Source organism: Tripterygium wilfordii, chromosome 8, assembly GCF_013401445.1.
Source record: "Tripterygium wilfordii isolate XIE 37 chromosome 8, ASM1340144v1, whole genome shotgun sequence".
Taxonomy (NCBI): Eukaryota; Viridiplantae; Streptophyta; class Magnoliopsida; order Celastrales; family Celastraceae; genus Tripterygium; species Tripterygium wilfordii.
In genome coordinates, this window is record NC_052239.1 from 10,383,640 (window position 1) to 10,438,826 (window position 55,187).

General features: G+C 35.0%; 7 protein-coding genes across 7 annotated transcripts; 3 read left to right on the plus strand and 4 right to left on the minus strand.

Moving 5' to 3' along the window:
• Nucleotides 1-210: 210 nt before the first annotated feature.
• Nucleotides 211-2,145, minus strand: LOC120003768 (UPF0481 protein At3g47200-like). The gene is made up of 2 exons (XM_038852846.1): nt 1,960-2,145; nt 211-1,753 (listed from the first exon to the last, which is right to left on the minus strand). The coding sequence occupies exon 2, from the start codon at nt 1,713-1,715 to the stop codon at nt 267-269; it is 1,449 nt and encodes a 482-aa protein (XP_038708774.1). The 5' UTR covers nt 1,716-1,753; nt 1,960-2,145; the 3' UTR covers nt 211-266.
• Nucleotides 2,146-17,281: 15,136 nt separating this feature from the next.
• On the plus strand, nt 17,282-19,550 carry LOC120004537. The gene is made up of 2 exons (XM_038853902.1): nt 17,282-17,736; nt 19,093-19,550. The coding sequence occupies exons 1-2, from the start codon at nt 17,385-17,387 to the stop codon at nt 19,197-19,199; spliced, it is 459 nt and encodes a 152-aa protein (XP_038709830.1). The 5' UTR covers nt 17,282-17,384; the 3' UTR covers nt 19,200-19,550.
• A 4,468-nt stretch (nt 19,551-24,018) lies between these two features.
• Nucleotides 24,019-24,753, minus strand: LOC120004479. The gene is made up of 2 exons (XM_038853836.1): nt 24,572-24,753; nt 24,019-24,488 (listed from the first exon to the last, which is right to left on the minus strand). Exons 1-2 carry the CDS (start codon nt 24,720-24,722, stop codon nt 24,259-24,261), a joined length of 381 nt encoding a protein of 126 aa, XP_038709764.1. The 5' UTR covers nt 24,723-24,753; the 3' UTR covers nt 24,019-24,258.
• A 1,801-nt stretch (nt 24,754-26,554) lies between these two features.
• On the plus strand, nt 26,555-28,084 carry LOC120003225 (UPF0481 protein At3g47200-like). The gene has a single exon (XM_038852111.1). The coding sequence runs from the start codon at nt 26,591-26,593 to the stop codon at nt 27,875-27,877; it is 1,287 nt and encodes a 428-aa protein (XP_038708039.1). The 5' UTR covers nt 26,555-26,590; the 3' UTR covers nt 27,878-28,084.
• Nucleotides 28,085-34,694: 6,610 nt separating this feature from the next.
• Nucleotides 34,695-35,411, minus strand: LOC120003745. The gene is made up of 2 exons (XM_038852812.1): nt 35,317-35,411; nt 34,695-35,157 (listed from the first exon to the last, which is right to left on the minus strand). Exon 2 carries the CDS (start codon nt 35,134-35,136, stop codon nt 34,792-34,794), a length of 345 nt encoding a protein of 114 aa, XP_038708740.1. The 5' UTR covers nt 35,137-35,157; nt 35,317-35,411; the 3' UTR covers nt 34,695-34,791.
• An 8,812-nt stretch (nt 35,412-44,223) lies between these two features.
• LOC120003742 (UPF0481 protein At3g47200-like) lies at nt 44,224-45,797 on the minus strand. Its single transcript, XM_038852808.1, has 2 exons — nt 45,722-45,797; nt 44,224-45,582 (listed from the first exon to the last, which is right to left on the minus strand). The coding sequence occupies exon 2, from the start codon at nt 45,559-45,561 to the stop codon at nt 44,278-44,280; it is 1,284 nt and encodes a 427-aa protein (XP_038708736.1). The 5' UTR covers nt 45,562-45,582; nt 45,722-45,797; the 3' UTR covers nt 44,224-44,277.
• A 4,202-nt stretch (nt 45,798-49,999) lies between these two features.
• On the plus strand, nt 50,000-50,811 carry LOC120003744. Its single transcript, XM_038852811.1, has 2 exons — nt 50,000-50,359; nt 50,507-50,811. The coding sequence occupies exons 1-2, from the start codon at nt 50,008-50,010 to the stop codon at nt 50,614-50,616; spliced, it is 462 nt and encodes a 153-aa protein (XP_038708739.1). The 5' UTR covers nt 50,000-50,007; the 3' UTR covers nt 50,617-50,811.
• Nucleotides 50,812-55,187: the final 4,376 nt, after the last annotated feature.

The following is a 55,187-nucleotide window of genomic DNA, read 5'->3' on the forward strand; positions in this document are numbered from 1 at the left end:
TCTTAAAATCAACAGACTGATTGGATCGAGATCATTGATTGGACTTGTTATCACTTAACTGACTATGGCGCTTTGAAGATGATAGTTTAGGGTTATGTTAAAAATAAATAGTATTTAAGTAGCTATTATAGAAAACATGTTAACTGCTCTTAGAACAACAAATTTTCGATGAAAGAAATTATAAGCATACAAATTAAAAACTTCTAAGACTTGTGAACCTGTGATTATTCAACAAGAACAAACCAGAAGTATTTCTGGAAGAAGTATCAACTTTTGTAATAAGAAAGTAAAGAATACAGGGTCTGCAAGAAAGTAAGAACAATAAATGCAACAGCAGCCAAGAAGGACATAATACTCCATGGATTGTTAAAGTAGTCACGTCTCGCTGAAGCTATATAACGATGCCAACGGGTCTTAGCGTAGGCATTAACTTGATTGCATAATCCTGCAAAATAGAACTTTTTGAAACCAAATTCCTTGCAGAGATTGTTGAAGAGATTTGAAACATCATCTCCACAACTCAATTCATTCACAATGATTCCCTTCCGTTGAAGTAACTCGACATCATTTGCTGTATCGATCAGTCTATCCATGAGCATGATGTATGATGTAATATAATGTATGCTGTCATGTTGACATTGCTCGAAAGCTACGAGGTTCCTGAAGAGTGAATCAGTAAAGTGATGAACGCGTAGCGGTCGAATTTTGAATGTGCCATTGTGGAAGTGTATGTCGAACATGTCGTTTGTGGTATTCTTTTGAAACACTACCCCAGCCTGACTGAGTGATGTTGCACAATGTATGACTTCATATGTTTCCTCATCTGGTGAATGCATAGGATTTGAAGGAAGATAACGGTTGTACAACAAGTGAAGCAAATGGTTAACCTCCTCGTTAATTTTTGAGTTTAATGCTTCTTCGCTGCTATTCGAAGTTGACTTGAAAAATAGAAGAGCAAGCTCTTTGAGCGTTGGAAAACCACCACTAGCATCCGGTGCTATAAGCTTATGAAACACAGATTTTAGAACAAAGAAAGGAATCTGATTCTCCAGGAGCGTCAAGTCACGCCGCAGCGTCGAGATTATCCAAGAAGTCGAGAATACGAGATCCGTTTCTTTACTCGTTTGAAATTCTTTGTAGCTGAAGAAAAGCTCAAGTATAAACCCTGCATCATGTAATAAGATTTCCGCAAGCGCAAATTTATGATACTCGATTGGTTCTGCATAGCAATTGCGGACCTGTTCATCAAGATCTAAGAGGGTAACGTAACAAGCCCCGAGCATTTCTTTAGGGTAATGGGTACGATTGAAGAGGGAGTTCAGGTACCACTTTTTGTGATCCTCCATAGCAAATAACTTTTTGTCTTCATGATGGATTGGTCCAATTGAGACCATGTGAGGAGTGTAAGCATCTTCATTTACCGATCGAATGTTCGTCGGAACTTTGCAGATGCTCCAACAAGGAAGTGGTGGACGTCTTTTATGGAGCCCCGATATGATGTCGGCTATCCATTCCTCTTTTGTAGAAGTACTGTCAGCTGGTTCCTCCGATATGTTGTCGGCTGTCCATTTCTTTTTTGTACAAGGATTCTCAGATGGTTCCCCCGATATGTTGTCGACTATCTCTATTGTAGAAGGATTCTCATATTGTTCCCCCGATATGTTGTCGGCTATCCATTTCTCTTCTGTAGAAGGATTCTCAGATGGTTCCCCCATATTATATATATCTATTAAATCAAACAATAATATATAACCTGCCAAATACTCAAAGCAAATTCAACAAATTGGGTAAGAATCTCATATAAATTTTTCCCCTCTTCTTAATTTGATCTTCATATATATACAATAATAAACAAGAATCTGAAGCTGAAACTGAAACTAGCTTAATTACAATGGTGAGATAAAAGGACTTGACTAATTATATGCCGAGTAAAAGCAGTACACTAACAATTTGAGTTACCCGGAATAATAATTTATATGAAGATCCGCACCAAAAACTGAAAAGCGTCCCCGATGGATGGTGTTGTACCTTTTGCTTTGAATTATGCAAACTAAACCACTCAGTAACATATATATTATTTGGGGGTTGTCTGCTCTGCAACACTTGTGGCAATTACCTGTTTGGTTTCAGAATTTGAGTCGTCTATCGGTCAACTATGACGATGCCCCACTTCACTTGCAAGGGCCCCAACACTTTGGAGTTTTGCCCTTTATAATCTGGATTTGATTATTGTTGTCGGAAAATATATCCAAGGGTCATAAAATAATTAAGCAACGGTCATGTTGACATGCATTTTAAAGTAGAGTTGTAGGGCGTGTGTAATGTGGTAATGATATTTTAACAGCACTAAACAGATAATTCTCACGGCGTTAAAGAGGAATAATTTATTCCACAAAACTGGAAACTCCAACGATGAAGCTCCAAATATGATTGGGGTTCCTAGTTCTAATTTTCATCCGTCATTTATTATTGTCTGTATCTTTTCAATTGTAGGAGTAGATTATCTTTTCTTAATATGATACCGATTTGACGTTTGTTTCTTTTACCAATTTTTGGGTTTGTTTTATTTGGAAGGCTTTTAATTGTTGAAACGATAACACTTATGATGGACCTAGGTTACACAAGAGGGGGGTGAATTGTGTCTCCAAATTCCGAATAGGAATCCCCTTATATCAATTTCACAAATCAAGCACCACACGAAGCACACAAAGTGAGTCTTACTAGTACAATTTCCCTAATTTATTTCCAAGCAAACTTGTAACTTAAGTATATAATGTGTCTAGATGCAAAATCCTATGAATTTAATTAATGGCAAAGTATAGTTGCACACAAATGGACCTATATGAGCAATATGAATAAATTGCACAATAGGAACTAATTGAAGCAAAGCTTTTAACAAGATAAGCACTAGAAAATACTTAACTTGCAATTTTACAGAACAATAGCAATATGAACAGAATAAACAATAATGTAAAGTAAATAAAATAAAACAAGTTATGTTAAATTAGAAGAGTTAATGAAAGCTGTAAAAGTAAAGCAAGTAAAGAACACACAAGTAATTTATAGTAGTTTGGAGACCCTTCTCCTACGTCTACTACCTAGGTTCACCACCTAGGATTTTCAAACCTCCACTAAGGTGTGGCTTTTCAAGAGCTCCACAAAACTCTTACACAAGGGTTTCAAAATTACCTTAACTCTTCCAAAATCTCACAAATATAGTACCCGGTTTGGGTTTTACAAAGATAGGCTCAATGATTCACTCACTCAGTGTTTGCACTCAACAAACTAGGAGGAACTCTCAAGAGATTTTAAAGTGAGGCTCACGAATAGAAAATCGGATTTGAGTTTAGAAGAGCTCACAAGAAGAGAAGATTCTTCACACCTGGAATTGCAATAGCAATCGGTGAAGATGAACAATGAAGATTTAGTTCTTCACACCTGTGTTTGCACTAAGCAAACGGTGAAGTAAGATAGAAGAATATTATATGAGCTTGGGTGAGAAATTGAGAGCAAGTAGCTTTGATAATTCTAACTCTTTCTTGTGTATTTTCTCTTGTGCTAAGGAGCTGCTTATATAGGCCAAGAAAAATCATGTTCCCACGATTTTAGCTCTTGAGATAATCATCCATAAAGTCAGCAATAATGTCTTGATTCTTCTCTTTCAATTATGAGATTTTGCCTTGTAAAAGTCTTCAGAACATGTGATAGAACCAACTTCTTTTGACTTGTATAAAAAGCTCCATGATTTTCTCTCAATTAGACGCATTAATTTGACACGTCAAACTATGTATTCAGCTTTGAATTTTGCACTTGTAACATAATCAACTTCAAATGTCAAAGTATTCCCTCCAATTTTGAAAACATCCTTGAATTTTCCCCTTCTTTATTCATAGAAGAATCAGCTGCAAGATCTTCTCAATTTATTGTGATTTTGGTAAGTCAAAAAGAGAACTCCTTTATTTGATTTCCTTCTCCATAATTCATGGCTTAATGGCTTCAATCAAATATGGTAAGTCTTTCTTTATTTGAAATCAAATCCCAGCCAACTCTCTCTCCAAATATCTTTGCATAGATAGGCTAATGTGTATGTAAGTTTCCAGCTCAAATAAATATCATATAGTCATATAATAAGTCACATAAATCAATTGAATAATAACATTTCGTAGCAATTTCAAACAGATATTTGGGCAACGATTTTGTGTAAGAAGAAGTCAACATTTCTTAGTCATGTCTTCATGAAAAATGTTTATTATGATGTAAATAATGTCTCTACCAAATTTCAGATTAATCCGAATTCATTTGATATAAAAATGATCAGTGAGTTCACAAGTAGGTTTAAACCTTATCAATAAAAACCAATTTCAAATTCAATCTTAAATTCATTACATAGTGCACGTAATCAAATAGCACAATAATATTGAATCATCAAAATTAAAATGTAGGACCTTTGGTCCAACAACTTATTGTACATAATCAAACATCCCTAAGTGTTCATAATTATGTTTTTTATTTTCTTAACCAAGGCTTCAAAACATTTTATCTCTCAAAACATATGTTAGATTTCAAAAAATATTACGGCCTAGTTTGGTAAAACATTTTTCAAAGTAGCAGTAATGGTCGTAGTAGAAATGTTGGACAATTTTTGTAGCAGATATGCTGCATGAATGCTTGGTAGTGTTTGTTTGTGTAACATTTTGTGACAAATTACGTGGAGGGGTATTATGCATTTTAATTGTAAAATAGGTATATAAATGTATATATAAATAAAAATTAATTTATAAAATGATGATAATTAATAAAAAGATTTATAAATAGTTGCAAAATTGATTCACAACATTGAATTAAATAAATATTAAATAAAAACCCAATAGCAACAAAAGTTAATTGATCAAGTTGATAAACATTGACCAAATTAGTTGGTCTCCAATCTCTATCCATCATCCCGATGAGAACAAAAATAAGGTCGAACACAATTATCACAAGGAAATTCGTGGTGGAGTGCAAGCCGATGTCATAGCTTGGGTTTGGGTCCGTCCCATAGGTGGAGCCCATGGGTTGATTCAAGGGTGAGGTCTGTGCCATAACTTTGGGTTTTGATAATCCAAGGAGGCAAAGATCAAAGATATTTAGGGGTCCCAATCCCATTCCATGAAAGATTTTTAGTGTGCAAGGCTAATTAGTTGAGTTAAAATATGGAAGGGAAGAGGAAGAGGAAGACCAAGTTGAATTCAATTTGCAGAAACAATGGTTTATGTAGAAAAAGAAGAAAGAAGCTGACGCAACCGGAAGTTGAAAACTCAAAGAGTTTTGGAAAAGAATCAAGATTCTTATTAAAGGCAAAGTAAAAATTGTGTCTACCAAACTCTCCTAACGACATAAATATATGAATAAGAAACTCTAATAAGTCTAGAAAACCGAATATAACTTGGAAACAAATAAAGAAATTCAAAAGGAACTAAAACACCTCTGTAAACAGAGAAAACGTCACTTTACGGCCTTGATTAGAACTCTTCAAAGGGGTTTCACCCGAATTGCCCTAATTGAATTTCAATTCAGTCCTTAAAAAGACATTATAGGTCACATAAACTCCAAGCGGATCAAAAGTTACGGTCACTTTTAAAATTACCGTTAAACTGTTAAACTAAACTTTGTTTCTTAAACTTTCGACGCTCCAAACAATCCAAAAACTCATTCGAAACGACTTCTATGTTCATATGCATTTCATATCTGATGAAAAGCTCAAGCATAAACCCAGCATCATGTAATAAGATTTTCGCAAGCTCATGTCTATCATACAGGATTGGTTCTAAATAGCAAGCGCGGACTTCTTCATCAACATTTAAGAGGTCATTGTAACAAACATCGACAATTGCTTTAGGGTTTTCCGTACGCTGGAAGAAGGAGATTAGGTACCGCTGTTTGTGATCCTCCATAGGTAATGTCCTTTCGGCTTTATGGTGGATTGGTCCAATTGAGACAATATAAGGAGTGTAAGCATCTTCATTTATCGATCGAAGGGGTTTCAAAACTTTGCAGACGCTCCAAGCCTCCAACTTGAAGATGTTGGAGGTATTTCATCGAGCCCCCTTTTAATGTCGATCAACCAATCTATTTCTGGAGGAGGAGGACTCGTAGCTGGTTCCCCCATTTTAAATTAAACAATAGTAAACTGCCAAATGCTCATAGCATATTCAGCAATTCCATAATATTCTCTTACTATTAATAAGTAGGGGTGGCAAAAAAAGTCGGTTCCCGATTGGACAACAACATGTATTTACGAAATATTTACATGTTCATACCTCAATCCGGATTGGATTTCGAACCTACTTAATTGACTTTACCCGGATTGGTTTAAATCCACAAGTAAATTGGTCAATAACTTAATCCGCGTTAAGGTCAGACAAGTAAATCGAACAAGATTTCTAAGTTTGGACTCAAACCCAATTTTAAACCCCTAAAAAATTCTATGTTTGGATCCGAATTTCGGACATGTCTAAATTTGGTTTAATATGGACCAGACAAATTCGGTCAACCAGACAAGACAAAGTTTTGCCACCCCCATTAATAGGAATCACATATAATTTTTTTTAGCTGGTTTGGCACAGCGGTTCCATCGCGGGACCGCTAGCGATACCGTTTTACGGAACCTCTGTACCAAATGCATGGATTAAGCTAGCGGTACTGCTCAACAACCGCCAGCTTAATCACCTAAAAATAAAAGCTTCATCGTAGCATTTTAAAAAGGGGTATGGAAAAAGTGAAGCGGTGTGCCGCATTTTTATATTTAAAAAAAAAATTATGTTGGTCCCACGTAATGGTTGCACTGTTCCACAAAAAAATTATGTTGGTCTCACCTATATAACATTATATAATCAATTAAAAAATAATCTTATGTAACAATTTCAACATAACTTTTTATTTTCATTCTTTTATTAATTAAATTGTTTTATCAATATAAATATTATAAATATGAAATTGGAAGAATTTTCAAATTATTGTAATTATTAATTTGACATTTTCTTTTATTTATATATGTAATATATATTAAATTACAAACTTAATTTAAATATTAAACTAAATAATTATAATTTTTACTTAATAAAATATACTTATAAATTCATATACTTATTAAATTTAGTAAATTATATTTTTTTCATTTATAATTATAATATTTAATATTTATATTAAAATAAAATAATTAAAAGTAAAAAATACAAACAAAATATATTTTACCGAAGTTAACCGCTAATAACAGATAACATAAGAACTTTTACTCAACATGTCACAACTTATTTAACCAGTAAAAACACCACAAAGAAACATTTGAATTACCTGGAATAATATGTATGAAGATCCGCAGCAAAAGTGTCTGATGGATGGAGCAGCTCTTTTTGCTTTTGCTTTTGCTTTGAATTCTTTGTAAGTACCAAACCACTCAGTTGCTCTTTTTGCTTTTGCTTTTGCTTAGAATTATTGTCACCAAACCACTCAGTTATATTTATAGGGGTTTCTGGTCCTGGTCCGGGTCCTCCAAACTCTGCAATGCATGTGATAAACATGTTTGGTTTCAGGTTTTGAGTCGTCGGTCAACTATGGGGATTAATTGGTCGCGATGCCCATTTCCCCTGCAACCACAAACTGGTCTAAGATATTTTTGTAGGCTTTAGATTATTTCCTGTCACAACTAACAAGGTGGCTTTTATGTTGCAGATAAGATCTAAATCTAACCCCTAACCCTAATCCTAATATCTTTTGTACAAGTTGTTGGAATATAGGTTCTGATCGTATGATATTTTACATATTTTTATATCTCACTTTATATTTATTTTTGTCTATTTATTTGAATGGGCATGGATATTACATAAATACTCTCAATTTTGGATTGTAGATTAATGTGTACAAAAGTGAAAAGGGCTTACATGTTCAATGCTTGCGTTGAGATGAATCCAATACAAATAAGGAATGAATAATACTTGCAGATCAAGAAAGAGAGAAGAAATGAAATAAATAAATAAAAGAACAAAATAAAAAGTCAAGGGTTACTAGTGCTACTCGTGAGAAATTGTCAAAGAAAGGACAAATAAAGTTCAACTCAAAGACCTCTCGGGCAAGTTTAATTAATCAAGGAAAGTGAATCTTTTGAAGAGTGAAAGAAGTTGTGCCAGCTCTTTGACAGTAAGAAGAAAAGAAACATGAGAGAAGGAAGGCAACAAAGAGACCGACTCATACAAGAAATTGGACTTGAATTTTGGAACTAATTGAAGGAAACATTGAGCTATTATAAAAGGGGAGGTACAACAATAGAAGAGACGCAAATTGGAGAGCCACATTCTCTAACTTTTGTTCTTATTTTTGTCTCTAGCTTTTCTTTTTGTTCTTGTTATTGGTTCACGACGTTCCCATATTTAGTTTCCTTGTGTTCTTATAACATGAGTAGCTAAACCTCTTTGTTAGGGCTTGACGTAGCCTAGTATAATTATTGTAAGTACTTCAATTAATTGAATGCATAATTTTGGTTCATAATTCTTGTTTTTAAATTCTATACTTATAATCTACTGTTTGTTTGGTTGACTGGCCTCCAATTGAATGCTCAATTAGATTCATCTAGCTAGGACTAAGGAACGAACAGAATTCACGTGTTTTAGTGGAACTGAAATTAAGGAATCAATTGTCGACTGTCATGAACAAGGTTTAGGGGATTGATTGGTTGTTATAGTTTTTTAGATTGTAATGAGTTATTAGCCTTGGGTTAAAAACTGTGAACCGAACAGGATTAATCCATTGTTAATAATATTTGTTGACACCGTGAACGAACAGACCAATATATTTAAGAAAAAATCAACCCTTGAATTGGCAACCATAATTATATGTTTGTTAATTAGATGCTTGTGATAGGATTACTAAGTGAAATCATTGTCCTAGTGTTCTCCTCATATTGATATAGCAAAAATCTAAATTTTAATTCCTTTGTTAGTTTAGTATAATTACATCATACATATTCTCATTCATCATTTTTTCTCAATCATTCATCAAGTTAGGTACATTAATTAGATTAACTAGTTTCTGTGGGATCGGCCTCGTGCTTGCATACACTGTACTATCCGTAGACTCTTGTGCACTTGCGAGAAATATTACATCAGGTTTTACATATATAATTTTGATGGTTCATAATCTCATGCTATTTGATTATTTAATGAATTTGTAAATATGTCAAGCAAGTGAATTGATATGTATTGATAATCATGCTTAACTTTTGAGAATATACTATTGGAGTAAGATAATTATGAAATCATATTTGTACATCATAACATACATTTATAATCATGAGTCATCATATTTTAAGTGACTTGAGTGATTTGGAACTTGTTATGTCTTGTGCACTTAAAATTGTTGAAAAGTCAGTCCGCGAAAGCTAACTTCCAAATGACATAACTTAGTCATATGAAGTCTGATTAATGTGTTTCTTGAACTAAAATGTAGTAAGATATAAATGAACACATCATATATAGAGTAAATGATCAAATTTCACCTGTCTACTGTTCAATTTTATGTTCGCAGTTGCTGCATCTGTGAAAACCTGAAACTGAGCTAGTTGAGCTTTCTCTTCTATATTGAATGACCATAAGAAGGAATATTGTTTTGAAATTTGACATGGACATTCTAATGTGCTTATTATGATTTATTGTACATAAATTAGAATTTATTGAATCCTATTTTTACTGATTGACCTAAGTGCAAGGCATGAAACTTTTACAAGTTTACAAGTTAAATGAGGTGTCTATAAAAAGTCATTACGTTGACCCATGAACCCATAAGTATCCATAAATAAAAACCTAGAAAATATCTAAAATTTTAAGAGAATTAAAAAATGTTGAAAATAAAATCTTAAGAGGGAAAAGGTGGCACCTTTTAGGGTTCTACAAAAAGAATGGAAAATACAAAAGAGTTAGTTTCCTAGGGTTATTAAAGAGAGAAAAAACTAGGTTTAAGGGGTAAAATGGGGAAAATAAAAAATGAAAAAAGATATAAATAATACAGCCACACCATTTTCGTGGGGCAGCGCAATTGAAGAAAGAGGCGGCACAAAGGGAGAAAGGGAAGCCGTCACAAAAAATGAAAAAGAGGGAGTTCTTGAGAGTGTGAAAAAACAGGGAGAAAGGGAAGCCGAGCAAAAACAAGAGAGAGGAGAGGTTTAACGCTGCCGCACAAGTAAAGAAAGAGCAAAAAGAGAGGTTTCAGACAGAGGAGAAAGGCAAGGAGAAAAGAGGGTGTCGCTCCATCTGTTCTAGTCTCCGAAGGTGATACTCTACACTCAATCCCATTGGCCTGTATTTGCTTATTTGTGTTTTGCTCTATGTGTTTATTTAGGTGGCACTTACTGTTGTTTATAATCTTCAAAATGTACGGCCTTCATTGTTTAAAATTGATGACTTGAACCTGTCAAATGGATTAGTTTGTAAGCTTTCCATATCCGAATGCACCAAAAAGTTCTTGTGGCAATTCGTGAATCAGACTTGCGTTTATGATAGTCAAAATCCAAATTGAAAATTATGCTTATGTATAAATAGAAAATTGTGTTTGTATGAGGGAAACTCATAATGGAGCTTGATTTAATTTTAAGTCTTGGTTTATATTTGGGTATCCATTTTGACCTCTATTTGTGTGCATTTGGAGATTGGATTGGGTTTGAGCAACATACGGGCTTCATGGACCATATTTGTATTTTTTATTTTATTTATATATATTTTTATCTTCTTTTTTTTTGACATGTATATATCTTTGTAAATGTAAATATGTAATAGAGTAGTGAAAATAATGAAAAAGTAGTGTAGTTTAGTTTTATGAATGTTTAATGGGATTAGTATGCATGTTTAGGGGTTGGTAAATTTAGAATATCAAAGATGCATGAGTAGGAGTAGTTGATAAATTATTTAGAACGCATAATTATATGTTGGGTTGTATGCTTAGTTTTGCAAATTCGTCAATTCAACAACCACATCTTAGCTAAATTTCTATTTTAACAAAATAACGGAAAACAATAGGTACCTAAATTAAAATCAATTAGGAAGAGGACTTGATGACATTTAGCTCCTGTCTAGGCTTTAATTATATTATCTCTTCGAATTAAAGTATCATTTGTATTCGTAAACACAATGGTAATTTAATTTATTAGATATCTAAATTAAAGTTAATTAGAAGGAGGATTTGATGACATTCAGCTCCTGCCTAGGCTTTAATTATGTTATCTCTTCAAATTAAAGTATCATTTGTTTTCGTAAAAATATTGGTAAATTAATTTACTAGATATCTAAATTAAAGCTCATTAAGAGAAGGACTTGATGGTATTCAGCTTCTGTCTAGGCTTTGATTATGTCATCTTTTCAAATTAAAATACCATTTGTATTCATCAAATAAAATTAGATCACTTTTACTTTGTGATTGTGAAAATCCCCTTGGTATAAAACCCAATGCCCTTTTTGCAAATTCCACCAAATATTTTTTTAAATCAAAAACAATATTTTTTCGCCAAGCCGGGAATGGCCATAGTAATCCCACGCACCCTTTTTAAAATTTCAAAACCCACTCCAAGTGGGATTTTTCATCAATTTCCAATAAAACCCATCAAAATGGGATTTTCAATAAAGTCTTGGTCTAATATTAATGGAACACTTCCACCCATTTGATAATACATGGTTTTTTGGGTATATGAAAAATTCATTAAAACAAATTGGGACAAACAAATTTTTAAGAAAAATCACATAGATCAATCTAGGCAACCTTTTAGGGAGTTGTGGAGTGTTTAACACCTTCCCCACACTCAATAGACCCCCTTACCCATTTTCTGGTTCGTAGACCACATTTTTAGTGTCCAATTACACTCAAATCAATTGATGTCGACTCTAAACATTTTTCATCCTTTTTCTATCCATCTCCTTTTTAAATAAGTTCATCCTTTGGGTAGACCCTTCCATTGAGAAAAGACAGAAAAATAATAATAAAAAAAAATACGTCTCATGTTCATGATTAATTTGCGTGTGACAAGGTGGTCCTTATGTGAATTATTGTATAGATCAAATTTAAATCTAAACCCTAAAACTATTATATTATGTACTAGTCAAGTTCATATTCTCACAAAAATACTCTTTTCGCATTAATTACTTAATGTCAAGTTGTCATGCAATTGCGCAAATATCTTCAAGTTAAATAACTAAATATTCAATATTAGGTTGGGGGTCAATTCCTTATTTCACCATGATCCACGTCATACATTGAGGCTGTCATTGCGAAAATTAATTTTTTTGAGTGTTAGCAACATGTAATGGGTAATCTTTGAGTTAGACTCTTCCATTGAGAAAAGACGAAATTAACTAAAAAATAAATACATCTCATGAACCCTAAAACTATTATTATCTTGTGTGCTAGTCAAGCTCATATCCTCACTAAAATACTCACATTGCTTAATGTCAATTCGTAAATCCAATTGCACAAATTAATATTTAAATTAAATAAGCAAATATTCAATATTAGGTTGGAGGTCAATTCCTTATTTCATCATGATGTGAGGCGGTCATTGCGAAAATTAGTTTTCATGTGTTAGCTACAGGTAAAGGATAACCTTTGGGTAAACCATTCCATTGAGAAAAGACAAAAAATTAAGGAAAAAAAAAATACGTCTCATGTTCATGATTCCCACTTTTGCGTGTGACAAGGTGACTTTTATGTGAATTATTCGTGTAGATCAAATTTAAATATAAACCCTAAAACTATTATCTTATGACGAATTAGGTTCATATTCACAATACAATACTCTTTTCACATTGCGTAATGTCAAGTTGTAATCCAATTTTGTGAATATCCGTATTTCATCATGATGCATGTCATACTGTGAGGCCGTCATTGCAAAAATCAGTCTTCAACGGTTAGCTTCACCTAATGGGAGCTGGAATTGGCTGCAATTTGTCCTCCAAACTATGTTAAATCATCATTTTTTTTCCCTTCAAAAACGAGATGTGGATGATTGGCACATGGTGCATTAACCAAAACTATCGTTACATAAAATGATAAGAAATAAAAATACAGTTGAAGATTTATGTATAACATTGAATTTTGGAGTTACACGTAAGTGAAATACGCCATTTGATTTCATCTTTTTTTGATAAAAAAATGACACATTTTCGATAATAATTTAATATGATATTGGCACAATTTTGAATTGGAGCCCCCATTTTTAGACACACCTATTTTGAATTAAGTAATGCTACATTCACCCAAAATATGATCCTTATTTTTATCCCAAATATATGTGATATGTGAAATAGCCATTGATTATAAATATTTTTGTAGGGCCCACTTCACATTGATTTAATTAGGGGGTCATATTTTGGGACTCATTATGCTCTGGGAAAATTAGATATAAATCCCTCACTTGAAAATTTTGTTCCAATAAAAACATTTTAAAAAGTTTTGTTCCATAAGGTCGATCAAGTTTAAAAAATATTTCACAAAGGACAAAAAGTTAAAAACATTTGTTTTATTGACAAAAATATCATTATCTTCTCATTTTCCCCTTTTGTTTTTGGTAAGTGAAAAATGTTTTTAATATTTTGACACCCGAATTGGATCTTCCTCCTCCGTCGACTATTCCGCCCAACCAATGGACGGGGATTGTGCCCCTAGGTCTGGGTTACACTCGCATGGTGGTTGCTTGTGGCGACATTGTCTCTGGTTGCCTGATCGGATATTTTTCTTCGCAGTTGGCCGTGACTTCAAGGTCAAAATCCTGTGAAATTTCAACTAATATTGTGGGAAAACAGATGAAATTTCAACATATCCAAAACATATAACATATAAACATATCCATCATAACCAGAACAAGGAGAAAAAAAAAAGAACAAGAATTGTGATGCACCTTGTTAGTTACAATTTTAGCAGATCCAAGACATATATAATATTAACAGATACAGACACAGATATGATATCATATTTTTCATTTTTCGTTTTCATTTCTCTCTCTAGATCAAAAGCTCTGCAGTAAACATCTGTCTCCATTACAAGTGAAGGAATAAGAAGAAGCCCCGATCCGCATTGTAGTAGGAAGGAAGAAAAAGAATAAACCCTGATCTATGTCGCAAGTGAAGAAAAAAGGAAAAAGAAGCAACGATCAAGGAAGAATAGAGAAGAAGCAGGGAAGGAAGAAGAGAAAGTAGGCACAATAGGCGCAGAAGAAGGAAGAAGAAAGAAGGAAGAAAGGAAGAAATGTTGTTATTTTACAATACAAAAGTGTATTTTTGAAAGTTTATAACTTTTGCCATTATTTCTAATCTTCTTTTTTAACTTGTCCTTGTTGTAATACAACTCACACATTTTGTTATTTTGTATAAAAAGCCCTTATTATTTTTAACTGGAACACCATCCCTAGATACAACTACATCATAGCAAAGTCCTTCAACTAAGTTAAATAAATAATGATTAGTATTTAGAAAGACTGACAAAAAAATAATGTTCAATAGATAGAGTAGTAAAGAAAGTGTAGCATCTACTCCCATGTGCATGAATTATGTATATGCATTGTGCAGGGCTTCTATTTGTACTAGAATTAAATCCTACAAGTCAGCTGACACATGACAAGGCGAAACCCATAGTGCATAAAAAGCGATCAATCTCCTGGTGACATGTGGCATAAACAAGGAGAATTTTATACTAATCGGTGTTCATTTTGCAGATTTCTAATTGGTTGCTGACTTGAAATTCAGGGATTAGTTCCCAGAAATCAAGATTGTCCAAGATTTTCTGTCCAAAAGGCTACAATTCATGGAGCCTTGGTCCTAACGGATAAATTATTTCCAAAAGTGATTTGTTGGATAACTACTGAGATTTTAGCAGGATTACATCAAAGAGGGTGTTGGAGAAATGAAAATCTGTTAGCTGAACGTCCCAGTTTTCTCAAACATGTTTCTAGCTAAATTACGACTCCACAAAGCCCAAACCATGTGTGTTCTATACATGGTTAATATCACTTTTGCACACTGAAAGATAGTCAATGTTTCAATTTACACACCGTTGTTTAAAACGTTTCAATTTGGTCACCCATTGATAAAATTGTTTCAAGTTGGTCTCTCGGACATATTTTCCCAGTTTGGGTAGACTGACCGAACAAAAACCATTAACATTTGATGACGTGGCTTGACGGTGTTGCCACATGGGAAATAAATTTTCTATTGTAATAAAAAAGACAAGTGGCGAAATCAGAGCAGTACATCTATCTTTCATCTCTCCCTCTCTAACATGAACCCTAACCCCCAATTTCTTTAAACCCTAGCTAAGTGCAACCTAGTACATATGCTTCGTTGTCTCTTGGTAGTAGCATCCATGGCTGCGACAAATCCACCTACTGCACCACCCTCGTCGACGCTCTCCAAAGCAAGTCACAGAGAAACTAAGAGCAACCCAGTCCACCCTCGTTGCCAATCTAAATCATCTAGAAATGTGTTTTAATTTCTTTGCAGGATGAAGACATATATCAGCAGTATTCTAGGAAAGGGAATTACTTAGTTGAGTGGGTTAGTGTTTATTATAGTAAGTTGGGGAGCAGTTACAGATCCTTCTACATAGACATAGGCTGAGGGTCTAGGGGATATTTACGTTGGTATTTTGGTGGAGATGGGCAAGGATTCCAGGTGTTCTTGGGTTTTGCTGATCAAGGATATGAGGACGATGAAACTTGCGATGGAGACTAGGTCAAAAGTTAATAAGCAATGTTGATTGTAATTAGTTGTAATTAGGGTTCGAATGAATTTGTCATGTCATTATAAAAAGTTGACTTTCATATGCCACGTAAGCAATTGACTAACGGAAACATGAAAAATATACCCGAGTGACCTATTTGACACATTTTCCTCTTTCGGTTATCAAATTGAAACGTTTTAAACTACGGTGTGCAAATTGAAACACTGACTATCTTGTAGTGTGCAAAAGTGGTATTAACCCGTTCTATACAACTCAGAAGTTCATAATATTACACGATCTTTCGTGCAGAAGTAGCAACGAAATGATCGCCATGAGCCATGTTCCCATATTTTCGACCATGAAGCCTGGAGACTCGCAAAGAGAGACCACCGCAACTTCCAAGAGAGACCATTTCCTCCTTAAAGAAGAAGCACGACCATAGGAATGTTGCCATCATTCCCATATTCAGGAGAAGGTTGCAGCTATGAAACCCACTAACCCAATCACTCTAACAAGCAGCAAGAAAGTGGTCTTACATCGATTCCCATGATGTCCCACGATAAATACTTGAAGAAGAATAGAAGAAGTGCCCATCTCTTAGTACTATAAAAGAAGAAGAAAAATAAAATCACCCAGCATCAAGCACAGACCCAACGTCTTCAATCATTTATTGCTTTCTTAGGCATGGCTCAGGTCACTTATCTTTTTATTTAGCAAGGCTCCGTGCCAACTAGTACTTAGATTTATCTTTCCAAAAACCTCCGCGACTACGTTTTAGTTTAAGCTTGTAAAGCACGCCTACATCACAAGATGTATCCCTTTTGAATGAAGATCCTAATGCATTCCAGCAATGCGTTGTTTTTCATTTTATTCCAATAGGAGTTTTTTTCATTTCGGTGATTAGTCTTTTGTTTTCCTGCTTTTTTTCATATTTACACTCCAAGTATTCTAAGTCATTTTCCCAGAAGGCAAATCTCGAGCCAGAAACTTGTGTTCTCTAACTGCGCACAGTCCATTTGGTGCAAACGTCAGATTTGGTGCATAATCAGATTTGGTGCATAATCCTACAACAATCCTATCAAATTCTTTGGGTTGACAGCAAGCCCTGACACACCTGCAAATCCAATATCCATATCCACAAAACTCCTATTCCCAGCAGGCAGAATTGTAAGATCTCTTATCTAGAGCAGAAGATAACAAACAGCTTCTTAGGAAATTGGGAATGCACTTATAATATTGTTAATGGTACGTCAGTCCAACTATTGAGCACATAACATTGCACGCATATATAGGATGGAAGTGTTTTGGTCAATAAAAAAGATATGTTAAAAAAATTTGTTCTTAATGGAATAAATCTTATCTATTTAAGGACCTTATGGATTGAAAAAACTTTGAGTGGATTTATTGGAATAAAAGTTTCATTTGAAGGACCTATTGTTAATTAACCCTAATACTGTTATTTAGAAACTTTTGTGGAATTAATATTTAAAAACGCTATCCTGGACTTTCTGAATCAATGCAGATTAATTCATTCCCAATTGTTGTTTCTTTTTTTACTTCTATTAGAACAAAATAAGAGGAAGAGAAAAACATCAGCTGCTGCATTGACATCTTCTTCTGCAAGAGAGAGAAAAGAGAGGGATTGAGGTTGGTTGATCATGGCGAATACCAAGCTAAAATGGAAGCAGCTTCAAATCCAAAAAACAAAGAAGGGGAGGGTTCCAGAGAATAATCAAGCAGATCAGAAAAAACAAACAAAATCTCCTAATCCTTACTCCAACTACGTGAGAGAGAGAGACGCAGAAGCTGTCAAAAAAAATGTGAATGAGCAACAGAATCAAAATGCCCTCAACTCCAGCATAGCTCCTGTCATATCACATGCTACGCCCAAAATTTCTTCACCAGGAAAAATTGCCTCCTCCTCATCCCCATCATCATCATCGGAGGCGCACATATCTAGCTCTGATATCCTTAAGTTCCAACGTCTTATCAAACCTGCCATCGACGCCGGTAAGTCTTATCTAACTGAGTCTCTTAGAATAATTGTGTACGCATGGCATCATCTTTGGCTACACGAGTGGGCAATGGTTCAACCAAGGGCAGAGCTAGGAATTGAGTGTGGGGTGGGGCGGTGGGCTACTGCATATTGATTTACTCGGAAAAAATTTGTGGGGTTCGGGGGTAGCGCCCCGAAAAATTTTTTAGGACTATTTTACAACGATATAACTCATTACTATTATGTCAAGGAAATTGTTCAAAATCATAATCTAAATATACAAATCTATATATACACAAACTAATTAAATATATATATATATATAGAAGAGAAAGTAGAAGCAGAAGCTATTCCTGACTCCTCGCTTGAGTATAGGTATAGGTAAATGTCTGGAAAAAAAAAGTAGAAGCATAAGCTATTCCTAACTCCTTACTTGAGTATAGGTATAGGTAACTGGCCTTCACTCAACTCATTAGTCATTATAGTCATATACTTTGAGAGCTATATACATTCCCTCTTGCTAGATATTTTCTCTTGACTGACAGTTATATAACACTTAGATCTAACCTACCTGACCCAATCAAATCAAAGAATATATGTATAAGTGGTATTTTTTTTTCTTAAATTTTTAAGAAACATGCAGGGCCTTCTTTGTGTTGGGAAATTAGATCGACAATTCTCCTTGACAGAAATATCACATGATAATAGAAAAAAAATTGAAACAGAAAAGTGCAACAATCTTAACACAAGAATTTACTTGGAAAACTTCAAAACCGGAGAAAAAGCTCGGGTATTGTCAAAAGACAACCCAAAGAAAACTTCATTATGTAGAAAATTTTGTACAACCACACACTGATAATTTTCTCTCACCAAGAAACCCAAGCCCAAGATATTATTATAAGCCTCAAACCTAGGCAAAACCCGACAATAAAATATCTTATTCTCCATACATAGCTCTTTGATTTATCTCTTCCAAAAGCACTAATAGACTATTAGTATATATAGTAGTATAAAATCTCCTAGTTCAATTCCACCTAAGATTCCCTCCCCGAGATGTTTTTTGCTACAAATATGATATCAATCACGTTATTAACTAAAGATGAACTTGAAAAATGAGTTTCGTAGCAACCGGGACTCTTCATAGCATTAAACACCTATTCACGCAGTTCTGCAGTCAGCCAGATTTCTTGACCGTGGCTTACACCTATTTATTTATTTTTATCAAAACTCACACTATGATCTTCTTAACAAATTAAGACTAGAACTTCAAGAAAGTTATTTTCTTTTCAGATTTAAATGTGGTATTGGTCAGTTAGTTTATTCATGATCAATATGTAATCAATTGATATTCTTGGTATAAAAATAAACAGGTCTTTTGCGGAGGAAATGCACAACATGTGGCAACTCTATTCCGGATTGTTGTGAACAAAACATACTCAAAGCAGTTTCCGATCTCCTTGCGCTTTTTACTTCGTAATGTATTACACGATGTTCTTCGTTATACTCGTGCAGTAATGCTTTCTAGTGATCTCTGTTTTATTTTGTGGAGCTGATCAACCCACCATCTGTGTCAGTAATTAGCGTAGTATGTGTGATATAACTTTATATTTTGATATCAACGTCATTGCTATTCATTACACATCCATCTCAAAAACATCTCAAGAGCATGTGACATTCATTTGTTGGGTGTGCTGACATTCCCAATAAATTAGTGTTATGGGATTGATGTTGCTCGGATCTTTATCAGTTTTCTTTTAATAATGTTATAATCACTTGGATATTCAGTATTGATTTGTTATAATCTGAAGGTAAGCAATATTTGGTTGTATGCTGCTTTCTTACCAAACAACCATTACCAAATTAGCATTGTAGGACATTTCTACAACCATTCCAAAATGGTGGTCAATTAGACCATTTTTGGCACAATTCCGTTTTTTTTTCTCAATATATGCTTGTTTTATTGTTGAACTGACTATATATTACCCTTTCTATTTCTAGGGCTCGCCTACTGTACCCATTCATCACTCCTGCAAACCTTGCAGATTGCAATCCAGTCTATCGTTCTTTTTCCCCTTATGAAAACCTGCAGATTGCCACCAACTTGCCTTCATGGTAAGAGTTCTCCAGCAGAAGTAAAATCAAAATCAAAATTAAATTAAATTGCTTGAAAAGAACGATACCCGCTGAGGTGCGGACATACCCGCTGAGGTGCGGGGCGGGGATGGACGACCATGATCCATCCCACCTAGTTGTCATCCATAAACCGAAAGTACCAACAATCCCTCACTGCTTCTTCTTCCTCTTAGATTTGAAATGGAAATTGAACCATCAATCGGAGAAACGATTAGGCGCAAGATTGAAGAAACGAAGCAACCGTGTAAGAGAGAAAATGACCAAATTATCTTCTTCTTTTGTTCTAGTGAGGTATATTTGTTATCATATCTGCCGTCATTTAATACTAAATCTGTTGATTTGTATGCTGTCGATGTGAAGTGCGTTTGTTTTACCAATATTTGGAAAGTTTTTTTGTTGTTAAAATTGAAAAAAAACTTCCCTTTGATATGTAACAAGGGAAAATTATAGTAAGACGACCACCCCTACCGACGAAATTTGAGCGAAATGGCTGACCGTATACCAGCTACAGATGACAGAGAACCTGTTATCCCGCCTGAGCAACCTTTATTGGCCCCTCAGTGATATAGTTTGAAGACGCATGTTTTCATTTTAAAGAGAGAAAGTGGTAGTAGTTGATATTAATGAAAGCTTCTTACAGAGGAAGAAGGAGAACACAGACTTATACAACGTGTGTTTTTACACCTACTTTACATTTTTATGCAAAGCAAACCCAAGTCGGATAATAACGTCCACATCAACATTTTTTTAACGACAAAGTGTTCGGCTAACGTGGGTCATTGTTTAAGTTAAGGGGCTGATTTGGTCTGGAAAAAAGCATAGGAGCTCACCTGGCCTCCTTTTGAAAGTGAAATGATTTTCTTGATACTTATCCCTAAAAGAAATAATAATAAAATAATACAGGGACGCACCCCATAACCCAAGAGTAGGCCCAACATGGGCACACCTGTGTAGAGGCCCAAGCCCAGCCACAAGGAATGGATCTAACTCTACACTAGAAAAGGCCTTAACTAATGAGAGGATTGCCCACCCTTATAAACTAGACTTAGGAACCCTCCACAACCGATGTGGGATTCCCGCATCATTCCCGCCCTCTTAGAACTCAGCCTGGCCTCAGGCACCAAGTCGTACAGACACCAGAGCCAACCCTGGGCACACCAAAGGAAGTACAGTCACCAGACATGGACCTGGGCTCCGATACCAATTGATATAGGGACGCACCCCATAACCCAAGAGTAGGCCCAACATGGGCACACTTGTGTGGAGGCCCAACACCAGCCACAAGGAATGGACCTAACTCTACACTAGAAAATGTCTTAACTAATGAGAGGATTGCCCATCCTTATAAACTAGACTTAGGAACCCTCCACAACCGATGTGGGATTCCCGCATCAAAGAGCCTGATCCTTTTGTAATAAAAGAAACAACAAATTGGGTATGAATTAATCTGCATTGACTCAGAAAGTCATTGCACGATAGGTTTTTTAAATGTCACAAGTGCATCCCTAATTTCCTGGGAAGTGCTGCACAATGCATACACATGGAGGACATGCAACACTTTCTCTACTATTCTGTCCATTGAACATTATTTTTCTCTGTCTTTTTAAATACTAATCATTATTTATTTAATTTAGATGAATGACTTTGCTATGATATGTAGGTGATCTACCCCAATAATTCACATAAAACGCCACCTTGTCGCATACAAAAGTGTTGATCATGAACATTAAAAGTATTTCTTTATTTTTATTATTTTTGTCTTTTCTCATGGAAGGGTCTACCCAAATGTTAACACTTGAAAACTACTTTTCGCAATGACGTATTAAATATTTACTTATTTAATTTAAAGATACTTGCGCAATTGGATTACAACTTGACAATTTTTTGTTAACCATTACAACTTGACATTAAACAATGCGAAAATAGTATTTTACTGAGAATATGAATTTGACTAGTACATTAGATAATAGTTTTAGGGTTCAGATTTAAATCTGATCTACACCAATAATTAACATAAAGGCCACCTTGTAGCATGTAAAAGTGTTGATCATGAACATGAGATGAGACGTACGTTTTTTTTTTAATCTTTTTTTGTCTTTTCTCAATGGAAGGGTCTACCCAAAGGTTATCCATTATGTGTAGCTAACACTTGAAAACTAATTTTCGCAATGACGGCCTCACATCATGATGAAATAAGGAATTGACCCCAACCTAATATTAAATACTTACTTATTTAATTTAAAGATACTTGCGCAAATGGATTACAATTTGACATTTTTTTTTGGTAACCATTACAACTTGACATTAAACAATGCGAAAATAAATATTTTAGTGAGAATATGAATTTGACTAGTACATAAAATAATAGTTTTAGGGTTTAGATTTAAATATGATCTATACCAATAACTCACATAAAAGCTTCTTTTTTTTTTTTTTTTTTTGTATTTTCTCAATGGGAGGGTCTATCCAAAGTTTACCTATTATGTGTAGCTAACACTTGAAACTAATTTTCACAATGACGGCCTCACAGTATGAGGTGGATCATAATGAAATAAGGAATTGACCCCCAACCTAATATTGGATATTTACTTGTTTAATTTAAAGATATTTGCGCAACTGGATTACAACTTGACAATTAAGCAATGTGAAAAGAGTATTTTAGCGGGAATATGAACTTGACTAGCACATAAGATAATAATTTTAGGGTTGATGGGACGTTCTTTTCCCCAATGGAAGGGTCTACCCAATGGTTAGCTATTATGTGTAGCTAACACTTAAACTAATTTTCGCTATGACAGCCTCACAGTATGACATGGATCATGATAAATAAGGAATTTGCCCCCAACTTAATATTGAATATTTACTTATTTAATTTAAAAATATTTCCATAATTGAATTTTAACTTGACATGAATTAAGTAATGTGAAAAAATTTATTGAAGTGAGAATATGAACTAGACTAGTACATAATATAATAGTTTTAGGGTTCATAAGACGTAATTTTTATTTTTATTTTTGTCTTTTCACAATGGAAGGGTCTAACCAAAGATTACCCATTACATGTAGCAAACACTTCTAAACTAGTTTTTGCAATAATGGTCTCACAATATGAGGTGGATCATGATGAAATAAGGAATTGACCCCCAACCTAATATTGGATATTAAATGTTTAATTTAAAGATATTTGTGCAATAGGAGTACAACTTGACATTAAGCAATGTTAAAAGAGTATTTTTGTGAGAATATGAACTTGAATAGTATATAATATAATTGTTTTAGGGTTCATGAGACGTATTCTTACCAAAAAAAAAAAAGGTTCATGAGACGTACGTATTTTTATTTTGCTGTCTTTTCTCAATGGAATGGCCCAAAGATTACCCATTACATGTACTTAAAAACAGTTCTTGCAATGAAGGGGTCAAAGTATGACGTGGATCATAATGAAATAAGGAATTGACCCCTGACCTAATATCAGATATTTACTTATTTAATTTTAAACATTTGCGAAATGGATTACGACTTCACATTAATTTATGTGAAAAGAGTATTTTAGCGAGAATATGAACTTGACTGGTACATAATATAGTAGTTCTGGGTTTAGATTTAAATTTTATCTATACTAATAAGTCACATAAAAAGTCACCTTGATGATCGTTTCTACCCACCCATTGGAAAATGAATACTAGATGGTAGAGTCGTGTTGATATTTTCATTCAACAAATAACATTTTCCAATTCACGTAATAAAGCAAAATTCTGTTATTGTGATTTCAGGATTGCAGAATTATCCAGTTGCGGAGGATTGGTCGATTGGACAGGAGGAACAATTGTGGAAATGCAAATGTTAATGACTATGGCTCAGACATGTTGAATTTTTATCCAGACGTCTTGCAATGGTGGCTCAACAGCGATCATAATAAATGGATTGCGGGCATGACAATTCTTGTTCATCCAATATAAACTCAAATTGACATGAATTGTATTTTGTTTTGAACAAAAAAAATATATTGTTTGATTTGTTATGCTAAATACCACAAATTTATTGTTTTTCCAAAATTTTTGGTGCACCGGTCATAATTCCTCTCCCAATCCCGATCGCACAATAATAATATGTTTGTTTGTTGTGCGTTTCTGCTCTTGTATGTATTTGTTAAAAAGGCCAAAATAAACAGTAGTCATATCATTACCATTGATTCAAGTTCAATCCAAACACACAAACAGGACCATAATGAAAAGAAAAAGAAACAAACAAACAGACGGAGGAAACAATCAGTGATCATTGTTATCGTCGAGAGACAGGGAACAAACCAGAGCGAGCAACGTCTCTTGGGCATGATTCAGTTGCATCATTCCATCCTGTAAACTAATTACTCCTTTACGACTCGTCTGACTGATCTTCCCAATTTCAACGATTCAGTAATTGGAGGAAATCGGCTGCATCTGCAATCTCTTTTCCTACTCTAGGTATCTGCTCCATGTCCGATAACTTCTTTAGTCGTCTAATAATTTTCGGTTGTAGGTTCGCTTTAAGTGCAGATATTTCTTCAGGAGTCTTGCAGAGCTCCAAATCCCTGCGAGCTGAAACCATGTCCAACGCCTCCTGATCATTCTTGTCCTTGGAATCAATTATTGGATCTGCATCGCATACATGCATATACAAGAAGAATTCATGAACATTTGTAGGTATGTTATGTGTGAAATCTGTAATGAAAATTTACCAGCTGAAGTGATTGATCGTTTCGAGGACGAGGATCCGGGTAAGGAGGGCTTCGATTTGGATGACGATTCAATTGATTCGATATACTGTGCGTAAGGATTTGATAAATTTTGATCGGTGGACTTCTTCACCTTCACTTTTCCACCTTTCATGGTTTACTGCCCAATTTGAGTCTGGAATGGATTCAATTCTTCGGTGAAGAATAAAATAGACCATCGCTCATTATATAATTAAAAAGAAAATTTTAAAATGGGAAGGTCATACTTGCCAACTAGATTGAGACAAGGTAGTGGGCCCTTGCACCTGAAATGAGGCATCGCCACCTTTTATTTTTCGAAAATGACATTTAGCTCATCTGTTTGAGAGTCATTATTTTCATTGATATAGTTTTATTTACATTTTTTTATCCCATAATTTATTGTCCAAAATTTGTTATTTTAATATAGATTTTATTGTTTTTTAAAGCACAGTTTAGAATTCATTGTTTTATTCAATTCATTTGTTTTTAAAATTTAATTGAAAAAAACAATGGAATTAAGATTTACCCCATAAAACTCAATCGATAACGAATCTTGTTAGAAAGAGTTTTATGTGCTGATTCTGAATATTTAATTTTTTTAAAAAAATTTAACATGTATTTTTAGAGTTAAAACGTTTTAAAATTTCGTTTAAGAGACTTGGGCTATCACTATATGAGCTATCTAGCACTACTGTTTTTTTTTTATTACAAAAATGACATATAACCCATCAATTTGGTAGCCCATGAGAGCCCACCAAGTTTATTCCGTTGATTTAATCAATGTAATAGTTTTATTTCCACTCTTTTATCCCATAATTCATTGTCCAAAATTTATTGTTTCAATATAGATTCTATTGTTTTTTAAAACACAGTCTATAATTCATTGTTTTAGTTTTGAATTCATTATTTTTGAAAATTCCATTGAAAAAAATAAAGGAATTAAAAAATTTCATTGAAAAAAACAATGGAATTAAGATTTACCTGATAAAACTCATAGATAATAGATTTTTTTAAAAAGAACTTTATGCGCTGATTTTGAATATATAATTTTTTTTTAAAATCTAACATGTATTTTAAGAGTTAAAACATTTAAAATTTCATTTAAAAGACTTGGGCTCCCATGGACTATATATCACTATATAGTCTACCTAGCACTATTGTAATGCTACAATATGTTTGACTTAAGGGATTTGGAGATCAAAGGGAAAGATTGTTTCTTTCTAATTCCCTTGTTGAGATAATTTATAAAAAAAAAAATTAAGGGGAGGGATTTAAGGTGATTTGAGAGGAAGATTTCATTTAATTTTTATCAAAATTCTCTCCTATAAATGAAGTCATTTGAGGGAAGGGGGAGTCACTTTGAGGGATTTAATCACTAATAAAATTATTTATAAGTTAAAAATCTATTTTACCCTTACACATATTATTTTAACATAAAAATAAAGATAAATAAGTAAATTAAATCGATTTTATTTCCTTTCTTTTTATCAATTCAATTATAGAGAAAAAAATTATTCATTCTCTTCCCTTCCATTTCCTCCAAATCTCTCAATCCAAACACACTTTTAGTTTATCAACGACTCACTGTCCCAAAAACCAAACATGTTTGTCACCTTGCGTTGCAGAGTTCGGAGGACCCTATATGACTGATTGAGTGGCTTAGTTACCAGAATTAAAAGCAAAAAGTGCGACACCATCCATCGGACACTTTCTAGTTTTTGCTGCGGATCTTCATATATATTATTCCAGGTAACTCAAAAAATAGTGTCCTTGTACTGCTTCTACTCAGCATATAAGTCAAGTCCTTTGACCTCACCATTGTAAGCATCTTTCAGCTTAAGAATCTTGTTAATTGTATATGAAGATAAAACTTGGAAGAGTGAAAAAAAAATTATATGAGATTCTTACCTCAATTTGTGATGATCAATAAGTATAGAATAATATTATGGAATTGCTGAATTTGGTTTGAGTATTTCGCAGGTTATAATTGTTTGATTTATTATGGGAGATCCAGCTGCTAATAATCCTCCTCACATGGATGATTGGGTAGTCGAAATTGTACGGGGGCTCGGTGCAACATCTCCGCTATCTTCAAGTTGGAGCATCTGCAAAGTTCCGAAAAACCTTCGATCGGTAAACCAAGATGCTTACACTCCTCACATTATATCAATTGGACCAATCCACCATGAAGACCAAAAGTTATCCTCTATGGAGCATCACAAACGGCAGTACCTACACTCCCTCTTCAAGCGTACGCAACAACCTATAACGATTCTCAACGATTGTTGCCATATCATCTTAGGTCTTGATGAAGATGTCCGCGCTTGCTATGCAGAACCTATCGTGTATGATGAACACGAGCTTGCAAAAATCTTATTACATGATGCAGGGTTTATGGTTGAGCTCTTCATCAGATTCTCTGAAATGGATTCGGAAATACAAAATGATCCAATATTCACGACTTCTTGGATGATCTCGACGCTGCAGCGTGACTTGGTGCTTCTGGAGAATCAGATTCCTTTCTTTATTCTAAAAGCTGTGTTTAAGCATATAGCAACACCTGATGCTGCTGCTAGTCCAACGCTCAAAAAGCTTGCTCTTCAATTTTTCAAGTCAACTTTCAATATCAGCGAAGAAGCATTCCTCACAAAATGCTGTCTTAAGGGCAAACACTTGCTTCACTTATTGCACAACTGTTATCTTCCTTCAAATCCTATAGATTCAACAAGCATTAATGAAGAATGGGAATTCAGACGTTGTGCAACATCACTCCGTCAGGCTGGGGTAGTGTTTCAAAAGAATACGACAGACGACTTGTTCGACATACAATTCCACAAGGGCACATTCAAAATTCCACCGCTGCACATTCATGACTCTACTGATTCACTCTTCAGGAACCTTGTTGCTTTCGAGCAATGTCAACTGGACAGTATACATTATATTACATCATACATCCTGCTCATGGATAGACTGATCGATACAGCAGATGATGTTAAGTTACTTCAACGGAAGGGTGTCATTGTGAATGATTTGGGGGATGGAGATGAAGTTTCAAAACTCTTTAACAATATCTGCAGCCAAATAGTGCTGAAAGACTTCTATTTTGCAGGATTATGCAATCACGTTAATGCCTACGCTAAGACCCGTTGGCATCATTATAGAGCTTTAGCGAAACGTGACTACTTTAGCAATCCATGGAGCATTTCGTCCTTCTTGGCTGCCGTTGCACTTATTGTTTTTACCTTATTGCAGACCGTGTACTCTATACTTTCTTATTACTATCGTTGATGCTTGTTCTGCACTTTGTGTTGAGATAAACAGATGATATTTGAGAAAAGAAAAAATATGCCCAGAAACATGTAGATATTCTACACTGTCCTTAAGACGAAATTTGCCCCCATTATTTTGCTGCAGGGTAATTGGCAAATCGTCCCCAGGATTAATTCCAAGCACCCAGAAATTTACCGGCAGCAGTTCCGGAAAATCTCTCCTCAAGAACGTTTCAGAAGAATACAGAGAGGTTTGTTATTTTTTGTGAAAGAGTAGAGTATTTCATATATCCATATTCTGATCAGAGTCAAACTCTTTTATAGGAAGAATTTAAGAACCAATATGACTCTTCTGAAGTAACGTGACTTCTCTGAAGCAATATGATGTTTCAAAACAACGTGAGTTTTCAGATGACAGTTATTCAATTGCCTTCCTACTTTTATCAGAACATGATTGTGACCCTTAGATATTAGTTTTACAAACTATACCAACAATCCCCCACTTAGTTTGTAAAAAACTAAGTAACCTCTCCAATTGATAGAATTATGCATAGAGAATAGTATCTTTCGACTTAAACTATTCGTTAGTGTAAATACGTCAGAGTGGTAACAAAATTAATGGTAGCACAATGCTTTAAACCATAATTTTTTTTTTAAATTACAACCGGAAATATTACACACAAAATTTTGTCTATCTTCAAAAGAAGTTCACCGAAAAATTTAGCACTCATATGGCCATGCGCTACACCCTGGTTTTCATGAACATGTCCAAAAGTCAACCCAAAAACTTTTGTTAGGAGCGGCACCACTCCTAATGTTCACATAGGTGAAATTCCCTTTAAGACTTTCTTTACTTAAGCCTTCTTGAATTTCATTAAGAGTTTCACTCACCCTTCGAAAATCTGATGTTATACACTAGACCTGGAATGGTAATATAAGTTCTAGTGTCTCACAATCACGTATCAGTAATTTGTTTTTACCCATTAAACCTTTTAACTAGATTTAGTCTAGAGAAAGGTTGGGTTCCTATTACTGGTGACTTTAGTTAAAGGGTTTTAAACCCATTCCAATTGAAGTTGTCCTCACCATTTCTTTTGTGAGCCCTTTAGTAAATGGATCCGCCAAGTTATTTTTGGATCTTACATATTGAATTGTGATTATTCCATCACAAATCAATTGTCGAACATAATCATGTCTTAAGCTAATATGTCGAGATTTTCCATTATAAATCTTGCTAAATGCCCTAGACATAGTAGCTTCACTATCGCAATTCAAAGAAATGGCTGGCATCGGTTGTGGCCACAACACTATTTCTAATAATAAATTTCTTAGCCATTCTGCCTCTTTGCTTGCAGCTGCCAATGCAACAAACTCAGATTCCATTGTAGAATGAGTTATGCACGTCTGTTTCTTAGAAGCCCATGAGATGGCTCCTCCACCAAGGGTGAAAACCCAACCAGACGTCGACTTATTGTCACTTGCACTGGTTATCCAACTAGCATCAGTATATCCTTCCAATACTGCTGGGAAATTGTTGTAAAATAATCCTAGATTTATGGTTCTTTTTAGATATCCTAGGATTCTTCCAATTCCCTTCCAATGATCAATACTTGGATTATTTGTGTATCTTGAAAGTTTGCAAACTGCAAAAGACATATCTGGTCTCGTACAATGCATGGCATACATAAGACTACCAATGGCACTTGCATATTCTAGTTGAGCAACTGATCTTTCGGTATTCTCCCTTATTTTGTGTGAAACATCATAGGGAGTACTTACCTCCTTAATATCCAAGTGTTTAAACTTGTTTATTACTTTCTCAATGTAATGAGATTGATTCAAGGCAAAGCCTCCACTATGTTTTCTCACTTTGATACCTAAGATTGTATCCACTTCTCCAAGATCTTTCATTTTAAATTCTGAGAATAGATACTTCTTAGTCTCATTCACACCATGCATATTTGTCCCAATAATTAGCATATCATCTACATACAAACAAATGATAACACCATATTCTTTTACAAATTTAGTGTAAATACATTTGTCTGCATTGTTATGCTTAAAACCATTGGACAATATTACAGAGTCAAATTTTTCATGCCATTGTTTTGGAGCTTGTTTTAAACCATACAATGACCTAACCAACTTACACACTTTCGTTTCATTTTTAGGTAACACAAAACCTTCAGGTTGTTCCATGTATACCTCTTCATCTAATTCACCATTTAAAAATGCAGTTTTAACATCCATTTGATGCACATGCAAATTATAAATTGATGCTAGTGCAATTAGTACCCTTATGGATGTTATTTTAGCTACAGGTGCATATGTATCAAAATAATCAATTCCCTTCTTTTGTCTAAAACCTTTAGCCACTAACCTAGCTTTAAAAGTTTGAATGGACCCATCAGTATTATATTTTCCTCTAAATACCCACTTACAACCTATAGGTTTAGAACCTGGAGGTAAATCAACCAACACCCAAGTGTTATTTGATAATATGGAGTCCATTTCATCATTAATAGCTTCCCTCCAGAAACTTGCATCTCTAGATGCCATTGCCTCACTATAGGTTTTAGGATCTTCTTCAATATTTAATAGTACAGGTATTTGACTAAGAACAGAATGTCTATCACCCTCAACTAAGAAAACAACAGCTTCTGATGAAATAAAATCAGAATCCAAGTGTTTTTCTTTCCTAGTTCTTTGACTTCTCCTAGGTTCACTTGGAGGTTCTAAACTCTTTCTTTTATTGCTAGAAGACGGCTGAGTAATATTTTTATCAATAGATGATTGTGTAGGTTCTGCATTTACATTGGAATCATTAACAAATTTGTTCTCAAAGAATTCGACGTCTCTCGATTCCACTATCACATTAGATTCTAAGTCAAGAAGTCTATATGCTTTTGAATTTTCTGCATAGCCTACAAATATGCTTTTTAAGGCTCTGGGTCCCAACTTAGTTTTCTTAAAATCTGGAACTTTATAGAAAGCTAGACACCCCCAAATTCTAAGATGACTCAAATTTGGTTTTCTACCATTCCATAATTCATATGGTGAAGATTTAGTTTTTCTTGAGGGAATTCTATTATGAATATAACATGCTGCCAATAAAGTTTCTCCCCATAAATTAATAGGCAATTTTGCACCTAGGATCATGGCATTTACCATATCAACTAATGTTCTATTCTTCCTTTCAGCAAATCCATTTTGCTGTGGGGTATAAGGTGCACTAGTTTGATGTATGATACCATTGTCTTCACAAAAACTTGAAAAATTAGTAGAAAAATATTCTCCACCTCTATCACTTCTAAGAATTTTAATATTCTTCTCCTTTTGATTTTCTACAACAGATTTGTAACTTTTAAACATATCAAATGCTTGATCTTTTGTTTTCATAAGATATACACTTGTATATTTTGAATAATCATCAATGAAAGTTATGAAATATCTATTTCCCCCACGAGTTAACATACCATTTAATTCACAAATATCAGAATGTATAAGTTCTAATATTTCAGTGTTTCTTTCTATGGAAGGAAAAGGTTTCTTTGTCATTTTTGCTTGAATACATATTTCACACTTGTCATTGATGTCATTTTTACAAGCAATCAAATTGTGTTTTGACATATATTTCAAAGAACTATAACCAACATGTGCTAATCTATCATGCCATAAAGAAATAGAATGCTCAACAGTATAAACAGAAACAAACTTATTATTATTCATACTTAGTTTAAACATTCCATTACAAGAGTAGCCTTTGCCCACAAATACTCCATTTTTGGTGATTACAATTTTATCAGACTCTAAAACAGCCTTCAATCCTTTCTTGCATAACAGATTTGCAGAAACAAGATTCTTCCTAATCTCAGGAACATGAAGCACATCCATCAGCACTAACTTCTTTCCCGAAGTAAACTGTAACTCCACACTGCCTTTGCCAAGTACTTTTGCTATGTTGCCATTTCCCATAAGAACTTCTTGTCATTCCGTTACTTCATAAGTCTTGAATTGATTTTTATCATGACAAACATGTATGGTGGCACCAGAATCATACCACCATTCAAAAGACTTGGTTGCTGCAGTCATGTTCAATTCAGAAATCATACTAATATGCAATTCTGAAATCATTGCGATAATCTCATTTGTTTCAGTTTCAACCAAACTTGCAGAATTAGTATTTTCCTTTTTCTGCTTCTTCCTGAATCTGCAATCTCGTTTTAGATGGCCTTTCTTTCCACAAAAATAACAAGTTTTTCCATTTTTCTTCTGATTTCCAAAATTGGAATTGAACTCTGGAATCTTTCTCTTGTTGCCACCCAAGTTATTTTGGGTGTTCTTTCCTGCATCCACATAATTCACTTTTGAGAAAGAGTCAGAATGCTTTCTTTGCAAATTACGAGTCTCTTCAATTCGCAAATGTTTCAAAATCTGATCAACATTGAAACTTTCTGTGGTATGTAGTAATTTCTTTCTGTAATCATGCCAATTTGGAGGTAGTTTGGCAATAATCGCTCCTACTTGCATAGAATCAGAAATTTCTATCTTGAAGTCCTTTAATTTAGTAACTAAAACTTGTAGATCATGCACTTGATCCATGACAGAAATTTCATCTGACATAGTAAATTCGAAATACTTCAAAATTAAAAACTTATCTGTCCCTTGTTTTTCTGTATTGTATTTAAACTCCAGTGCTTGCCAAATCTCCCTTGGTGATTGAACTGAAGTGTAGAGATCATACAGTCGATCAGATAAAGTATTCAGAATATGTCCTCTGCATAGTGTTTCATCTTCTATCTTCTTCTTTCTTGTTGTCTTCACTTCTTCAGTATCATCATCCTTTGGTTCTGGGATTGCAGCCAATTCTGGATCAAGAACATAAGAAATCTTCATTGCTGTTAGTAGAAATTTCATCTTGTCCTTCCATCGATTGAAATTGGTTCCATCAAAACGATTCAGTTTGATGAAATCTTGATTCATCACTTTAAAAGCAGATTCTTGTGCAGACTCCATCTTTTTTTTTTTTTTTTTTTAAATCAAACAAAATTTCGTCTTAAGATTGTTGAGATAAATAGATGATATTTGAGAAAAGAAAAAATATGCCCAGAAACATGTAGATATTCTACACTGTCCTTAAGACGAAATTTGCCCCCACTATTTTGCTGCAGGGTAATTGGCAAATCATCCCCAGGATTAATTCCAAGCACCCAGAAATTTACCGGCTGCAGTTCCGGAAAATCTCTCCTCAAGAACGTTTCAGAAGAATACAGAGAGGTTTGTTATTTTTTGTGAAAGAGTAGAGTATTTCATATATCCATATTCTGATCAGAGTCAAACTCTTTTATAGGAAGAATTTAAGAACCAATATGACTCTTCTGAAGTAACGTGACTTCTCTGAAGCAATATGATGTTTCAAAACAACGTGAGTTTTCAGATGACAGTTATTCAACTGTCTTCCTACTTTTATCAGAACATGATTGTGACCCTTAGATATTAGTTTTACAAACTATACCAACACTTTGTTCTGGAAATACTTGTCGTTTGTTCTTGTTGAATAATCAAATGTTCAAAAGTCTTAGAATTTTTAATTTGTATGCTAATGATTTCCTTTCTCGAAATTTGGTTCTACTAAGAGCACAGTGATAAAGTTAGAATCACTGGAATTGGATAATCCAGACGTTTTTAGGCTTCCTGTTGTTGGATCTAGTTAGCAATATATTCATCAATGATTTTAGGTGACTATGTGGTCAACGGTGTGTGGGGGTGGGGCCATGCACGTGACATGCATTTCCATCGCAGGTTATGTTCCCCCGACAAGGATAGGGGGCCTACAATCTATATTGCTTACAATGTATGAAATCTTTTTAATTTCAACCATCCATATAAAATGGATGGTTGAGATTTAAGTTCCCAAAAAACACAAACTTCTCTTTCACAACTCCTTTTTATTTTCTTTTTTTTTTTCTGTCTCTGCTCCTCTCTCTTTCACAACTCCTCGTTTTCTTTTCTCTCTCTACTCCTCTCTCGTCTCACCCTCAACGAGTACCTGTTATTGTTGTGTTTGTTGTGGTGGTGGTATAGTCGGGAACGGAGGAGACTGTGGAGGAGGAGAGAGGCGGGGTGGAAGGATAAAGTAGAAATTGCTAGACTAACCGGCCTCCATTGCCATCGAAATGGACTATTTGCTTTTGATTACAAGTTGTAAACGAAGTATGATTTAACTGGTATTCTAAATGGAATAACATTCATTTTTCTCTCTTGTTAATTTTTCACTCTATTTCTCTGTCGAAAACCTGGGAATATATCCTTTCAGAGACAAATGGAATGGAAAAGAAACTTCTCAATAAACAAGAACATAAAGAATTAGAGGAGAAGAAGAGACAGAGTTCAAAATCATTAAATGGGTTTTTTTTTTGTGTTTTGGTTTTGGTCAAAAAAGATTCAAGAGTCTTTAACAGAGGAGAGAGAGAATGGTAAAGATGTAATCGTGTGGTTTATATGCATTTGATGAAACGAATGGCATAGATTAAAAAGATTTCATACATTGTAGGCAAAATAGATTGCAGGCCCCCCTATCCCTTAGAGTGAATGGATTCTCCCTCAATTATTTGATTTTTAGGTCGTGTAAGATTTAGAGGAAGATAACATTTGTACATCAAGTGAAGCAAGTGGTTAACCTTCTGGTTGCTAAATTTTTGGAGGGATATTTCTTCTATGTTGACATTCAAAGTTGACCCAAAAAATTTAATGGCAAACTCTCTGAGCGTTGGAGAAACATCAGATTCAAAGTTGGTATCAGGCGTGACTATAAGGTTGAACAAAGATTATATGGGATCCGTTTCTTTATTCCTTTCAAATTCTGCGTAGCTGAAGAACAGCTCAAGCATAAACCCTGCATCATGCAATAAGGTTTGCTCAAACTCGTATTTATTAACCACGATTGGCTCTAAATAGCAATTGCGGACATGAAACATCAAGATCTAGGAGGGTATCGTAACAATCGCTGAGTATTTCTTCAGGGTTATCAGTACGATTGACGAGGGAGTTTAGGTACCACCTTTTGTGATCCCTCATAGGCAATAACATTTTGGCTTCATGGTGGATTGCTCCAATCGAGACCATGTGAGTGTAAGCATCTTCATTTACCGACCGAACGTTCCTCGGAACTTTGCAGATGCTCCAACAAGGAGGTGCTGGACGTGTTTTACGGAGCCCTGATATGATGTTGACTATCCATTCCTCCTTTATAGCAGGATTATCAGCTGGTTCCCCCATATTAAATCACACAATAGTAACCTGCAAAATACTCGAAGCCAATTCAACAAATTGAGGTACGTAAGAACCTCATATAATTTCTTTTCACTCTTATTAATTTATTTGATCTTCATATAGACGTCACATGCATATACAATTAACAAGAATCTGAAGCTGAAACTGAAACTGAAACTGGCTTACAATGGTGAAGGGACTTGACTTATATGCTGAGTAAAACTAAAAGCAGTACAAGGACACTATTTGAGTTAACCTGGAATGGAATAATTATTGGTGTATAAGACTTGTATATTTATATCTTCTTTACCTACTCAAATTTTAGACGCATACGCTTTTCTCTTCTCACATTGCTTAATGTCAAGTTATAATCCAATTGCGCAAATATCTTCTTTATAAAATAAGTAAATATGGAATATTAGATTGGGGTCGTCTTCTTGTTTCATCATCATCCACCTCATAGTGTGAGGTCCTCACTGTGAAAATTAGTTTCACAACACAGAGTCATTCAATTGTTAACTAAATAACGACGAGCAATTAAAAAAGACTAACAAAAATAATGAATAATGACTTGTATTTAAAAAGACTAAGAAAAACAATGTTTAAGATAGAATAGTAAATAAGACTCTTTCGAGAAACGACACTCGCATTTGCATTGTGCAGGAAAATTAGTAATGCACTTGTAATATTTTTGTATTTAAAAAGACTAACAAAGCTAAATAAATAATGACTCGTATTTGGAAAGATTAAGAAAAACATTGTTTAAGATAGAATAGTAAAGAAGGTTTACCAATTAGCAAGTACTCTGTCAAGAAAAGACACTCGCATTTTGCGTTGTGCAGGAAAATTAGTAATGCACTTGTAATGTTTTTGTATTTAAAAAGACTAACAAAGTTCAATAAATAATGACTCATATTTGAAAAGACTAAGAAAAACAATGTTTAAGATAGAATAATAAAGAAGACTCAGCAATTACTTTGTCAAGAAACGACGCTCAAATTTACATTGTGCAGGAAAATTAGTAATGCACTTGTAATATTTTTGTATTTGAGAAACTTCTGTGGGTTTAATATTTAAATGACCTGTTTCTGAGTCAGCACTTCACATCATATCATATTTATCTTAGAGCAACTCCAATGGGAACATGAGAGCAATTTGAAATGTTCTAAATGTTACTTTCTTGATATATCTAACGCTTGATGGCCACAATGGATATGTTTTGATTATTGAAAAGAGTTGGAGATTTTGGGGACATGGAGTGTCTCTTAAAGGGTGCCGGGGGTCTGCTGTAATAAAAATTACAGCAGACCCCACTGTAGCTCTTTTGGGGCACAATGAATTTTTTTTAAAATTTTTAAAAATCGTAAATGTGTAGTATTTGGTCTAACGAACCCCACGACATATTTTTTGTTCGAAACAAAAATCAAAGTCATCGTGATCGAGACATCGAATGTTTTGTGTTTATATCCGACGGTCTAAAATTGTCATATATTTTTCATGTTTAATATGATTTTTGTTTCGAACAAAAAATATACCGTTAGATTCGTTAGGAAGAATACTACACATTTATTATTTTTAAAAATAAAAATAAAATTTTTTGTTAACATAAAAATATATTACAACGGGACCTGCTGTAATAAAAATACAGCAGGTCCCCGGCACCCGTCTCTTAAATGTTGAATAGTGAAAAAAGGGGATCCATACATCCAATTAATGAATGCCACGTATTGTTGACATCATCTTCCATATATGAATCAAGCAAGATAGAGACAGAAGAGGGAGTGCATGAAATGTTTACCATTGTGGGACAAAAGGTTAAAAACACTTGATAATTGAGAATTTAGAAAGTGTTGAGGAGTTTGTAGTGGTGGAGATGCTCTTAGGGGCAATTACCAATAAGGACAAAATCAACAAAACTTGTTTGGCCAAATGTCACCAACAATCCCTGTGGTTGGGGTCATTTTTACATGCACTCCCTCGTTTTGAATTCGTAAGATTTGGACTCCATGAACTTTGATTTTGTCTCATGCCTAGTCCTTCCGTCCTTTGACCGTCATTTGACTAATACTGAAGTACAAAACGACTCAGTTTTCACTTAATAAAATTGAAAAAAAAAAAAACCCAAATAAAACACTATTTACTCAAACACTCTTTCTCTCTCCCCCTCTCTCATTGCAATTCTTATTACAGTAACTTCTTCTTTAAGCACTTCAATGGCTTCTAATGACACTTCAGGTTCTTTATCTTTGTCCTTTCTCTTTCGGTGATTTAGGACAAATCTCAAAACGACACATTTTTCACTTTGAGATTGATGTTGAGGGAGCAAATGAAGCAGCAATTGGGTAGATCATTTTCTATTTTTAAATGGAATTCGCTTAGACTAGAAAAGAAACAAGCCTCAACTGGACAATGCCGTGAGGTTCATGACTAAGCCCAGCATTTTTTTTTCTCCTCCTCCAAAACCAAACTCTGGATAACCTTGCCCCTGTGAAGCCTTTCTTGATTCGTGCCCCATTTGCAATACTGAAAAGGACGCCAACATTGAGGTTTTGCTTTAGTCTAATTTTCCGGGAAAGAGTGAGGAAAAGAAAGTCTGAAGTTCATATTACTCCCCCCCCCCCCTTCAGGTTCTTCTGCTAGTGTGCTTAAGAGAAATTGAAGTGAGAGGAAGATGGGAAGAAGACGATGTAATTTTGGGATATTTGAGTAAATAGTATTTTATTTTAATTTTATTAATTTCAAACGACTCTGTTTTACCAGCACCGTTAGTCAAATAACAGTCAAAAGACGGAGGGACCAGGCATGAGACGAAATCAAAGTTTAGGGGGTCCGATTCTTACGAATTCAAAACGAGGGGTGCATGTAGAAATGACCCTAATCACAGGAGGTGTTGGTGACATTTTGACAACTTATTTCAATGAGAACAACCAAAGAAAAAAATTAAGAATAAGAACAAAGAAGTTAGAATCCCACATCGGTTCGAGACCCCAACTGAGCGGTTGATAAACTCAAGTCCACCCCATTAACATACAACAAAACTTTTTCCCAAACCTAGTGAGTTGGGCTTCACCTGATTAGTAGTTGGACTTAAAGTGATCAAGCATAGTCTCGACTCTTGCAAAACCAATGCAATCACTTTCTAACCGTCCTCACTAATATTGGCACATCTAATGGTGGCGGCGGAGGTCCTAATACTACTATTGGCAGCGCTAATGGTGGCCGCAGAGGTCTTAATACTAATATTGGTAGCGCTAATGGAGGCACCGTATCCGTTAATACACCTCCTTCATCCTCCTCCTCCCCTCATCAATTCCACTTCAGTTCGGAAATTTAAAGTATGACCCATCATTGATCAGTACTAGCTCTGATTTCCCTAAGTTGCAACGTCTTATCAAGCTTGCCATCGACGCAGGTAAATCTCATCTAACTGAATCTCTTAGATTTCTTGTGTATGCAAATTAAGACTAAGATTTCAAGGAAGTTGATTTCTTATTAGTCAATTTATTGATGATCAATATGTAAACAATTAATATTTGTTGCTATAAAAATATACGTACAGGTCGTTTGCGGAGCAAATGCAGAAACTGCGGCAACTCTGTTCAGCATTGTTGTGAACAAACCATACTCGAAGCAGTTTCCTCTCTCCCTCCTCCGCCTTATAATTCATAATGTTTTACACGACGTTCTTCGTTAGTTATTCGTACAATAATGCTTTCTAGTTTCTAGAGATCTCGATCTGTTTTATTTTATGGAGCTCTTCCATTTCTGTGATCTGTATGGATCTCCCTCACAGGAGGTAAGAAACACTAGATACTTTCATACAGTTGCTTCTGTTAGAGGTAAGAAGAACATGATTACTAGTCTAGTCACTGGCTCAAGAAGAATTGCGTTTTCAACCACCATCAGAGATGAAGTGTTTCAGCATTATCAAAGATTGTATTCTGATAATGGTAGAAAGTTGGTTGAGATGCCCGGTTTGACTTTTAATTGCATCAGCAGTGAAATGAGAATTTCTCTGGAGCTTCCTTTTTCCTTTGAAGAAGTTAGAGAAGCTGTTTGGAGTTGTGATAGTAACAAAGCACCAGGTCCGGATGGTTTTAACATGGGGTTCTATAAAAACATGTGGGAGATGGTCTCTGGAGACATAATGAGCATGATGGAGAGATTTTATCAGTATGATTCCTAAAGGTGTTAATTCCTCATTTATAACCTTGGTTCCTAAGCTTGAAGGAGCTGAGAGCCTAAAGGATTTCAGGCCAATTAGTTTAATTAGCAGTCTATATAAGATTATCTCTAAAACTCTTGCAAATAGGCTAAAACAGTCTTTGGGTTCCGTTATCAGTGAAGTTCAAACAGGGTTTATTAAAGGAAGACAAATAATGGACTCAATCTTGATGGCCAATGAAGTGGTAGATCATCTGAAGAAGAAAAATAAGAAAGGGTTCATTTTGAAGATAGACTTTGAAAAAGCCTTTGATTCTATTCAGTGGAGATTCTTGGAAGGTGTCTTAATTAAGATGGGGTTTGGTCTTAAATGGGTGAGGTGGATTATGGAATGTGTTCAAACTGCAAAAATAGCAATTCTGGTGAATGGTTCTCCCACTAATGAAGCAAACTTACATAGAGGAGTGAGACAAGGGGATCCCTTATCTCCTTTTCTATTTATAATAGCTGCTGAGGGTCTCCACCAAATGATTAGAAATGCCACCAACTTGAATTTGATTGAAGGAATTACTATTAAGGCTGGGAGGGCAGTTTATTCTCATCTTCAGTATGCTGATGACACTGTCTTCTTTTGTACAGAAAGCAAAGACTCCTCGTTAAATTTGAAATGGTTGCTGCGTTGCTTTGAACTTTTATCTGGTCTCAAGGTGAATTTTCACAAGTCTTCTCTGGTAGGTGTTGGGGTTGATGAGGACACAGTTAAGAATATGGCAATGATGATGAAGTGCAAGGCTGATTTTCTACCTATGAATTATCTTGGCATGCCCTTAGGTGGAAATATGAAGAGGAATAGAATGTGGGATCCTGTTGTTAAAAAAGTTGAAACAAGGTTGGCTATGTGGAAGGCAAAGCAGTTATCTTCGGGAGGAAGATTGACCTTAATTAAGTCTGTGCTCTGTAGCTTACCAACATACTACATGTCTCTTTTTAAAATGCCTAAAGGTGTAGCTAGGAAGATTGAGAGGTTGCAAAGTAAATTTCTATGGGGAGATTCTGAGACTCAAAAGAAACTTCACAACATAAGCTGGAGTCAAGTTATAAAGCCAAAGAATAAGGGAGGTGCTGGGGTAGGGTCCATCATAGAGAAGAATAAAGCTTTACTTTTTAAATGGATTTGGAGATATAATGCAGCCAAGGATAGTGAAAAATGGGAGTGGAAGAGAATGCTTCAAGATAAATATAACCTACCTGATGTGATTTTAGATCCTTCTGCTTCCATCACAGTATCTAAAAATTGGAAGAATATTCAGAGTCTCTTGGGGGCTTCTGGGGGAGGGATTGAAAGGGCTATTAAAGAAGGTCTGGCTTTAGTGTGAGCAATGGAGAAAAGGTTAATTTTTGGGAAGATCTCTGGGTGGGTAATATTCCTCTCAAAGATCGTTTTCCAAGATTATTTAGCATTTCAGGGTCTCAAAGTCAATCTGTAGAGCAATTTGGTGTGTGGGATGGTCAAAGTTGGAAATGGAGGTTGGTTTGGAGAAGGAATCTGTTTCAGTGGGAGGAAGAGCAGGTTAAAGATGTTATGGGTATCATTGAGCATGTTGCTATCTGCCCTTTTAAAAAGGACAAAATTATTTGGAGATTTGTAGTAGATGGGAATTTCTCAGTTAAATCCTTGACTTGTGCTGCAGATTCATATGGAAGTTCTGTTCATGAAATTAATTATTCTAAAGTTTGGAGTGGTTTGGCTCCTCCAAAGGTGGATTTTTTCAATTGGTTAGTTCTGAATGACAGAGTCAATACAAGAGATAGGCTTCACAGACGAGGCATTGTGGATGATAATTTATGCCCAATTTGCAACTCTCATTCAGAGACAATTGATCATCTCCTCTTGCACTGCAATGGAGCAAATTCAATATGGTATAGAATAATGAATTGGTGGGGTATGGATTGGTGCTCTCCAAGATCAGTTTCTAATTTATTTGAAGAATGGTTGTCGTTTGCCTCTGGTAAAGATACGAAGAAAGTGTGGTATTTGATGTTTGCTATCACTACTTGGACCCTATGGACAGAGAGAAACAAGGTGATTTTTGAGGATAGTCATTTGGATTGGGATAATATATTCTATCTAATTTTCATCAGGTATGGCTTATGACTTAAAGCTATCAACATCCCCCTTCCTTATTGTGGCTTAGAAATTATGACTTCCAGTGATGGGTTGAAGTTCAAATCAAATTTGTGCAAAGCTGTCAGAGCTAATGTTTTCTGGATTCCCCCTCCTCTTGGATTTCTTAAATGGAATACTGATGGATCCTTTCAAGGGAACAAAGCAGGTGTTGGTGGTGTCTTAAGGGATAGCCAGGGAAAATTCATTTGCATTTTTTCAGGCTCTGTGGAATCTCAGGATGCAAATGGAGCTGAAATTAAAGCTATTAGAAAAGCTTTGGAATTGTCTGTTGAATATGAAGTAGCAGAAAGGGGTAATATAATCATAGAATAGACTCTCTAAATTCTATTTCTTGGCTTAAGAACGACTCTAGCAATCCTTGGAAGCTTGACCAGGATTTCAATGCTATTAACAACTATCTGCAAGTTCTACCTCCAGACACTTTTAATCATATTTGGAGGGAAGCCAATCATGTGGCTGACTGCCTGGCAAAGAAAGGAATTGAAAGAAGAGACTATCTTGTGGCTTGGTTTCCACAAATAGTCTAAAGTTGTTCTTGTGTAGAGTACTCCAGAGGGACTCAATTATGGTTGCAGATGAGCTAGCTAAATTAAGGGTCAATCAAGTTTTAGAGTTCGTTGCTTGGTTTTGAGATAGGCTCTTTCTTTTCTCGGTCTTTGCTTCCTTTTTGGAAGTTGCATTTTAGTTTAAGGTTTGTTGTTGTTTTTTGTTTTTGTTTTTCCTTTAAGGAATTTTTGTCTGTAACCACGGTATTCCTCCGTCATAAGTGAGGGTTTTAATAAAATCTTGAGCTACCGTCCTCTTTATCAAAAAAAAAAGGAGGTAAGTCTGACTCAAGTTAGATCGGAACTTTCATTTAATTAATCAAAATGTCAGTACACAAAGTTGTTCCTGTCATAATTGTGAAGGGATTTTTTGGGCCAGAGCTGCAGTTGGATCCGCACTCACACCCAAAGGTATTGTGCTCCGGGGGCCATGGGCCCATGCCGGAGCCCCATTGGGCCTAGAGCTAGTTGGGCCGTCGGATCGTGACAGGTACCTGTAGGCTGTAGGCATGAAGGATTTTATCAGGATTAACCAACTATTCATTACATGGAAACATCACCATAATGAATTAACAGCGCATGCCAGACTATATTTAATTGATCCACATATTCCTATATTAAACAATAATAATACCCCCATGTATAGACTATAGTGTAATGAATCGTTGCTACTTGTATGCGCAAAATTAATCATATGCACTGAATGATTTAGCTTTATTTTAAATATGGGTAACCCATCCAAGAAAGAGTCACGTTAAACCCTGACCTCTTGCCTGTGAATGACCTAGCTTGAATGTTCTATTTCTTTACTTAGTTTGGAATCCTCACCGTGTGAAGGCTCCATTTCGAATGAAAATATATAAGCGCGATTTGAAATTCCTTCCTTTATATGCTTCGCTATTTAATTAGCTGATACTATCCTTCAACTGCCAATGCATTTAGGGACCGATTGGTTATCGTTGTATCGGCTCCCACATGTCCAACTGATTTCTTTAGAGCCGCCCCTATATATGGGTCAAGACTCTATAAATGTCTGGTGTGTAAGGGTTTATCTTGTACGACAGGGTCTAATGTGACTGTTTATTGGATGGGTTATCCGTTAAAAAAGAAGAAGCCAGGTGATGCTATCACAAGCAACAAGAAAAAGAATCGAACGCAAACAGCTTCTACAAAACAATTCACCTAGAATTGTTGAATAGGAATAGAGAAACTCTTCTGTTTATTAATTCAAAAACTGTCTCATACGTGAGATTACAATAGTCTTAAATAGTCAAAAGTAAACCAATACTAGTAATAGGAATACTAACTGCTCTTGGACTTCCTAAACACACGTAAACTAATAGGATCATAATAGGAAACAAAATAAGCAAAATATATTCTAGTGGAATAATAATAGGAAACAAAATAAGCCAAATATATTATTGCAATTAACGTAGCAATTTACGCTGGTGATGGTCCCATCCCATATAGAACTGATCTGCAACAGCGACTGCATCACCAGGTCATTCACTACATATATGGTTAATTTTGCACATACAACTTCTATACATGGGGGTATTAGTTTTTTTTGTTTAATATAGGAATATGTGGATCATTAGATATTGTCTGGCATGCTGTTAATTCAATAAGGTGGTGTAAGGGCTTACCATGTACGGTAGGATCTAATGTGTCTGTTTCTTGAATGGGGGCAAAGTCGGGACATAATATAAGGGGGTCGCAGAGGCGAACAAAGAATTTTGTGTCATGATGAGCAGAGCTAGGCGGGGTAAGAGGGTGGTACCTCTGGAATTATTTTTTTTGGGTTATCAATCAATTATACCTTCAAAAGTATGAAAAATAATATTAAAATTAAATATTTATAAAATAAGAAAAATAATAATTTGTCACATGTATTATTGTTTCAACCATGAGTATGATTTTTTACAACAAGGGGGTCTAAATTGAAAATTAGGGGGGTCATTTATGTTATTTAAAATTTGTTAGGGGGTAAATACATGTGGCTTTGGTAGGGCACAATAGTAATTAACAAACACCACAAGTCAAAATATTTTAAGATTTTTGTTTCGATACCATCTCAAACACTCTCACGCAAAGCTTGGTAGTTTATTTATTCTTCTCCACTAGGAGGTATTATATAATTACAAACCTTGAATCAAGAAAGGTAACTAAATCAATCGTCCCTAATTTACACTCCTAATTTACAAGAAGAAACCACAAATATTTTCAAGACCACAAAGCACAGAACAAGTATCAACTTGTGTGATAAGAAAGCATAGAATACAGGGTCTGCAAGAAAGTAAGAAGAATAAGTGCAACTGCAGCCACGAAGGACGTGATACTCCATGGATTGTTAAAGTACTTACGACTCAATATAGCTTTATTACGGGGCCAAGGGGACTTAGCGTAAGCATTAACGTTATTGCATAATTCTTGAAAATAGAAGTCTTTCAAAACTATTTCCTTGCAAATATTGTTAAACATATTCGAAACATCATCTCCGCCACCCAATTCATTGAAAATGATTCCCTTTCGTTTAAGTAGCTCGACATCATATGTTGTATCGATCAGTTTATCCATGACCATGATGTATGATGTAATATAATGTTTACTGTCTTTTTGACATTGTTCGAAAGCCATAAGGTTCCTGAAATGTGAATCAGTATAGTCATAAATGTGCAGCGGTGGAATTTTGAATGTGCCGTTGTTGAATTGTAAGTCCAACAAGTCGTTTGTCGAATTCTCTTCAAACTCTACCCCAGCCCGACGGAGTGATGTTGCAGAATGTGTGAATTCCCATGCTTCCTCATTTCTTGAATGTCTGGGATTTGAAGGAAGATAACAATTGTACAACAAGTGAAGCAAGTGGATGCCGTTCTGCCTGCATTTTGCGGGGAATACTTCTTCCTTGATATTCAAAATTGGCTTGAAAAAATTAAGAGCAAGCTCATTGAGCGTTGTAATACCAGCAGTTTCGGGCGGTGCTATAAGCTTAAACAAAGATTCTAGAACAAAGAAAGGAATCTGATTCTCTAGAAGCGCCAAGTCACGCAGCAGCGGTGCGATCATCCAAGTAGTTGTGAATATGGGATCATCTAGTTTTCTCGAATCTGGAAAGGAGTCTCTGAGGAAAAGCTCGAGCATAAACCCTGCATCATATAATAAGATTTTCGCAAGCTCCTGTTTATCATACACGATAGGTTCTGCATAGCAAGCGCGGACATCTTTATCAAGATTTAAGATGGTATCGTAAAAAACACCGAGAATTTCATTTGATTTTCCCGCACGCGTGAAGAGTTCGTTTAGGTACCACCGTTTGTGATCCTCCATACGCAAGAACTTTTTGTCTTGATGATGGTGGATTGGTCCAATTGAGAGAATCCGAGGAGTATAAGCTTCTTCATTTACCGATCGAAGGTTTATCGGAACTTTGCAGATGCTCCAACTTGAAGATATCGGAGACGTTTTCTCGAGTTCACTTTCAATGTCGATTATCCATTTATCCTTTAGAGAAGGATTATGAGCTGGTTCCTCCATACTAAATCAAACAATAAAAACCTGCCAAATACTCAAAGCAAATTCAACAAATTGAGGTAAGAATCTTAGTTGAAACTAGCTTATAATGGTGAGATCAAAGGACTTGACTTACATGCCGATCAAGTAAAAGCACTACAAATACACTATATATTTGATTTACCTGGAATAATATATATGAAGATCCGAAGAAATAAGTGTCGGATGGAGTAACTGGAGTTGCTCTTAATTTTTGTTTTGAATTCTGGTAACTAAACCACTCGGTCATATTTATAGGGGTTTCTCCTGGTTCTCCAAACTCTACAATGCATGTGATAGACATTTTTGGTTTCAGGCTTTGAGTCGTCGGTCAACTATGGGGATTAATTGTAGGGTTTAGATTCTTTCCCTGTCACAACTAACAAGGTGGCTTTTATGTTGCACATAAGATCTAAATCTAAACCCTAACCCTAATATCTTATGTACAAGTCAAGTTGACAATCAATGACATGTACTCTTTTCACATTGCTTATACTTCGTTTGTTTGGAAGAAAATCATCAATCGCTCATGAAAATATATTTTTGAAGGAAAAACTTATCATGGAAAAATTAGTAATTTCTAGTATTTGGACAAAAAGATTACTAATATTTTTCATTATTTGTTTTGTGAAAAACATGAATTTATTTTTTCTTCTCATGATATAATGTGTATATGTGTAACAAATGGAGCATTAATGTCAACTTGTTATCCAATTCCACAAATATTTTTTCACAAAATATGTAGCTATCCAATATTAGGTAGGGGTCTTTATCTTATTTCAGTACCATCCACCTCATACTGTGATGTCCTGAGAAATATCTTCTTTATAAAATAAGTAAATATGGAATATTAGATTGGAGTCGTCTTCTTGTTTCTTCAGCATCCACCTCATAGTGTGAGGTCCCCATTGTGCAAATTAGTTTCACAACACAAGGTCATTCAATTGTTAACTAAATAATGACGAGAAATAATAAATAATGACTTGTATTTGAAAAGACTAACAAAGTTAAATAAATAATGACTTGTATTTAAAAAGACTAAGAAAAACAATGTCTAAGATATAATAGTAAAAGAAGACTTTTTCGAGAAACAACACTCGCATTTGCATTGTGCAGGAATATTAGTAATGCACTTGTAATATTTTTGTATTTAAAAAGACTAACAAAGTTAAATAAATAATGACTCGTATTTGGAAAGATTAAGAAAAACATTGTTTAAGATAGAATAGTAAATAAGGTTTAGCAATTAGCATGCATTTTATCAAGAAACGACGCTCGCATTTGCAATGTGCAGGAAAATTAGTAATGCACTTGTAATATTTTTGTATTTAAAAAGACTAACAAAGTTAAATAAACAATGACTCGTATTTGAAAAGACTAAGAAAAACATCGTTTAAGATAGAATAGTAAAGAAGGTTTAGCAATTAGCATGTACTCTGTCAAGAAACGACACTTGCATTTTGTATTGTGCAAGAAAATTAGTAATGCACTTGTAATATTTTTGTATTTAAAAAGACCGACAAAGTTAAATAAATAATGACTCGTATTTGAAAAGACTAAGAAAAACAATGTTTAAGATAGAATAGTAAAGAAGGTTTAGCAAATATTAGCATGTACTATGTCAAGAAACGACGCTCGCATTTGCATTGTGCAGGAAAATTAGTAATGCACTTGTAATATTTTTGGATTTAAAAAGACTAACAAAATAAAATAAATAATGACTCGTATTTGGAAAGATTAAGAAAAACATTGTTTAAGATAGAATAGTAAAGAAGGTTTAGCAATTAGCATGCACTTTGTCAAGAAACGACGCTCGCATGTGCATTGTGCAGGAAAATTAGTAATGCACCTGTAATATTTTTGTATTTAAAAATACTAACAAAGTTAAATAAGCAATGACTCGTATTTGAAAAGGCTAAGAAAAACATTGTTTAAGATAGAATAGTAAAGAAGGTTTAGCAATGAGCATGTACTCTATCAAGAAACGACACTCGCATTTTGCATTGTGCAAGAAAATTAGTAATGCACTTGTAATGTTTTTGTATTTAAAAAGTCTAGCAAAGTTACATAAATAAACAATGTTTAAGATAGAATAGTAAAGAAGACTCAGCAATTACTTTGTCAAGAAACGACGCTCAAATTTACGTTGTGCAAGAAAATTAGTAATGCAGTTGTAATATTTTTGTATTTGAGAAACTTCAGTGGTTTTAATATTTAAATGACCTGTTTCTAAGTCAGCACTTCACATCATACCATATTTATCTTAGAGCAACTTCAATGGGAATAGGAGTAATTTGACATGCTCCAAATGTTACTTTCTTGATATATCTAACACTTGATGTCCACAATGGACATGTTTTAATTATTGAAAAGAGTTGGAGCTTTCGGGGATATGGAGTGTCTCTTGAATGTTGAATAGTGAAAAAAAGGGATCCACACATCCAATTAATGGACGCCACGTATTGTTGACATCATCTTCCATATCTGAATCAAGTGAGATAGAGACAGAAGAGGGAGTGCATGAAATGTTTACCATTGTGGGACAAAAGGTTAAAAACACTTGATAATTGAGAGTTTAGAAAGTATTGAGGAGTTTGGAGTGGTGGAGATGCTTTTAGGGGCAATTACCAATAATGACAAAATCAACAAAACTTATTTGGTCAAATGTCACCAATACCCCCTGTAGTTGAGGTCATTTTTACATGCACCCCTCGTTTTGAATTCATAAGATTTGGACCCCCTGAACTTTGATTTTGTCTCATGCATGGTCCTTTCGTCCTTTGACCGTCATTTGGCTAACACTGAAGTACAAAATGACACACTTTTAACTTAATAAAATTGAAAAAAAAAACTCAAATAAAACACTATTTACTCAAACACTCTCTCTCTCCCCCTCTCTCATTGCAATTCTTATTACAATAACTTCTTCTTTAAGCACTGTAGGGGTCATGATCAACCTCAACTAGTTACATGGATCCCGTTCAACCCAATCTATTTACAATATAAAAGGGCAAGACCAAACATAAAAGCCCAACCGAAGCTAGGTCCACGAAGCCCAACAACAATCAGACCAGAACATACAGTCCAAAGAGGACTTGGTCTTTTAAAGACAATACAAAGCCGATACAAGTAAGGCCGAAACAATAACTAAGGGACGAAGCCAAAGATAAGACAGTTCCTTGTTAAATGGTAACAGCCGAACCTACTGCAAACTCCCCCAAACTGTCATGAACTTCTCCAACTGCCACAACTGCTAGTAACTGCTTAAGAAAAGCATAAAAGGAGTTCATTAGGACAAGAAAAGGGGACTTCGGGTTGGAAACACTTTGATTTCTTACTCACTCTGTAATCACAAGTGATAAATACAAAATACCATATCATTCTGCACCGTGGACCTAGGCTCAACGCCGAACCACGTTAAATCTCTTTGTTTTGTCTTACATCTATCCGCTCACTCTCAACAATTCGATTGTCGATAATTTACATCAACAAGCACTTCAATGGCTTCTAATGACACTTCAGGTTCTTTATCTTTGTCCTTTATCTTTCGGTGATTTAGGACAAATCTCAAAACGACACATTTTTCAGTTTGAGATTGATGTTGAGGGAGCAAATGAAGCAGCAATTGGGTAGAGCATTTTCTATTTTTAAATGGAATTCGCTTAGACTAGAAAAGAAACAAGCCTCAACTGGACAATGCCGTGAGGTTCATGACTAAACCCAGCAGTTTTTTTTCTCCTCCTCCAAAACAAAACTCTGGATAACCTTACCCCTGTGAAGCCTTTCTTGATTCGTGCCCAATTTGCAATACTGAAAAGGACGCCAGCATTGAGGTTTTACTTTACCTAATTTTCTGCGAAAGAGTGAGGAAAAGAAAGTCTGGAGTTCATATTACTTCCCCCCCCCCCCCCCCCTTCAGGTTCTTCTGCTAGTGTGCTTAAGAGAATTGAAGTGAGAGGAAGATGGGAAGAAGATGATGTAATTTTGGGAGATTTGAGTCAATAGTATTTTATTTGGGGTTTTATTTTAATTTTATTAATTTAAAACGACTCTCTTTTACCATCACCATTAGTCAAATAACAGTCAAAAGATGGAGGGACCAGGCATGAGATAAAATCAAAGTTTAGGGAGTTCAATTCTTACGAATTCAAAACAAAGGGGTGTATGTAGAAATGGTCATAACCGCAGGGGGTGTTGATGACATTTGGCCAACTTATTTCAATGAAAACAACCAAAGAAAAAAATTAAGAATAAGAACAGAGATGTTAAAATTATACATCGGTTTGAGACCCCAACTGCGTGTGATTTATAAACTCAAGTCCACCCTATTAACATACAACAAGACTTTTTCCCAACCTAGTGAGTTGGGCTTCAACCGATTAGTAGTTGGACTTAAAGCAATCAAGCATAGTCTCGACTCTTGCAAAACACATGCGATCCCTTTCTACCGTCCTCACTAATATTGGTACCTCTAATGGTGGCGGCAGAGGTCCTAATACTACTATTGGCAGCGCTAATGGTGGCGGCGTCTGTCTTAATACTAATATTGGTAGCGCTAATGGATGCACCGTATCCGTTAATACACCTCCTTCATCCTTCTCCTCCTCCTCAATTCCACTTCAGTTCGGAAATTTAAAGTATGACCCATCATTGCTCAGTACTAGTAACCTCAAATTCCCCATTAACCCACCACAACTTACCTCATCATCGTCATCGGAGGCGCGCATATCTAGCTCTGATTTCCCTAAGTTGCAACATCTTATCAAGCATGCCATCGACGCAGGTAAATCTCATCTAATTGAATCTCTTAGATTTCTTGTGTATGCAAATTAAGACTAGGATTTCAAGAAAGTTGATTTCTTATTAGTTAATTTATTGATGATCAATATGTAAACAATTAATATTTGTTGCTATAAAAATATACGTACAGGTCTTTTGCGGAGCAAATGCAGAAACTGCGGTAACTCTGTTCAGCATTGTTGTGAACAAACCTTACTCAAACCAGTTTCCTCTCTCCCTCCTCCGCCTTCTAATTCATAATGTTTTACACGATGTTCTCCGTTAGTTATTCGTGCAATAATGCTTTCTAGTTTCTACAGATCTCGATCTTTTTTATTTTATGGAGCTCTTCCATTTCTGTGTTCTGTATGGATCTAGCTCCCTCACAGGAGGTAAGCCTGACTCAAGTTAGATCGGAACTTTCATTTGATTAATCAAAATGTCAGTACACAAAATTGTTCCTGTCATAATTGTGAAGGGATTTTTTGGGCCGGAGCTGTAGTTGGGTCGACACTCACACCCAAAGGTATTGTGCTCCGGGGGCCATGGGCCCATGCCCGGGCCCCATTAGGCCTAGAGCTAGTTGGGCTGTCGGATTGTGACCGGTACCTGTAGGCTGTAGGCATGAAGGATTTTATCATAATTAACCAACTGTTCATTACATGGAATCATCACCATACTGAATTAACAGCGCATGCCAAGACTATATTTAATTGATCCACATATTCCTATATTAAACAAAAATAATAATACCCCCATGTATAGACTATAGTGTAATGAATCGTTGCTACTTATATGTGCAAAATTAATCATATGCAGTGAATGATTTAGCTTTATTTTAAATATGGGTAACCCATCCTAGACACAATAACATGTCCAACTGATTTGTTTAGAGCCACCACTATGGGTCAAGACTCTATAATTGTCTGGTGTGTAAAGGTTTACCTTGTACAGCATGGTCTAATGTGATTGTTTCTTGGATGGATTATCCGTTAAAAAAGAAGTCAGGTCATTCATTGCGTATGGTTAAGTTTGCACATACAAGTACTTCTATACACGGGGGTATTAGTTTCTTGATTAATATAGGAATGTGTGCATCATTAGATATAGTCTGGCATGCTGTTAATTCAATATGGTGGTGTAAGGGCTTACCAAGTACGGAAGGGTCTAATGTGACTGTTTCTTGGATGAGGCGAAGTCGGGACTAATATAAGGGGGGTCGCAGAGGGAAGTCGGGACTAATATAATGAATCGTTGCTACTTGTATGTGCAAAATTAACCGTATGTAGTGAATGATTTAGCTTTGTTTAAAATACGGGTAACCCATCCAAGACACAGTTACATTATATTCCGCCTTACATGTTAAACCCCTACGCATCAGGCAATTACAAGGTTTTTGACCCATAGGGACGACTCCAAAGAAATCAGTTGGACATGGGAGTTGAACCTTGACCTCTTGCTTGTGAATGACCTAGCTTGAATATTCTATTTCTTTACTTAGTTTGGAATTCTCAAAAGGCTCCATTTCAAATGAAAATATATAGCTATGATTTGAAATTGTAGTTTTAATGAAATAAGAGTATTTTGTCTTAAAAAATCATTTTTCAAGATTGTCTTGTCACATGATGAGTCAACATGCCACATAGATTTGGGTTATTTTAGACTTCTAAAAATTAGGCTAACTAATATTACTGATTCAACAATGACTTTAAATGACTTTAGGTCATCTAGTTGGCAATATTATTTTCAACAATGATTTTAAAATGACAATAGGTCATCAAATTATTCTTAATTTCTCTGCTTAACCAAATGACTTTCATAATTATAATAAGATGGAAGCCAGACCATAGTCTTCAAAAGTCTTCCTCACATTAAAGTCTTCACACGGTATTGGCTAAGTGAAGATGAGATGACTACTTTAAATGTGGCTGGTCCATTTCACATGGCATGTTCTTTCTATGAGTGTTGGTGAGAGAGAGCTAAGGTAACAATTGTTGTATTGTGTGAGTGATCCATCTACGGGTGAAGTTTGTAACCCTATTCATATAGTGGAAGTTTTAAGTGGACTACAAATTTTGTGGTTTTTATCTCTTTGAGGGTTTTTCCACACTAAAATTCTTGTGTGTTATTTCTAGTTCTCATCAATTTTGTTATTTTTCCCAACCGTATTTTTTGCTTATGTTGTTGGAGTAGCTCGTACTCCAAAGCTTGGCTCTCGTGACGTGGACGAATGGCAGGAATTTTCAAACGGAACCGCTCCTCCGTACATTAATGTTGCTGGTTACAACTGTGTAAATGACCGCCGCTTCTTCTGCTTCTACGAAGTCCGGACTGTTGTACCAATACTTAGTGTCTAGGTCAACATTGTGTTTTTGATGATTGTGTGCCAAAATGTGTGTGAGCATAATTGACTTAAATATGTCTTAAAATGTGAAAAAGTATGTTTTGATGATTGTTCCTCAAAATACATGTTGAATACGTGATCTTGAGTGTGAACTATGATTATATCTTAACTAAATGATTCATGTGTAACTTGCTTATGCTTATAATGCTATATGTGCTAAAAGTTTAATTATTTGATCATAACTAACCTACGTTTCAAACATGAAGCTCAAATGAGCTTACACGCACTTTTGAGATCGTTTCAGGTTCAGTTTTATGTTCATGTTTCCGGCAGTCCAAGAATGATCTTGGAAGACCTAGGACGTGCTAAGAAATACCTAAGCACCTTGTCAATCCACTAGAAGCAAATGGAAGTAAATTTGGAAAATGTCATATTGGCAATTGAGGTGGCTAAGTATGCTATAATTGTATGCATGGATGATTGAATTGGCTATTAAGGAAAGAAAATCAAAGGAGCTTTTCAAATATATTCAAAGGAGTTGATTTCAACATTAAAGAGGAGCTAGCCGTTGCAACTAAAGTCAAATTGAAGAACTTATTTTCCTAATTTTTTTTGAAGACCATAATTCAAGACAAGCAAGAAAAGATTACATCTAATCTCATGAAGCAATATTGCTAATTCTATGGAGATTATGCAGCCAAAATTACATAGTCAAATGTGAAGAGGTGATTGCTGAAATCAAATCAAGATGATTGAAGAGTCTCACTCAATCTTAATGAAGAAAATCTTCGTCTTTTACATGAAGCAAAATTGGAGAGCTTGGTTTCCTATTTGGTGAAGGCCAAAATTAAAGTATTGTTTCCTAAACTTAAAGAGTGCTCTAGCCGTTTCTACAAAGTCAAATTGGAGGTTCCATTCCCATATTAATGGAGGACAAAATCAAGGTTGATTTCCTATTCTACAAAGAGAAGATTATGGAGATGATTTCCGAATCAAAAAGAAGCATGATTTCCGAAATTAAGGGTCTCAAACTCAATTACCTTATTTGTTCCTGCTTCTATATAACAGCCCTTGAATTCAACAAGCAGAAGTGGAAGAGTCTGGTCGAATTTCCTCTCAACTAATTCAAGAAACTTTGCAAGCAAACATTCCATCTATTCTTCTCTCTTCCCGAAAAGATTTTGAGTCTATTCTATACTTGTTCTTGATTAGAAAGAGCTCATACACTCTTGAGTTATACTCTGTCCGTGAGCTTTGAAAAACAAGAGAGTTCCATCTCCTATTATATCTACCAATCAATTGAGTGGAGCCTTTAAGCTTTCATTGTAAACCCTTTTGTGGGCATTCTCTTTGTGAATTGTGAAAGTTTCGTGATTTGTCTTTAAAATCACGTGTGTAAAAAGTTAGGAGAGTTAACTTGTGAAAACCTCTGAGTTTCGGTGGTGAACTCCGGAAAATCACCGTAGTGGATTGAATTTCTAAGCAAGGGTGCTTAGGGAGTGGAGTAGGAGGACTTGGTGAAGTCGCCGAACCACTATAAATCACTGTTTGCATCTCTCTCAACCCTACTCTTTTATGGTTGTGTTTTATTGCTTTAATCTGGTTTTATATGTTCTATATTGTTCACTGTTTAATATATATTGTGTAATTATATGTGATTGTTTTATATGATTATAAACTAATATATTTGTTTGATTGATACATACAAGTTTAGTTGGAGAAAGTCAAGTTTGCATTGATTTGAAATTATTTTAAATTGCTTCCGCTTATGAAATTTGCTTGAATTGGTTTAGGATATCATACTAGAGATCAAGTCTTTGTGTGTGTTGTGTTTTGTGTGACGATTTTGTATTAGAGGATTCCTAATAGGAATTTGGGGACACAATTCACCCCCCCTCTTGTGTGGCCTAGGTCCTTCACGGACGATTGAACAAAGGCAAGAGCCTCAATTCACATCGGCAGCCGTCACTCAGCAGTCAGCAAGCTGGAGCTCCAAGAAAGGCAGAGGAAATGGCTCCACTTCCAAGTCTGCAGCCTTAGTGTGTTTGGATTGAAGGATTTAGAAGGAAGGGAAGAGAATGGAAGATAAGAGAAGAGAATGGAAGGTAGAATACATTTCCCTCTTCCATGTTTGGGTAGATAAAAAAGGAAAGAAAAGGAAATTGATTTAGTTTACTAATTTATCCTTACTTTTTTGCGTTTAAATATTAGACCTAAGGGTCAAATAGGTTATTAACTTATAAATAACTTAATTAACCATCCATTTTCTCCAAATGACCCCGTACATTTTGAGAGGAAGTATTTTATCAAAAGTTTAATGAAATCTTCTCTTAAAATCCCTACTCTCCATTTTTTTTAAACTATTCAAACAAATGAATTGGAAGGAAACTCCATTTATCTTCCCTTTCTTTCTCCCAATTATCTCAATTCAAACACATTCTTATTGTCAACTGAAATATTTCAACTTATTGATTGGTTTCAAGTCATT

Bases quoted from the DNA above. Each gene is read 5' to 3' on its own strand.
- LOC120003768 (XM_038852846.1), bottom strand. From the start codon at position 1,715: ATGGGGGAACCATCTGAGAATCCTTCTACAGAAGAGAAATGGATAGCC.
- LOC120004537 (XM_038853902.1), top strand. From the start codon at position 17,385: ATGGCGAATACCAAGCTAAAATGGAAGCAGCTTCAAATCCAAAAAACA. The intron at 17,737-19,092 runs GTAAGTCTTATC...AAAAATAAACAG, and splicing joins CAAACCTGCCATCGACGCCG to GTCTTTTGCGGAGGAAATGC.
- LOC120004479 (XM_038853836.1), bottom strand. From the start codon at position 24,722: ATGAAAGGTGGAAAAGTGAAGGTGAAGAAGTCCACCGATCAAAATTTA. The intron at 24,489-24,571 runs GTAAATTTTCAT...TATGCGATGCAG, and splicing joins ACGATCAATCACTTCAGCTG to ATCCAATAATTGATTCCAAG.
- LOC120003225 (XM_038852111.1), top strand. From the start codon at position 26,591: ATGGGAGATCCAGCTGCTAATAATCCTCCTCACATGGATGATTGGGTA.
- LOC120003745 (XM_038852812.1), bottom strand. From the start codon at position 35,136: ATGGGGGAACCAGCTGATAATCCTGCTATAAAGGAGGAATGGATAGTC.
- LOC120003742 (XM_038852808.1), bottom strand. From the start codon at position 45,561: ATGGAGGAACCAGCTCATAATCCTTCTCTAAAGGATAAATGGATAATC.
- LOC120003744 (XM_038852811.1), top strand. From the start codon at position 50,008: ATGCGATCCCTTTCTACCGTCCTCACTAATATTGGTACCTCTAATGGT. The intron at 50,360-50,506 runs GTAAATCTCATC...ATATACGTACAG, and splicing joins CAAGCATGCCATCGACGCAG to GTCTTTTGCGGAGCAAATGC.